General features: G+C 45.0%; 7 non-coding genes across 7 annotated transcripts; all 7 read right to left on the reverse strand.

Moving 5' to 3' along the window:
- Positions 1 to 38,391: 38,391 nt before the first annotated feature.
- TRNAQ-CUG lies at positions 38,392 to 38,463 on the reverse strand. The gene has a single exon. It is a non-coding gene; the product is annotated as a tRNA-Gln (tRNA).
- Positions 38,464 to 38,708: 245 nt separating this feature from the next.
- TRNAF-GAA lies at positions 38,709 to 38,781 on the reverse strand. The gene has a single exon. It is a non-coding gene; the product is annotated as a tRNA-Phe (tRNA).
- A 1,376-nt stretch (positions 38,782 to 40,157) lies between these two features.
- TRNAQ-CUG lies at positions 40,158 to 40,229 on the reverse strand. The gene has a single exon. It is a non-coding gene; the product is annotated as a tRNA-Gln (tRNA).
- Positions 40,230 to 40,474: 245 nt separating this feature from the next.
- On the reverse strand, positions 40,475 to 40,547 carry TRNAF-GAA. The gene has a single exon. It is a non-coding gene; the product is annotated as a tRNA-Phe (tRNA).
- A 2,542-nt stretch (positions 40,548 to 43,089) lies between these two features.
- On the reverse strand, positions 43,090 to 43,162 carry TRNAQ-CUG. Its single transcript has one exon. It is a non-coding gene; the product is annotated as a tRNA-Gln (tRNA).
- A 248-nt stretch (positions 43,163 to 43,410) lies between these two features.
- Positions 43,411 to 43,484, reverse strand: TRNAF-GAA. The gene has a single exon. It is a non-coding gene; the product is annotated as a tRNA-Phe (tRNA).
- Positions 43,485 to 44,857: 1,373 nt separating this feature from the next.
- Positions 44,858 to 44,929, reverse strand: TRNAQ-CUG. The gene has a single exon. It is a non-coding gene; the product is annotated as a tRNA-Gln (tRNA).
- Between the last annotated feature and the right edge of the window lie 23,135 nt (positions 44,930 to 68,064).

Consider the following 68,064-nt stretch of genomic DNA (forward strand, 5'->3'; position numbering starts at 1 on the left):
GAAACATTTACCTGTGTTCTCCCTGCCAGGTTAGGTATCAATATAGAGAAATCAAGAGACTTTATAAGGATTTGGACTGTATTAAGGACTCTTTTGCCTGAGTTACAGCCTGGAGCTCTGAGGAAAGATTAACATCCTGGATCCAGAGGCCAGGTCACTGTTGGTGCTCTTCAAGAACTAAGGAGGGGCTTTATGGGCAGTGGGCTCAGGTGATATTTGAACTGTCAGCGAAATATCCCATTTAAGGTGAGAGGAGGCTGTTGGTCACCCTTTCTCTCATTTGAAGAGATTTAATGCCTTCCCTTCTGGGAGGTTCAGAAGAAGAAGAAAAAACCACAAATAAGACACTGAAGAGCATCAGTGAAGACCCTCCACAGGATCTTCGAATGGGACACAGGCTCAGGGAGGGTCATTGTGTGAAGTCTGCTGGATCCAGGCAGGGCCGGTGCAAGGCTATAAAGCGTCCTAAGTCAACCTTCTTGACTTTCGCTCGCCCCCGCCCACACTCCGGTTCAGGCCCTGACCTCATTCACTCAGTCAGGCCCCCATTTAGGTTCCCTGTCTCATTCACACACGCACCCTTACACAGGCTCCCTCCCTCTCTCTCACTAACACCATTGCTGTCTAGTACATTGCTGTCTAGTACATACACAATCCCTCTCACTCACTCACACACACACAAACAGGTGCTGCTCGTGGCCGCCGAGACTCTGCTTTTCTCGGCTGCGAGCCGGATTGGTGCTGCTTGCAGCCCGCTGAGTGTCTTCTTTTCTCAGCCACGAGCAGGTTGAGTGCTGCTTGTGGCCCGCCGAATCTCTATTCTGCTCACGGCCCACTGAGTCTCTACTCCTCTCGGCTGTGAGTGGGATGGCCCCACTTGGTTTCTATTTGTTGCCTCCTAATGGCTGGTGCCCTTGGCGACTCCCTAATTCTCCTATTGGGATGTGTCGGCCCTGCATCCAGGTAGGACTGTGCAATCCCAAAGGGGATCAGTTGCAGTCTGGGACCCTTCAGGAGTAGGGGACTGCTAAGTTCTCATGTAAAGGGAGTTAGGATTTTTGAGTTCAGCACTTACACAGAGAGAGAGAGAGAGAAAGGATACTCATTTGTACAGACATTTATCACCTGGAAGTGGATTACTTTTTAACTAAATCAGTAAACCTTATCCTTCGAACAGCCTAGCCTGTGTCCTGCAGTTTTGTCTCAGCCAGCATCAGGAAAAATCATTACCCTCCCCACCTCGGCCACAAGCACCTGTTTTCCCCTGAAGCAAGAAGCCAGTGGGAGTCCCCCCTACCAATGGGAGGGGACTCTGGCAAAGGAAGATAGCCCCGAGAAACATAAATTATTTTGTGTGCCCTTAGAGCAGTGGTGCACAAATGGGGAGGATTTGCCCCCCAGGGGCCGCCAACGAGCTTCCAGGGGGCCACGAATGTCGTACCGCTGGTGAAAGATCCATCTGGCCGTCAGTAGACCCGACCCCGCCGGCGACAGAGAGAGAGACCATGCAGCTGCCAGTGGACATCATTCCACTGGCAGCTGAGCAGAGAAGAACATCCTTTCCATCTGTGCAGGCCCGCGGTATTAGAACTCTCAAGAGTAGCACTTTCTCTATGCTGATCCCGTGATGCGTGAGATCAGCATGGAGGAAGAGCTAGTCCCACCAGTTTTTAATATCGCAGGACCTGCACAGAGGAGAAGGCAGCAGAACGGGCTTCAGTGGCAGCACGCTTGCAACGTCATCCTCAGCATGAGGTATTGTGTGGAGCGGGTATGGTGCTAAGCGATTGCAAGTGAAGGCAGTGACTCCTGGCTAACAGGATAACCAAGTGAGCAATCGAGTTCCAAACCTCAACTGATTTTGCTATTTTAAAAAAAAAAAAGTACGGACAGCCCGATTTTCGTCTGCAAAATTTACAGTTGATTTCTAATGCATTGTGCGAAGCAGTGATTATAGCAGTGACGTTGTCATCCAGCATGGCTGAGAAGCTGATTTAAAAGCGTTCAAGCTCTAGTGAGGGTAGCAATTCAGACCGTTGGCAGACAGTAGGTGAGCGAAGCTGTCGTCTCGTTTTTTGGGCCGGGTCAATACTTTCACCTTACGCAAGCAGTGAGACCAATACGTGATGGCTTACGCATGCCTTTTGATTGGAGAGTGCAAGGCATTTTTGGCCTCTAGTACCCCGACGTCCTGGTTTACGTGATGAATTTTGTAGAAGAGAACTGGGACGCTTGGATAGCAGAGCACACAGACAAAGCGATTGTCAAAGGCTCTACCAATCTTCAGGACATTCAGGAGCACCCTGATTATCAACAGGCCTTGGACTGGAAGATAGCCGACCTGCATCCTGGCTGCAACACTTTCAAGCATGCAGTGATTTACCATCTAAGGAGTGGAGAGCGGAAGCCTTATTCAATCTATTGCCTTCTGCCCAACGGAGTGAGTGTTAAAAAATTCAGCCCAGAGCACTATGAGCGTAAAAGGATCCCCGAGAAGGAGGACCCCCTGAGTGAAGACCTGATATCCCTGTGAGGAGGGGTGCAGCCACATAAACAAAGACTGTTCCCGTTATTCCTGTTTCCTCCGAAGGGACTTTGTTCTTCTTTCTCTCTCTTTGTTGTATTGTCTTCTGCTTTGTTGCAGGGCATCCTGTCAGCTGGCAGCAGTTCCTGCCACAGAGACGCTTACTGCTAATCCTGTTCAGAGAAACTTTTGCTTGCCCTCCGTGGAAGGGTGAAAGTTCAGTAAAGAGACTCTTTGCTTGTTCTATAGAGTTTGTTCTTCTATTGAGGAAGGAGATGTTCTACAGTTATGAACTGTATCAGACTTTGGGGAAGGGACTTATGGTTAAACTTATTCTCAATGGAGAGTTCTTTATGCTATATTGATTGTATTTTCAACTGATATTGTTGATATGTTACATTCACATATAGATTCTCTTTTCTCAAAGTTGATAAAGTTGGAAAAACTTATTCAAATGAGTTTTTGATTTATGTCATTTTTGTGATTAATTATTGTTTTCTGTTTAGGTGGAGTCTGCTAATAAGATTCAACATCAGAGCATGTCACTCTATATGTGATGGGAAGGAGTTAAAGAGAAGACGTTAAAGGGAAGGTATTTACAGAGAAGTAATTTCTGTCTGAGAATAAAGTATTCAAATGTATTATGGGTTTGATTAGTGTCCTCTCCCGGGGAAGCACTTGTATTACTGGGCATAGATTGAAAAAGAAAAGATCTAATGGCCACCTGGATAGTGGTTGGAGATGTTGTCTATTCAGTGTTGAGTATCCTGTTTCCATTCCAAAGAATGGTGAGATCAATCTACCTCATTCCTGCATGGTAGCAGCACACCTGTATCTCCAGCAGTGGCAGTACTGGTCCCAGTTTATCTAACCACTATTCATTTTGCAGGATTAATTGACCAAAGGATGTGTATATTATGTGAAGTATTTTATATGGGTAACTTTTTGGTGGGTAATTGAGGCTGATGGGTTTATGTATTTTTTATTTATTTTTTAAATGTGCTAGTTTTAAATTAGTGTTTTATTGTTCTTACTTATGTATTTTTTAAGAAAAGTATGTAAACTTAGATTAGTTTTTATGAAGAATGTTTTTTTGAATTTGGTACTGCAAATTCAATGATTGTTAACCGGCTTGACATATATTTGAAAGTCGGTATATAAAGTTGTATAAATAAATGTATTTTGGGTTCGTGCCAGACACATGATCTCCAAGCTATGCTAGTCATAGATTCCCTAGAGAAGGAGCTCCCCCTAGTGGTAAGATAATGTAACATGTGCTTATAATTGTATTTTTGTCTGTTTTCGTGAGTGAAATGTTCATGAGTAAATGTTATTCCTCAGACCATTTGTTGCGGGAGCGCTAGGGAGCGATCCCAATTCCGGGGAGAGTTGTGTGTCCTTGGACACGGTGCGACTGCAGAGGGCTCTGTAGAAGCACCGAGGCAGGTGAGACGTATCCTAGCAAAGGCGAACAGGCTGAAGACCAGGGACTCGGACCTCCGTTGAACCTGACGCATCTCTGGAGTAGCCCTCCAGCCACTCTATAGCCCTTTCGGACCTGCCGTACGGGAATGGCAAATGCGCCAGGACAGACAGAGGTCGAGGGCAGACGATGACACTGGAACTGTTATATTTGTAAGGGTTTTGGGTTAATCCCTGGACCTGTGGCAGATAACCATGCCCACGGGGTGAAGTCCTATGAGGGGCCACGGGTCAGGCTCAGCGTAGGACACACACACATACACACTTAGTTCTTTTATTATACAGGATTGGTGATCCACCAGAGGTGGCAGTAGTGAGCTGGAATGTAGCCCAGTTGGGCTTGTAGTCCCTCAGGCTCTGGAACAGCGATCCCACAATGGCTGTGCTATAATGGAGAGAACTGATATTCAGGTCTATCCAGTAACGAGCGGTAGGAAGAGCTGCGTTAGTGCCCGGCGCACCCGCAGTTGCCGCACGCACAGTGCAGCTCACCTACCGCTTGATCCTGTATGTAAATAGCTTGCAAATGCAAGCTGCGTCTAAGAAGCGTCCGTGAAGCGTTAGGCCCGCGCAACCCATTTTACTGGATAGAGCGCCTATACAGTATCCTGGGTGCACGGGCCTAACGCTTCACGGCCACGCTGGTATCTGTCATTTCAAATGTCATTTGAAATGACAGATACCAGGAAGTCTGGATTGCAGCTCCCCTCCGGACATCGTGGCTTCCCCCGTGCCAGTCCCCTCTCCCCCTCCTCCCGAAGCAGGATGCGAAAAGCAGCCTTGCTCCGGGAGGAGGGAAGAAGGGACTGGCAGTGTAAAGCGACGAAGCGACTTACTTTTTGCAGCCCCTCCGGACATCAGACGACCTCTCCTGCCTCCAGCTGCTCGTGAAGATGGACGCCTGCACGGCCGCTGAAGACGTGACGTCACATGCCGTGACGCCAAACGTCATGACGTCACGTCTTCAGCGGCCGTGCAGGCGTCCATCTTCGCGAGCAGCTGGAGGCAGGAGAGGTCATCCGATGTCCGGAGGGGGGTGCAAAAAGTAAGTCGCTTCGCCGCTTTGTCGCTTTACACTACCAGTCCCTTCTTCCCTCCTCCCGGAGCAAGGCTGCTTTTCGCATCCTGCGTCGGAAGGAGGGGAGAGGGTACTGGCACGGGGGAAGCCACAGTGTCCGGAGGGGAGCTGCAAAAGTAAGTCGCCGAGCTAGGATTGCCCGTCCTCTCCCCTCTCTCTCTTGAAATTTTTTTTTTCGCTTTTTTTTTTTGCTTCAGGAGGAGGGGAGAGGACTGGGGCTGCCCCGGAGACCAGCATCCATGGACGCGGCCAGGGCAGGTGAGCAGGGGCTGGGGGAAAGCTTGCCGCCTACCCTTACCCCTGCCTCTAACGCAGGGGTAAGGGTAGGCGGTAAGTTAGCAGGTTAAACGCGCAGCAAAACGGCAGGGTAAAATAGCGATAGTCGGGGTGCGGGTTACTGGATGCTAGGGAATAGCTAATTCGCTCGTTTGCATGCATTATACATGCCGCGTGCGGAAGGGGTTGCCCGGGGATTTTAGGACGCGGTAAGGGTAGGTTAAAGGGGGTTGTGGATTGCAGGAAGGGCTAACGCGGCCGGAAAGTGAGTAGAACGCGGGTTAGGAGCGGAGTAAACGCGGCCGCACTTTACTGGATAGACCTGATTGTGAGTAGTAGCAGTATATGCAGAGTTCAGGAATAGAGCCTCGTTGGTAATGTACTCACGCAGCGGCCTCTCAGTGTGGAGCACAGGAGCTGGAGTAAAGGCAGGCCCTCAAGGAGCGAGTACCTGGTTCCAGGGAACAGCTCTGAGAGATAGAGATGGTAACTCACAGATGTTATAGGCAGCGGTGTCTTCCAGGCAGAAGTGAAGTCCAGGTAGCGAGTCCAGGAACATGGGCCCTCGAGGAGCGAGTACTGGTTCCAGACAGCGACCTGAAAGATAAGAAAGAGAGAGAGGCCCCCGAGGAGCGAGTACCCCAAATAGAGTAGGTCCAAAGGAGGCAGAGTAGCAAGGTCGGAGAGCGAATCCCATCCGTTCAGAAACCTTTGCTAACTCAATTAGCTAGCAATCACGTAGGCCTTTTGTATCCTGGATGCATGACATCATCACAGGGGGACGCCCCTGAGGTTCGCGCCTCTGATGGTACTTGAAGCAGGGCCGTGCGGCTCGTGCGCCCTAAGGCAGCTGAACAGCATGGCGGGAGGCAATGCCCAAGCTGGTCCGGGGACGCCGGAGAGGATGGCAGGCAGACGCCGCGGTAGCCAAACATCCGTCAACCGCAGGAGGAGTCGCCAGAGATGTAAGGAGGGCGGAGTGGAGACATCGGGCAGCGACAGTTGTAACAGGACCAAGACAGGAACTCGAAGACTGACAACATTATCAGATGAGGGCTCTTGAAGACAGGGTCAGATGATACTTGAAGTCAGGGTCAGACAATACTTGATAAGGTTGAGGTAAGGCTGAAGAGAAGAACATCAGGAACACTGATGAAAACACTTGATGAGTGGATAGAAGACAGAAGAGTTAAAACTCAGTATGAAGGAATCCAGCCAGGACTCATAGCAGCAACCATCCTGGACAGAGCTTCGGGAACCCGGCGTAATCAACACAGGTCAACCTGAAGACGATGAAACTTCAGACCCAGCGCAGAGAACGAATGAGAAGGTCATCCCAAAGTTGGGCAGAGGACGGAAGCCCACTAGGAGGTTAAATCCGGAACCAGGACATCCAAGAAGGCTACCTTGACGAGGGAGCAAAGAGTCTGAAGGCTTCCTTGAAGAAGGAGCCAAAAGGACTGAACACTTGACAGCGAAGGTTCTGAAGACAAGGATGTCAAAAGGATCTGAAGAAGGGACATATTGACACGAAGATGTCTGTAACGTCAGGACATCTGGACTCCGACCCCAGGACACTCAGTCAAGTGCATCCAGGAGATGTCGAGTGAACTGGAGAACAAGACATCTGGACTTCGGACCCCAGGTCACTCAACCAAGAGCATTGAGGCTCCTAGAGACAGAACAACTGGATGACGGACTTCAGGAAAGCCAGGACTTCAGAAGGCGAGGACTTCAGGAAGATCTTTTTTTTTATATATTTATTCTTTATTACTTTTTATACAATTTACAAAGAAAAACTTTGCTCAGAAATTCTGTAACACATTTTCTCTCAAGATATACATTGACATCATACATCATCCATTATTTAGACCACAATCTTATTTCAGGAATATAAGGGGGGAGAAAAAACAGAAATCTTGGGAGTCATTGAAGAAAAGCAACATATCTCAAAAGAAATAGCTTAACAAGCGAGCTAAATTTTACCTCTTCATTATCAGCCTGAGTTAATCTTAACCCGGTTCCTCATTTGGAGAGGAGGTCACAAAGGCCCTCTTTCTAGAGTCTATGAATACCCTAAGCTGTTCCGGGGCATGAAATATATACACATCTCGATTTAAAGTAACAACCCCTTTGCAGGGGTATCTTAGAAGAAACTTAGCCCCTAATGTATTCAACTCCTGTCTCATAGAGAGAAAGGCCTTCCTCCTCTCCTGTGTTATCTTCGACAAGTCTGGGAATATTTCGATCCTTTGACCCATGAAACCCTCACTCATATGTTGAAAATAGAATTTCATAAACAAGCTAACATCTGTTTCAGTAATTAAAGAAACCAGTAAAGTCGCTCTCTCATATATTTCTGCGGAGGATTCCAAGATATCAGTTAAATTACTTAGATCAAATTGTGGCTGATTACCTTCCCTATTTCTATTAAATGGGAGGAAATAGACCTTATTTATTGATGGAATCTGATCAGAGAGGACTTCAGGAAGATCTGAAGGTGAGAACATCAGGAAGGTCGAAGGATGAAGACGTCTGAAGACAAGGATATAGGATCCGGTGAGAGACCAAACATGGAACGAAGATGTAAACGAAGAATCAGGAACCACAGATGAAGACAAGGCGATTCCCACGAAGAACAGAGTGCCTTGAAGAAGCGGACATGACGAGGAGTCCTAGGGAGGACTAGCTCCTTGCGAAGGCAACGAAGAACTGAAGGCTGAGCCCTTGTTGCGTCCGTCGGTCTCAGAAGGCTTCGACCTTTGTGCCTCACCTTTCTCTCTGCTCTCCCCGCTAGCCTTGGGAAGATGGCTACCACCACATCTGCATGCCGCTCTCTCCGGCATCCCTGGAATGGCAATGGCAAAGCCTCACGCCATGTTTTTCCTAAGGGCCTCCTAGGGTGCACGCGCGCATGCTACCCACGTCTTTATCCACATCATGGCAGGAACCTTGGGGGCTTCCCCCTCAAGTGACGTCACGCCATCCAGGTATTTAGCCTGCCCTTGTTTGCTAGCTATTTGAGTTAGCAAGGATCATGAATGGATGGAAAGCCTCCGGTCTGAGCTACTCTGCCACTTCCTTGCTGCCACTGGAAGCTCTCTCTGCCCTTCAGAGTATTTCTCTAACCTGGGTAACCGCTCCTCGGGGGCACTTTGCTTTCTTTCAGGTGCCTATCTGGGATCAGGTACTCGCTCCTCGAGGGCCTGCTGTCCCTGGCTCGGTGCCTGTATTCAACTACTTCTGCCTGCTGGGATCTCCACCTATACAGCTACCAACTTAGTGAGTAATCTAACATTCTCAGTCTGTCTCATCTACAGCTCTGCTCCACTGGGAACCTGCATCCGGATCTCTCTATACTATCTCTGTGAGACAGGTCCCCTCTGCCGAGGGTCCCTGGACTGCTACCTCTGGATCACCTCACTACTGCCACCTCTGGTGGTATACCTCAGCTGTATAATAAAAGATGAATCTCTGTGTTTGAGTGTCTCGAGTCTAGCCTAGTACTGTGGTTCCTCACGGGGCTCCTCTCCATGGGTGTGGTCATCTCCACAGTACCCAAGAATCCACTCAAACACCTCAAAACCATAAGAACATAAGAAAATGCCATACTGGGTCAGACCAAGGGTCCATCAAGCCCAGCATCCTGTTTCCAACAGTGGCCAATCCAGGCCATAAGAACCTGGCAAGTACCCAAAAGTACCATAACAGCCCTTTTTGTAGGGCTGAAGAGGAACACCCAAGATGACATCACAAGGAGGAGTCAGGAGGTCTGGCCCTTTAAATCCAGAGAAGAGGTGCGGCCCCTCACCTAAGGAGGCAGGACCAGGGACAGCAGCCATACTGTGAAGCAGGGAAGCAGGCCCGAGGCATCAGAGGTGGCTCCTGCCGCAGAAGAGAAGCTGGGGGCGGCTCTACACTGCTGAAGGAAGAAGATGACGGCGGCCTCCTGGCCGCGGAGTGGAGGAGCTTCGGTGGTTGCCTAGCCGCGAAGATGGCAGCGACGGCAGCCTCCAGGCCACACAGAAGAGGAAGCGGCAGCGGCTCCCTGCTGCGGGCAGCGATGGTGAAGGCGGCGGCCTCCAGGCTGTGAAGGGAGCGGCGGCAGCCTCCGGGCCGCATGGAAGCATGGCGGCAAGGCCCGACATGCAGGAGGAAAACGTGGGCGGTCTCTGGGCCACTGAGGAAGTCGGAGGCGGCACCAGGCTGCGAAGGAGTGTCGGAGCGACAGGCAAGGTGGCAGAAAAAGGTGAGAGGCTGCTTGTGGGCCTATCCCACAAGCAGAATCGTAACACCATTTTTTTTTGGGGGGGGAGAGGGAGAGAGTGGCACACGCTCGTAGTCTGGCCACCAGATCTCACTGTCCCTGTCATTATAACACTCTAGTAAGGAGCCATCCATTCCCTCAGTCCCTCCCACCTGGAGAGTCTGGATTGGATGCCTAAACAGTATTTAGCCCAGCCCTGTTAATACACCATGGGGTTCAGTTTGAGGAAGCAGTCAAAGAGTGAAGATGTATTTTTTTTTCCACACGCTGATGGGGCCTCCCAGCTTCACCCAAAGGAGTTTATCTTAGAAGAGATACCTGCCAGTGCACTCCCTGCCTGAGGGTCCTTATAATTTACATAAAGATAGACTTTTAAGTCTGATACACTTTAGAAGTAAAAGGGCTCTCACCAGGGGACCAAAGACTTATGAGCCAATGCTAAACCCTAGTAGACTGATTTTAAAAAAGGCCACGCGTGTAAATTACGGGGGTTACGTGAATGTTCGGGCCTTGCGCACATTTTACAATGGGCCCGGCCATACGCGAACCCCGGTTATGCGCAGAAGTGCCGCGCCCAAAGAAAGGGACAGGCCAGCGCCATTCAATGCTGTCCCGGGGAAGCGCGCGCCGGCAGCTGGCCAGCGCACAGAGATTACTTCTGCTCCAGAGGAGCAGTAAGTATCAAAATAAAAAAATTAGGAACAGTTAGGTTAGGTTTAGGGGGTGGGGAGGAAGGTTAGGTATGGGATAGGGAAGTTCCCTTCCAGTTCCCTCCTTAATTGGAGTGGACTGGGAGGGAACTGGGGGAGGCCCAATTGCGTGGCTGCAGGTATTTTGCGAAAATCCCCCCCTCCCCCACGTGTGTGGCCCTCAGGTGCATGTGCGGATTTTAAAATCTGGCGCACAAGTGTGCGCGGCCATCGGATTTCATAACGTGTGCGCGTTGGCATGCGCATGTTATAAAATCAGTGTGCTGCTTTTAAAATCAACCCCCAGGTGGGCAAGCACCAGTCCTGGATCCTCTGCAGAGACAGTGAAGGCAGAAGAGATATCCAGATAAAGCTTTAACGTATTTGTTTGGACTTAAGAGTGGAGAGGTTTTGGATCCCCCCATCCCCACTGGGATTTCAGAGCGGACAACTTGCCTGATCCCACTAACTTTTCCCCAAGAGAAGTTCCCTAGAAAGATCAGAGAGTAAGGATGAAAGAGTCATTAAGGAAGGAAGAATAAGAGCAAGAGACCCCAACCGGATCCCTACGATCAAAGGACCAGGATGGGCTGTGAGTCTGAGAAGATGTTCAAAGATAGCATTTTTGCAGTTAAGTTGTGAACACCTCCATTAGGATTCCCGCGCAGCCGCCGGGACAGTTTGCACATATAAAATCAGATGACCATGGGCCCTACTTAGAGGTCTGGTAAAAGGACACCTACCTACCCAGAATCATACCTGTACCATCAGTCAGATGTAAATTCCCACTTTTGGATAATGGACTTTAATTTATGAGTATTAATCAGTAAACTTTATTTTCACACCCAGACCTGGTCCTGTCTGAGTTATTACTGCCTCTCACCTCATGAGAAGCACCTACACTTCTGACACACACTGGCGACCTTTTCTCATCCTCTGGGCCATAAGCGAGAGCTTCCTCCATAAAAGGAGTCCCCCCGCAGGGCTTAAGAGTCAGCGTGGGTTGAAATGGTCAGCTGGAGCAGCCCCAAAGAAATAAATTAGTTGTGTGCCCTTAGGAGGGTCCTACCTCCAAAAAGGGGTTACACATGGTTTTAATATTATGAATGATGTTTTATATCCCTTGATTTTATTGCTTGATGTTTTGAGAGGACTGATGATGTTTCCTTTTTTCCATTGTTGCACTCAATAATACAATCAGGTTTGTGGTTTCCAGTACAATTTTTCTTGGCACGTTTTTATTCTGTATTAGATGAGGGTTTGCCTATATTTTAAAAGTCCACTTCTTGTATAACTTTAATTCTTGCTGTGAAAATGATAGTACTTGTCATTGTCTTTGACGGCATTATGGTCCTCTCTTCTTCATTTCTATTTTATCTCTTTATCAAGTTCACTTGCATGCAGAAAGCGGTTTTGAATATTACTGTTGTTTGATACTGGTTATTTTATTCTCATTTTATCTTTTTATTGTTTTAAGATCCTGAATTTTAATTTGTTTTTAATCACTATTAGCCTTAGGGCCAGATTTTAAAAGCCCTACGTGTAAATCCAGAGGATTTACGCGCGTAGGGGGGGGGTTTACACGTGCCGGGCCTATTTTAAAAAGGCCCGGCGATGTGCGTAAAGCCCCGGGACGCGTGTAAGTCCCGGGGCTTGCAAAAAGGGGCAGGGCATGGGCAGGGCGTAGGCACTCCGGGGCGGGGCCAGAAGTCTGCGACACAGTGGCCATCTCCGCTGTGTTGAAGGATCGCGTGCCGGCAGGCTGCTGGCGTGTGCAACTTGCTCCTGCCCAGAGGCAGGCATAAAAGATATGATAAAACTTTTGGCGAGGATTAAAGTTGGGCTGGGGGGGGGGGGGGAAGGTTAGGGGAAGGGGTGGGAAGGTCAGGCTAGGCGGGAGGGAACGGGAGAAGGTAGCGTGGCTCGGTGCGCACAAGGTGCACAATTGTGCATCCTCTTCGCGTGACAACCCCTGATTTTATAACTTGCGCCTGCGCGCGCAAGTTATAAAATCGTGAGTACATGTGTGCTTGCTGGGTAGCGCGCGCACATTTATGCGCATCAGCACCCTTTTAAAATCTACCCCTTAATGTATGTGCTTTTTAAATAATGTTTTTGCAGTTTTTTACATATTTTTATTGATTATGTACATCACATCGATTCGATATACATATGTAAGAAATGTGATTCATCAAAATTAATAAATAATAATGCTGTAGGTGCCAATAACACTCAAGAGACTTGGATGGAGTGTCCAAAAAGAAAGTTTACTGAAGATAACTTGGTTAAATGTATGGCACAGTTCAAAATAATTCTTAACACCAAAACTGGACTTTTCGGTTCACAGTCCTTTCTCTGTCTGTGCAAGGGTCTCTTTAGACCAGGCAAGGGAAGTACTCGCCCTTCAGGGCATGGATGAATGAGGTTCCGCAGCGGATAGGGGTATCCATGTTTGAGAAAAAAAAAAACAAACCTCCAAATGGTAAGAAAAATGGGTAAAACAGTTTCTGCACAGTGTCCCAGTTTAAATCTTCTTATTAGGCAGATATGTGGATTAGACGCCAAGGTAGTCCAAATTTGAGCTTTTATTTGAATGGAGACAAATATATGTTTGTGCCCGACTCAAGCCGAGTTTCGCCCCACCTGGGGCTGCCTCAGGGGCTAAAATCAATAAATAAACAATGTGAACAATACTGGACATACATAAGTGATTAAAAACATAAATAATTAAAAACATATAAATATGTGAAACTAGGTACCACATGGAGACACAAAATGATAAACATCACTTAGACTAAAATAGGAAACATTGATGGACAAATACAATGAGAATTGATTTTTTACCTGCTTATAAATGTACAATGTGTGTACTAGATCGTTTTCAAAATGATCTGTTGATCAGGTAGTCTGAAATGGTTTAAAAAACAATAATCACAAATGCCACTAGACTTAACATATAATTCAAAAAAGCCATGTGATATTTTAAAAAAATATAAAAAATAAATAATAAAAAACAGTAGTGGTGCTGGCAAATGTGAGATTTAAATAAAAATATAAAACGGCAGATAAATCTTGAAATAACATAATTATATAAATTTCCTCTGCTAATTGCTGAAAAAACCACACTTCTACTTCTATTACTAAGACAAAATACACTGCTTACAAAGCCGCTTGCAAGACACTCTTACTCAAGTTTAAAGCAGCCCTTTGCTTTAAAACGGGTGAATGCAGAATATCTATGAATTAGCAAAGTATCCTAAGCACTATATATTATATGCTTAATATAAGCTGTCTATTATTCAATACCTTTATTCATTTCATAATAACTTTTAAAATAAATCTTAACAATTAAAAAAATTTTTTTTGACAGCTATATTCATTGCTGTCACGGCTGCCATCTTAATACTTTAATGCGGTACAAACAGCCTAACTTCAGTTAGTCAGCCAGAGTGACTCACTGCTCTCTTGATTAACAAATGTTGGTCCCTATTCAAACCCAATCACACTTCCTCAACACCAAGTGAGTAACTGAGCTGTACTGTGTCGGCCTGTTTGCATCTCCTTGGATGTTGATGATTGAATATTTGGAGTGCAATTCTTTGCTCTGTTATTTGTGTTTAGCATTTGTATACAGACATTTCAAAGAACGTACAATGTTCTGTTTGTATTAACAACCTGTTTATCAGTTAACAAGGGTAATTTGAAATTTTTATGCTCTGCCTGCTCTTTACTTAAAGGCACCTGAGCCACTTTACAATTTATTACAACTTCTCTACTGGGATGCCCTAATGTCCATGTTCTCTTAGCATCCTTCAAAGATACATCATTTTGAACCATATATTTCTAAGCAGGTCTCTGAAATGTTAACATTGTCCATATCCTCATATAATGCCATACTTTCTAGCTCACCAATTTTACTGTTCAGACTTCTGGCATTCACATACAGTAGTTCCTATATCTCCTTTTATTGCCCCTACGTTTCCTCTCTGCTGTTACAAAATGTTTATTTGCCCCTGCTATTCCTGCCTGCCTCCCCTCATACCTCTGTATTTTCTGTGTCTAATCCCCCTGCTTTTCCCCTTCTTGCTCCTCCCTCTCCCCTCAGCAGTTCCTGTATGTTTGTTGCTCCTACTTTTCTCTCTTGCCTGAGCCCCCCTCTCTCAGCAGTTCCTGTATCTGTTTATTGCCCCTGCTTTTTCCTGCTTGTCCCCCACGCTCTCTTCAGCAGTTCTTGCCTATGTTAATTGCTCTTGCACTATCCTCTTTCTCTCCCCAAAAATTCCTGTGTGTACATTTATTGCCCCTGCTTTTCCTCTCCCTGTCCCTTTCTCTCCTCTCAGCAGCTCCTGAATGTTTATTGCCCCTGTTTTTTCCCTACCTGCCCCTCGCTCTCCTCAGCAGTTCCTATCTATTGCCCCTTCTCTCCTCTCAACAGTTCCTTTATCTGTTTATTGCCCCTGCTGTTAAGAGAGAGTCAGTGTGTATATGAGAAGTCTGCACTATCACTGTCATGTGATGATCTTCCTAAAATAACCAGCTGTTTTTATCTACTGATATTTTCTCATGCAATATTTGGGAATGAGATTATATCTATGAGTAGAGTTACAACTGACTTTTCAGTTTTCGAAGCTTTGCTACCATCTAACGGCCATTTCTTGCATTACTCTTATTTTTCCTTTCCTTTGCTAGTGTATACAGAATTTTTAAGATGTTATTATCAACCCTAAATGAAAGTAACAAATTATTATATTTCCCCTTTTAAATTCTGATTTCGTATTTCTTTTGCTAGAGGGAGATATTAATATTTATAAAGATCTGCCGCAGACTTTGTGTGCTGGAGGTTCAGGATTTGGATGAGGTGCGCCACTCTGAAGTTTCCTCACTTCGCACTGTAATTTCCATCACTATTGAGTTCTCTGTGTAGTAATATTACCTCAGAACTTAGGATCCTGTCCCTCTTCTCCTATCTCTATCATATCACCACTCTAATCATCCTCATTTCAGTATCAGAGGTCATTTTCATCTGAGAAAGAATGAAATTCTTTGTATACCTTAACTGACAGTCTTCTGCTGTCCTTAGTACACAGGACACACTGCAGCATTAATCTCATCTGACCTCAGTGCAGCCAGTATAACCTTGGTACTGTCCTTTGTGCTTACTATGCAGGACACACTGAAACATTCATTTCACCCTTCCTCAATGCAGGCAGCTGTTGTCCTTCCAATGTCTGCTGTTCTTACTACATAAGATACATGATACATCTCATCTCACCTGCCCTCAGAATAAATAGATCTCTCCCTGTCAGCACATTGCTGTCCTTAGTATATAGGCTACACTGCAACACTCATTTCACACAGTTTCAGAGCACCTTGAAACTGAAAGTATAACTTGTCCTGAATACAGAGGACCCACTGCAACATACTACATGTCGTTCCTCCTCAGTGTGAACAGATTTCACTCAGACACTACTCTACTGTCCTTAATATACAAAACATATTGCAACACTCATTGCACTAGCCCTCATTGAAGACAGATCTAAATCTGCCATCATCTTGGTATCCTAAATACAGTACACAGAACACACTGCGACGCTCTTAAACTCACCCACCTCAGTGCAGAAATCTCATCCTGAAAATATCCTTTGTCCTAAATATTTAGGATATATTATAACATTTTTTTGTCTCATCCACATTTAGAGCAGACACATCTTACCCTGATACTCTCTTGCCTTCTTTAATACACAATTCAACACTGATCTTACCTGTCCTCTGTCTTGATGTACTTACTAATCAGCAAAGAGATCTCATCCAGACCTATCCTACTGTCCTTACTAAGAGGACACACTGCAAAGGCTTTAATTTGAAGTTTTCTCTGTATTAACATATCTCATCCAAACACTATCTTGCTGAAACCAGGTTTCACCCTGATGCTATCCTGCTGTTCTTACTACACAGGACACTAAAACTCTCATATCATCCCTCTCCTCAGAGCAGACAGATCTCACCCAGACACTGTCCTGTTGTCCTTAATATATAGGACAAACTGTGACACTTTTTATTTTACCCATACTCAGTAAAGACAGCTCTTGCCCTGATACTGTCTTGCCATCTTTAATACACAGGAAACAATGCAATACTCATTTTACCTGCCCTTACTGCAGACAGATTTCACCTTAACACTTATTTATTTTAAAAATATTTATATCCCCTACTCTCCATGGTTCGTGGTAGGTTACACTTCCTGTTGTCCTTAATTTGCAGAACACAGGAACAGAACTAGTGTATTTAGGAATCATGTCCTTAGTAGACAGTCGCTGTAAACATTCATTGAACTGGAAGATTCCACTGATCTGTGACTTTAAATCTGCCCTGCTAATTTTCTTTTGTTGAAAAGTTTCTCCTTTCTTTAATTGCAGTAGTGATAGGAAATCAGAGACTTCAACTTCCTCTCCTGTGGGGAATTCGTTGTATTTGAATGTTTCCAAAGCCCTGCTAATGACCCAGCCTGGGGTTTTGCTGTCCCTGTAGAATGCATTGCAGGTGGAACAAAAACACTTTAATTACCCCTTGGGGGAAAGTGGGAGAGGCTCATTTCAATTTAGTTCAGAGGCTAAAAAAGTTTATAATTTGTGTTCACATACACACTTTTCTTCCTTCAAGTAAAACAGTCTCCATTCCCTAGGGTGCTGCAGGGAAGAAAAATTACAGTAACAACAGAGGAAGACTTAGATGTAATCAGTTTTTTTTTTCTCTTGTCCTTACAATGCAGCTGGGGAATTGACTTTGTCTTAATAGAAAGCTGCAATTCCCTATGTGCATTGCATAGGATTTCCAAACTCTGCACAGTAAAATTCATCAAGTAGTAAGTAACAGTTATATGGCCAAATCCATGTATTCTTTCAGCTGATCCCCTGTGATAGCCCTCAGCCTGGAAGCAGCCAGATCCATAGGCACAGTGGTTGTATGAGGTCATGTGTGACAACAAAGCTGACAGGGACCATTCAAATGGAGAGAGAGAGAGTGTGTGTGTATGAGGGCACTGGTGACGCCTGAGCTAAGATGATCACCCCTAAACAGATTCAGGGATATAGGTAAATTAATTTCACAGATCATAAGTTGAAATTGTGAAATGATATATAAGTACAGACTGGGTACTGTTGCTGTCTATGTGTGCCTTATTGCATTGTACCCAAGGAATACACATTTTATTTTTAAACTATGGCTCTGTAGCGCAGAGATCTAGAAGTCATAGACTTCTAGGTCCTGGAGCCCCTGGATTCTCTGCAGGATGTGATACCTTCTATTGGACTGGCAAATCATCCAAAGATAAGGATGAATATGAGTTTTTGAGGCCACCTCAGGCCTTCCTTCATGCTAAACATCTGATAGAGGGACATATTTTATTTATTTATTATTTTTATATACCGACATTTGATCTCACTTGAGATATCACACTGGTTTATATTCAGGTACTGTAGGAATTTTTCTATCCCCAGAGGGCTTACAATCTAAGTTTTTGTACCTGAGGCAATGGAGGGTAAAGTGACTTGCCCAAGGTCACAAGGAGTGACAGCTGGACTTGAACCCTGGTGTCCTGGTTCATAGGCCACTGCTCTAACCACTAGGCTATTCCTCCTCCCTATATGTGAAGAGAAATCCTATATGGTCTCAAAGCTTATGCATACCACCTTTACATATTTCTTATGTTGGCACACTATAAGCTATTAAACCACCAAAAAGTACCCAGTGTCACTTAACTTTACAAAAAACAATGTACAGGCAAAAAGGAACTAGTGAGATGTTCAATTAGCTTATACTGGTCTCATAATAACCTGTATAATCACATTATGCTGGGCACAAACCTCAAACCAGTGCACTATAGGATTTGTTATAATCATGTACCAGTGTGAGTTGATGAACAATATTTTTAGGATAAAAAATGATTAATCTTTTCCAAAAGGTTTTGATAAAAGATCAACTATCAGTGCTAAATAAAGATCCCACTAGCTTCGTGTCTTTGTACACAGTAAAAGCTATCCCAGCGTGCAAAGAATCTCAGCTTTTTCTGAGATTATCTCTCAGACTGTTTTAGAGAACCTGAAAGATCTCTGCTAAAGAGGATTGTTCCGTTTGTTACAGGGGGAACAGAAGTAGGTACGATTGTCGATTTTAGCTTCCTCATGAGGGAGCCTGAGATAGTGAGCTTTGGGAGTATACAAACCACTGGACCTTTGAGTTATCCTTTGTAGGGGCAGCATGTCACTATGCTGGTCCCTGTTTTGTTTCTTTTTCTTAGGGAAAGACCTTTGGGTCTGTAAGGCTGAGACCGGGGTTTAGGAAAGTGGAAAGGGTGCCTTTGCCTAACCTTAAGATGTCTCCTTGAGAACCTTTTGCTTTTCGGAGGAGGAAGTTTGTCCACCCGTCTGGTTCAGGGAAGAGGAACGGCATCTCTCAACCAGAGAGCACAGATGGACCACTGGAAGTCCTGCGGCAGAATGAATCTGCGTTCATTCCTGGGAGAAAGGAGGAGAAGGTCGGTGGCACCCGTCCAATGTTAAGCACATCCACAACATCAAGCTGCTGAAGAACGGAGGTGCCGTCCAGGTACAGACAAACAATCGAAGTAAGGAGAATGACTGCACAACTGGACTAAGGTAGAAAAAAATGGGACTTTACTTGAGAACAATTACATTGGGAAAAGATTATCCTGGCCACCAAGTTCTGGGAGGAAGCTGCAAAACTATCTTATTAATTGGAATGGATCAGGAATAAGACTTATCAGTTGATATCAGTCCCAGAATACATTAATTGGAAGCTGAGAGTCACAAATTTACTAGAAGACCTGAAACTGTAAACTGGATTGCAAACAACAGGAACTTGAAACTTAACATTTTTTAAATCAACTTTTCATCATTAATAAGTAAAGGTTACATTGGAAACCAAGAAATGCTTCCAGTGTGATTATTAGTGCTGTTTATATGAGTTTGATACTGAATTGATTATTAACCAAAATGCAGGGCCTAGGAAGTAATCTTCCTCCTTCCCCTGATAGAGAATTCCGGACTTTCAGAGAAGATTAACATCAGGAAAGGACTTTCCAAGTCTGACCCTTATTTGAGCTGTGGGCTTTGGCGTCCCAGGGGTTACATTGTTATTAAACTTGACTGTGCAGGTTTGTTGCTGTGCCCCCCAGTTCCACATAATCTGCGGTGCTGTGCACAGTGGGGTGAATTTTAAAAGCCTGGAGCACCAAAGCTGGGAGATACAAGCAGAAGTAGGGCTGGCGCACGCTGCCCGAATTTTAAAATGTGCCCGCATACGCTCATATCTGCTGGTATGTGCACAAAATATTTTTTCCGAAAAAGGGGCAGGACATGGGCCTGATCTGGGGCATTCCAGGATTTATGAATGAAAACAGTGCATAAACACTTGCATGCACTGAGGTCCCCTACCGTGTAACTTTACTTCTGCTATGGATGGCGTGTAAGTCCTAAAACATAAAAACTAGGCTAGTCAGCAGGGTTTTAGGGGTAGGGACTAACAGGATAAAAGGGAGGATACCTAACTGGGGGGGGGGAGGTTTAGGAAGTTGTTTCCTTTACCTGGATGAACTGGGGAAACTGGTAATTGCATCAGCATGCATGTCTACTAAAATCCCTCCACTCACGCAGTAGAGGTGGCATTTGCACGCATATGCGTGCGTCCATATAAAATTGTCTGCACATGTACACCCGAACAGTCTATTTTATATCACGCACGCTTAATGCACATATGTTCTAATATGACTGCGTCCTCTGGTGCGAGCCGTCATACATGCGTACACGTGCGCCCCCGCGGCTCTTTCAAAGTTACTGTCAGTGCTTTTACACAGGGAGCTATCCAGTCAGCTGGTCCTGAATGCTTTTGAATTGGCAGATCAATTACCTTGATTGGAATACCTTCACCTTTACAGGACTTGGATTGGACCGCAGTATTTGTCGTTTGATGGGAAGTACTAATTATTTTTTGCACCTTTACCTCTCTTTACTGATACAATGTTTTAGAAAGACTGATTGCTCTGTTCTTGTGTTTCATGTTTCGGTATTGGATTCTTGTTATTTTTGCCTTGTTCCAGCCTCCAGCCTGCTCTCACTTCCATACCAGCTTCCCTTGGGCTGCATCTTCCTTCTCTTTTGCTGCCACCAAGTCTCTGTGATGCCAATTATGTCAATCTCATCATTTGCTGCTATACACTCTAACTCTCCCATCTTACTTCTTAGACTTCTGGCATTGGCATACAGACATTACAAAGTGTGTTTTTTGTTTGTATTAACAACCTGCTTTTCAATTTTTCTCTTTACCATTTCATAGCTCCAGTTCCAGTGTACTGACAAGATAGGGATGGTGGCATCTGGTGCAGGAGAGTCCGGGCTCACTACCCACCAAATCTGGTAGACCTAGGCTCAGCCAGTGCCCCTTGGGGCTTTCCTGAGTGGATCAGGAAAATCCACATTTTTGGCCTGAGCAGGAGTGAGAGGTAGGTGGGTACTTGTAGCCAGTTTTCCCTATACCTTCTCTGGAAGTGGGGTGGACATCTTCAATGACACATAGCTTTTGTTCCAGTAGACCAAAAAAAATGGGGATGGTGCTGTCTGGTGCAGGAGAGTCAGGGCTCATTACCTACCTAATCTAGTGGACCTAAGCTCAAACAGTGCCCTGTGGGAGATTCCCTGAGTAGAACAGGAAATACAATGTGACAGGTTGGACAGCCAGGAAGACATGAAAAAGATGAGGGATCTAATGAAGCTTGAGGAATGGTCTAGGGTCTGGCAATTAAGATTTATTGCTAATAAAATGCAGCGTAATGCATTTAGAATGCAAAAAAAAAAAAAAGGGGAGAGGTACAGTATTGGAGATGAAAGTCTTCTAAGCACAAAACAAGAACGGGATCTGGGGCTAATTGCAACTGATGATCTTAAGGTGGCCAAACAGATGGATAAAATGATGGTAAAAAAACCAGAAAGATGCTTGGCTACGTAAGGAGAGGAATGGTCAGCAGAAAAAGGGAGGTGATATAGTTTCAGTATAAGTCCCTGGTGAGGGACTCATTTGGAATACTGTGTACAGTTCTGGAGCTCGCACCTTCAAAAGGATATAAACCAATTGGAGTCGGTCCAGAGGGTGTCCACTAAAATGGTCCATGGTCTTTGTTCTAAAGCATATGGGGATAGACTTAAAAATCTAAATATGTACATCCTAGAGGAAAGGCGAGCTAGGAAGATATTATAGAGAAATTTAAATATTTCAAAGTTTTCCATGCACAGGAGGCTAGCCTCTTTCGACAGAAAGGAAGCTCTAGGGCTTATAGGATGAGGGTGACTCAGGTGTAATCTCAGGAAATATTTATTTTCAGAGAGGGTGGTGGATGCATGAAACAGCCTTCCAATGGAGATGGTGGAGACAAAAACAGGATCTGAATTCAGAAAAGCGTAGGATAAATACATGGGTTCTCTGAGAGAGTGATGGGAGTTAGAAAGCTAAATTAAATGGGCAGATGGCAGAGTAGATGGGCCATATGTTCTTTTCCTGCTTTCTTGTTTCTCTGTTTCTATCGTCTCTGGAAAGTGGGGTGGACATCTTTTACAACCTACAATTTTGGTTCCCAGTAAAGCAGTTGGATGGGGCTGGTGCCTTCTGATGTGGAAGAGCCAAGGCTTACTTGTTACGTTTAGGCAGTGGTCAGATGTAGAGAACACCACCTGCAGGGGTGCCCCCGGGTGGAGAGAAGCAGGAGTGAATAGTACTGGGTGATGACTGGAACCTGTGGAGCAGAGTACTGGCTGGCAAGGAGGCTGGGGCTGGCTGGAACCTGTGGAGCTGGATTGTAGCTGGGTGCTGACTGGAACCTGTGGAGCTGGATTGTAGCTGGGTGCTGGCTGGAACCTGTGGAGCTAGATTGTAGCTGGGTGCTGGCTGGAACCTGTGGAGCTGGATTGGACCTGGGTGCTGAGTGGAACCTGTGGAGCTGGATTGTAGCTGGGGGCTGGTTAGAGGGAATTCTATGCAGGCTGAGGGAATCTCTGATACAAGGTACGTGGAGGTAAGGGTGAGCTTGATACACATAAGCAGCATGGAGGTATGTATGGAAGTGAGTGCGGGTAAAGATGGTCAGAACACAGGAGCAGAGTGCAGGTAAGAGTGGATTCAGGTTAGTGTGCAGGTAAGAGTGATATAGACTGTGAGTATGTGTGAACTGAAACTGAGGGAACCTGAGGAAGACAGACTGACAAACCAGGACAGCACTAACACTGAACATAAACACATAAGCCCAAATGCTACACAACAAGGCAGAAGCCCGAAGGCAAGGCAGCAAGGCAGAAGCCCAAAGGCAAGGCAGCAGGGCAGAAGCCCAAAGGCAACGTAGCAGGGCAGAAGCCCAAAGGCAAGGTAGCAGGAGAGGCTAGAGCAGGGAGCCCAAACGAGCTCGATGCCGAAGCACGGGAGTCTTGGGTAGGCAGGGTTATAAAGACGGTCCGGGACATAGAGCAACTGACTAGGGCAGATTGGACTAGCCAGGAGAGCAAGCTCTTGAGGGACCCCTGGTGGTGAGGCGGTTGCACAGCAGCCATAGCCGTAACATTACTGTCCACCAAATCTGGTAGGCCAGTAGGCCTAGGCCCAACCAGAACAGCATGGGACTTCCCTGAGTCAGAGACGCTAAAGATGGTCATTCTGAATGAGTGAAATTTACTGCCCCAATGAGCGATTGTAGGCCAAAGTGTGAGATTTTTCAGGTTATGTATCTAGGATATAAATCTGGGCTCTCTTGGATCTGCTGTAGGCTGCTCCCTGTACCATGGGAGGCAGATGGCTTTTTCCCTGTCAGGGGACAGTAAACACAGCCAGACTCTGCTATGCTCAACAATTTGGGGAGTATATCACTGATCTCCATCCCAGCTTCCAGTTTCCTGCTATCTTGGTTTTCTGTTTGCCTGTATGTGGCTCTAGGTGTTCTTTCCATGTGCACTTTCTGTGCATGGCTTCCAAACAGGACCAGTGCAAGGGTATTAGGCATCCTAGGTGAAACTTGCAGTCTTGAGCTCTTTCCCCCACCCATGGCCCTTTCCACATACAATAAAAAAAGTATGCATTTATAACAGATTTTAAAAGAACATTCAAATTACAGTCTTCTGAGGTAAAAATATAATTTAAAATAGCATATTATATTTACATGCACCGCTGTTGTACCAACCAAAAAAATCTGCTAAAAAGCATAAAAGACACTTGAACCCATTTTGCATTAGATCTATTACAACCCCTGTTGGATGTGGGCTTGGCCCTCAGAAAGCCATAAATAAACAAACAATTTCAATTACAATATAGTAAATTTCCCATACCAAAACAGCACTAACTCATAGCAGTCAAACAGTAACAACCCTATCTATGAAAAGGCAACACTGCAAATATTACACGAGGTCTAAAACACCAATAGACCTCCTTTTAGGAAAACAGAACAAACTAGGCTGCTATGCATACTTACATAGAAACTACACACTAGTAGAATACCTAACCTCAGTCACTTATATTACACAGACAGACCCTCAAGAAAATAAATTAAATGACTATAAACTACAAAAAGAAACCTGTAGACAATAACTGAACTAGAAACCAGGGATGAGCATTCAGGAGAAATGCTCTCATTTTGTTCTTAAAGCGAAAAGATTGAAAATCTGATGAAATTTTGTTGGATTTCATGTTTCATTTTGAAAAAAAAAATGTGATTCATTGGGCTTAGGGCACAGGGCCGATCCAGGAAGCGCGACATTGGAGCCTGGACCTAGGCCTGAGGCTGGGGCCTAACCTAAGCATAAGAACATAAGAAATTGCCATGCTGGGTCCATCAAGCCCAGCATCCTGTTTCCAACAGAGGCCAAACCAGGCCACAAGAACCTGGCAATTACCCAAACACTAAGAAGATCCCATGCTACTGATGCAATTAATAGCAGTGGCTATTCCCTAAGTAAACTTCATTAATAGCAGTTAATGGACTATTGGCAATGGCTTGACACAGGAGCCATGGCCAAGGCCTGAATGCAATGCCAGGGACTCAGCCGAGACCCCAAAAATTGAAAAATCTTACCTGCTTTTTAAGGGATCAAGCATCACGGTCCAGACCTAGATCTGAAGCCTGGGCCTCGGCTTAGGCCCAGGCCCGATGCTGTGGCCTGGTCTTGAGACTGGGGCCCAAAGCCATGGCCTCATCCCAGACCTAGGCCCAATACTGGGACCCGACCAGGAAGCTGTGTCTCAACGCCTGAGCCTGGGCCTAGGCTGGGGGCCGGGATGGGGCCCAGACTTGACACCGCAGCCCGTTCCAGAGACCGGGCCCGATACCTGGGCCTGGGCCCAGACCCAGGCTTGATGCCGGAACTTGACTCAGAGGCTGGGTGCCAATGCCTTGGCCTTGGCCTAAGCCGGGGCCTGGGTCCAGGCCCGATGCTGCAGGCATACAAAGTTTCTCCTGTGTCATATACACAAACACACACACCACCATGCTCTCTCACACACATTCACATACACATTTACACACATATACACACATATGGTCTCTTACACACATACCTACCCATGCTCCCACTCACATACACACACACCCACACCCACTTGTACTCTGTCTCTCACACTCACACACACACACACACACACACACACACCCATGCTCTCTCACACACATTCACATACACATTTACACACATATACACACATATGGTCTCTTACACACATACCTACCCATGCTCCCACTCACATACACACACACCCACACCCACTTGTACTCTGTCTCTCACACTCACACACACACACACACACACACACACACACACCCATGCTCTCTCACACACATTCACATACACATTTACACACATATACACACATATGGTCTCTTACACACATACCTACCCATGCTCCCACTCACATACACACACACCCACACCCACTTGTACTCTGTCTCTCACACTCACACACACACACACACACACACACACACACCCATGCTCTCTCACACACATTCACATACACATTTACACACATATACACACATATGGTCTCTTACACACATACCTACCCATGCTCCCACTCACATACACACACACCCACACCCACTTGTACTCTGTCTCTCACACTCACACATACATGTTTTCTAACACACACACACACACACACACACACACACACACACACACACACACACACACATACCCATGCTCTCAAGACAGACCTCTCCACTTCTTCAGGCTGCTGGCAGGATGGGGGTCCGCCAGCATGACCATGGGGTGCCCTGCAGGTTCCGAGCCCCTTATTTTCTTCAGGCCATGGACTCTACCAGTGCCAGGCCTCTCTTGTTTTTTGGCTGCCAGAGGGCAGGGCTTGCACTGGTGATTTTTTGCCTCTGCTCCCGGCAGTTGAATGTGTGAGAGAAGGAAGTCACAGCAAGAACACATGAGACCCCCCCTCCTGATGAGTGAGCCTCATGCTTAATACATGAGATTTGGCATTTCTGCTGAGTGGGAAAATCCACTTTTTCTGCCTGGGTAGGAGTGAGGAATAGGTAATTGCAGCCGATTTTCCCCTCATTTTCTCTGGAAGTGGAGTGTATAATTTTGGTGCCTCATAGTTCCATTTTACAGTGGATTAGTGAAAAGGGGCTGTTGGTGACTGAAGTAGGAAGGTCTGGGCTGGCTGCCCACTAAATCTGGTGGCCCTAGGCCCACCAGAGCCTCATCGGCTTTCCTGGAGTAGACCAGGAAATTCCCTTTTTCTCCCCGGATGGGAGTGAAGGGTGGGTGTACACTTGGAGCTGTTTTTCTCCTTATCTTTTTTGGAAGTGGGTGGACATATTTGGGACTTATAGCTCTGGTTTCAAGTGGAAGAAGAATCAGGATTCGCTGTCTCTCAAGTCTGGGACTTCTGCAGCAAAATATCACACCATAGAAATACATGAATTTCTTAAAACCCCTCACTTCCTTCTGTTCCATCTTGCATTTTGTTTCTTTTTGTGTGGAAGAAGAAACGTAATTTTTGCCAGGTGACTGCAATCAGCCTCTGAGGTTACCTGGAGGAGTGTGCCTGAGGGGACCAATCACTGGGCGGGCATAGACAGCCAGTTAATCCAAGCTGGAACCTTTGTTTTTTATATTTGAAATGAAGAAAGCTTATGACATTAAAATGATTGTGCATCCCTAGTCAGCATATATGGAATCCTCTTGAGCTAAGAGATGGACAAGAACTTGGTGCTTTGGCTGCATTTCTAATATAAAAATATTTCCTTTTGTGGTCCAAAAGTGAAGATGTTCCTTAGTGTGGCAAGGGCAACATAGCAACTGGAGAAGAACAAATACAATTGTTATTCCTCTACACCTAGCCTGTAATTCCATTGTCTCTTTCTATATTTGTTATGTAACCTTGGTAATTGTGTACATACTAGTCATGTAACCATAGTAACCTCTAAATCAAAGTGACATCCCCTTGTTTTCCTAGTGATAACCTGTTATTCGCTAGCAGGTTACATCATAATTACTTGTTATACCATATCAATTGTATTATCTGTAACAGGCCTTGAACTCCCAGGCTGGAAAGACGTAAACGTAAATAAATGATGATAATGAAAGCCCAAGTGTTTGCAGTGGGAGCAGTTTTATTTTTTTTTAGGTTCTCTTGCATGTACATAGTCAATTTTCAAGGAAACAAATACACTTTTATCGACCCTTCTCACTTAAAACATTTCCTCAAAGATAACAATGTTGATTGTGATTTCTTTGTTGATGGCTGGGATTGAGAATCCAATAACAATGTCCATCATGGCTGAGCTGGAATAATTGTATTCTAATATTTTGGCAAATTTGATTTTCTTATTCTCGATCCCCTTTTTCATTATGTGAATTTGTCACAATTCTGTTTTAGCATATTCACGTTTGTGTTTTTTGTTTCCTTTCATTGGTTATGTTTCAAAACATGATTGTGTTTCTTATGGTTTAGTTTGCAAAATCTTTATAAAATGTTAAGAAATAAAAAAAAGTTGTACTTGCTCTTCTCCTCCTTTGGCTTGCTCTTTGGGTAAGATGCTAATTTGCTGTTTTATCTCATCAAATGCATATTCTTTGTTTATGTGGCTCTTTGCTGCAAGACATCTTCGGTCACTCCGGTGCCCTTAGGTCTATCTCATGAGGAGGAAGAGGAGTAAAGAGGAAAAAATATGATTTGCAAACAGCCTTGCTAAATTAAATGCAATTGAATTGCTTTGTTTATTTTTCAGAAATTCCAGTAAAATATGTATTCGGGGGTAGACAGAATTTGTGTCATGTTTTAAACCTTCTTTTATCAACAGCTGTGTATTCATTGTTTTAGGGATGTCACGTGATGTGCTGAAAGGAAGGGAGATGGGTGTCTCATTTGCTCCAGGGATCCTCCTTTCTTTTTAAAAAAGTTGGCACTATTACTCTTCAGAGAGCCAGGTTTTAGAGTATTTATTTTGTTCCTTAACATCTAAATATTGGACTGCAGCGGTGTTGCAGCAACAAAATCTGTGCAGAAAGAGAATGAGAAAGTGAAGGCTGTGGAAAATAGAATGGCAGCCACATGAGAGGTAGGCCCCCCCCACTCCCCCCCCCCCTTGATGTTGAATCGGGTGAGAATGAAGTGGTGGCGGCAGTTGTCCTAACCCTAGAGGAAAGATTTGATAAAGCGTTATGAGCAGATTGAAGAGTGACTCCAACATCTGACTGTGACTCCAACATCGCTCTAAGCTTCAACAGCAAGAGGAAATGTGGAAAAAAGGATTCACACTCACAAAGAGGGGAGTAGCTGGCTTGTTACGGCGGTTACTACCCCAAATCAAATAAGCCTGATACTTCACTTTCAATGCATATACAGCAGAGCTCTCTTCTTCAACGGCAGGGGAGAAGAAAAAACTGATACTTCACACATCCAGCAGAGCTCTCTGCTTCAACGGCAGGGGAGAAGAAAAAAGGATTCACACTCACAAAGTGGGGAGTAGCTGGCTTGTTATGGCGGTTACTACCCCAAACCAAATGTGCCCGATACTTCACTTTCGATGCATATCCAGCATGGGAGAAGACTGATACTTCACGCATATCCAGCATAGCTCTCTGCTTCAACGGCAGGGGAGAAGAAAAACAACCAATAAGGGCTGTATAACATAGTCTGGGTAAAACAAATAAGCATGGGTGTAGCTTGCTTATTGCGGCGGTTACTACCCCTACTACCCCTAACTAATCAAACTAGATATTCACTTGGATGCAGCTCTATCACTGCTCTCTACATTAAAGGTGGGGGTGGAAGGGAAATAGAACCAAGAGCTAAGAGAAACAGATAAGTATGAGAGAAAAAAGTGTGTGAAGCTTGCTGGGCAGACTGGATGGGCCGTTTGGTCTTCTTCTGTCGTCATTTCTATGTTTCTATGAGTTTAGTCCTTAGCTGACAGACCTCAAGAAGCAGTTACAAGATTTGGAGGCCAGAATATTGAATGCAGATGATTGGGCCGCGGGCACCTTCTCTTATTTATTTATTTATGTAATTTATATACCGTCTATCTGACGAGCAATCAAGACGGTGTACATAGCAGTCGTATAATATACATCAAAAATTTCAGTATGATTAAGCCAGTTTAAAATTTAACATTAAAATAACCTATAATAAGATACATTGCAAAAATTAAAACGACCTTAAAATACAATAACAAAAAGAATCAAAATAGATTAAAATCTAATGTTAACTTTAAACTTAAAAGGGCTGTGGTGGGAAAATGTAGCCCGACCCTTAGCTGACGTCAGGACTCTCTGAACATATAAGGAGACTTCCTCGGATACTCTCCGACTTGGCAACTAGTCTGCTTCACTTCCGTGATGTCTTCTGTGCTTCGTTGGTGCCTTGAGTCCTGTTCTTGCCTTCCAAGTCCTGTTCCTGCTCCTGCCCCCATCCTTTGGTTCCTGCGGACGGATCTTCTGGCTTCTGGCCTCCACCTCTCATGCTTTTTAAACATCTCTATCATATCCCCCCTCAGCCGTCTCTTCTCCAAGCTGAAAAGTCCTAACCTCTTTAGTCTTTCCTCATAGGGGAGCTGTTCCATTCCCCTTATCATTTTGGTCGCCCTTCTCTGTACCTTCTCCATCGCAATTATATCTTTTTTGAGATGCGGCGACCAGAATTGTACACAGTATTCAAGGTGCGGTCTCACCATGGAGCGATACAGATGCATTATGACATTTTCCGTTTTATTCACTATTCCCTTTCTAATAATTCCCAACATTGTTTGCTTTTTTGACTGCTGCAGACTGAACTGACGATTTCAATGTGTGTTAGAACCGCCGGCCGCGGCAAACCGCGACCGGGGTCAACTATTCACCAGCGGTAGTCGGCGTCGGTGGATTTCCCGGGGGCTGCCATCATGGCCGCGGCATCGGCCGTCCCTCGGTGCGCTCTGGCTCTGCCCCCGCCGAGGTTCCTGTGCCGCACGATGCGGCTGAAGATAATTAAAGGGCCATACAGGAAGTGGATGGGTTCCTTCCTGCAGGCTCCAAAGCTGGAGACTATTTAAGGCAAGGTCTGCATCTCAGACCTTGCCTTGACTTCTTGGCTCTTGTGGTTGTTCCTGTTCGTCATTCCTGATTTGACCTTCCGTGCTTGATCCCTGGACTGGCTGTGGTACTTTCTGGCTCTCGACCCCTGGACTGGCTATGGAATATTCTGGCTCCTGATCCCTGGACTGGCTGTGGTACTTTCTGGCTCTCGACCCCTGGACTGGCTACAGAATATTCTGGCTCCTGATCCCTGGACTGGCTGTGGTACTTTCTGGCTCTCACGACCTGCTGGAGGCGCCAGCTTCTGATCTCATGACCTGCTGGAGGCGCCAGCTTCTGTTCTCATGACCTGCTGGAGGTGCCAGCTATCTGGATTACACGACCTGCAGGAGGCACCTGCATCCTGATCTTCATCTATCACCGCCAGTGACCCTCGGGATTGGCCTCGCCTTCCAACGGTGGGACTTGCGCTCATCGCCGGACCAAGGGTCCACCTCTCAAGTCATAACAGTAAGTCAAGGCCATGGACCCGGCAGAGGCTTCTGCACTGCGTGCCATTCCCGGCTTGGCTCAGAAAATCATGGAGCAACAGAATATGCTATAATCCATGGCAGCGTCCATGGAGCGACTCAATGCTCGACTGGACGCAGTAGTTGCTACACACCCCAGTACTCCAGCCGCAACTCCTCCACCTGCATCGGTTCCGTCCGCAGCACAAGGCTGTCCCCGCCCGGTTCGTCCTCTACCAGCCCACCACAATACGCCGGAGATCCTCGTCTCTGTTTGGGGTTCCTAGACCAGTGCAATATGCACTTTTGCCTACAATACCCCTTCTTTCCAGACGATATAACCAAAACCACCTACATCTTATCATTATTGGAAGGCAAAGCCCTTGCCTGGGCCTCTCCGTTGTGGCAGCGCTCAGACCCGGTATTACAGGACTTCCCATGGTTTATAGAACTATTTCGGACTATCTTCGAGGAACCAGGGAAACAAGCCGCCGCCGCTACTGACTTGCTTCATCTCCGTCAAGGAGGGCGCTCTCTCACGGACTACAATATTGATTTTCATACTTTGGCTAACGAACTTCATTGGGAAGAAAATGTCCTTCGGACCATTTACCTGGAAGGATTATCAGCCAAAATTAAGGATGAGCTGGCCGCCCGGGAACTCCCGTCCTTCTTAAATAGCCTCATTGAGTTAGCAACTAGAATCGACCACCGGCTGCAAGAAAGGACCTGTGAGAACATAAGGTGGAGGAGATGGCCAGCTATCTCCCATTTCCTCAAACCGCCTCTGCGACCCCACGAGAAACCTCCACTAGGGAAGGATCTGTGGAGGAACCCATGCAGCTTGGAAGGGGTCCCTTATCACCGGAGGAACGCCTGAGATGTCGCAAAGCGGGTCTATGTTTGTACTGTGGAGGTTCCGGACATCGACTAGCAACCTGCCCTATTCGTCCGGGAAACTACAAGGCCTAGGAACCTTGGGGGTGTTTCCCTAGGCCTTACATCTCCAAAACCCCCACTCACCTTACCAGTGACCCTCGTACGGAAGGACAGGAATTTACTACTCTGGCTTTAGTGGACTCGGAGAGCTGGAGGAGACTTCATATTACAAGAAATAGTGGATAAACTTCAGATCCCTACCCGTCTCTGTCATAAACCATTAATCATTTCTTCCATTCACGGGGAACCTTTACCAGGAAGAATAACCCATCACACGGAACCCTGGACTGCTACATTGCGCCCGATCATACAGAACAAATTACCTTTTACGTCCTCGAGAGAGCCATTCATCTGGTGGTTCTTGGTATACCATGGTTGCAATGCCACAATCCCCAATTCGATTGGTCTTCCTTACGACTTATTCGTTGGGGACCAGAATGCCGTATGACTTGTTTGAAGGGAACAACTCCTGCTTCCGGTTTCATCTGTACCTCAGTCCTGAAGGAGTTACCTGGTCCGTACAAACAATTTGCAGATGTATTTTCTAAGAAGGCCGCAGACACATTGCCCCCACATCATGATTTCGACTGCGCTATTAAGTTGATTCCAGGATCCACACCGCACGAGGGCGCGTCTACCCCTTATCTGCCGCTGAGACCCGTGCTATGTCTGAATATATTCAGGACAATTTGCAAAAAGGATTTATTCGACGATCCACCTCTCCTGCGGGGGCCGGGTTTTTTTTTTTGTGGAGAAGAAAGATGGGACATTACGCCCTTGCATCGATTATCGTGGACTTAATGCTATCACTATCAAGGACCGATATCCTCTGCCTCTTATTGCGGAACTGTTTGACCGCCTGCAAGGAGCTCGAATATTTTCCAAACTGGACCTACGTGGAGCCTACAATTTGGTCCGGATTCGGTAGGGGGATGAGTGGAAGACGGCTTTTAACACCAGGGATGGACACTATGAATACCTTGTTATGCCATTTGGGTTAACCAATGCTCCTGCTGTTTTTCAAAATTTTGTTAACGAAATTTTTAGAGACCTGTTGTATATCTGTGTTGTGGTATATCTTGATGATATTTTGATTTTTTCTAAGGTTCTACAGACTCATCGCCAACAAGTTATACAAGTGTTGCAACGACTAAGGGAACACCGGTTATATGCCAAACTAGAAAAATGTGTTTTTGAAACGGAATCCTTACCTTTCCTGGGTTACATGATTTCCAAAAAGGGTTTCCAAATGGATCCGACTAAAGTAAAAAGCATACAAGAGTGGCCTCAACCCAACGGACTACGGGCACTTCAACGGTTTCTTGGATTTGCTAATTATTATCGACATTTCATCAAAGATTTCTCCAAGTTGTCCGCACCACTCACCGCATTCACACGAAAGGGAGCTAATGTCAAAACTTGGCCTGCTGTGGCGGTAGAAGCATTTCAAGCTCTCAAAGACTCCTTCCTACAACAACCTTGCCTTCGCCACCCTGATCCTAGACGCCCATTTACTGTAGAAGTCGATGCGTCCACTGAGGGAGTTGGAGCGGTGTTGAGCCAGAATGACGTAAGAGGAACATCCCATCCTTGCTCATATTTTTCGAGGAAATTTTCACCTGCCGAATGCAATTATTCTATTGGCGACAAAGAATTATTAGCCATTAAACTTGCCTTTGAAGAGTGGTGACAATGGTTAGAGGGGCCCAACATAGAATTACAGTTTTTACAGATCACAAAAATTTAATTTATCTACAGCAAGCTCAACGACTGAACCCACATCAGGCCCGTTGGGCATTATTCTTTACACATTTTGACTTTGAGCTAAGATATCGACCAGCAAACAAGAATATCAAAGCCGACGCATTGTCTCGTTCTTTTGTCAGTGAAGATGGAGAGGAGCCTTTACAGAACATTATTGAACCAGCCCGCATCATTCTCTCAGCTACCTTTTCAGTTCCGGTCGGGAAAACCATGGTACCCAGTAGACTCCGCAATAAGGTACTGAAGTGGGGACATGATTCCATGGACTCACATCTCCACCGACTTTGTTGTTGATTTGCCTGCTTCAGAAGGTCATACTGTGATTTGGGTAGTGGTTGATCGATTCTCCAAAATGGCTCACTTTACACCCCTGCCCGCCCTCCCTTCTGCTCCCTGTTTGGCTCAATTATTTATGTCACATGTATTCCGGCTTCATGGTCTACCCCAACACATCACATCTGACCGAGGATCGCAAATCACAGCTCGATACTGGCGGAACCTCTGTGCCAAGTTCCATATTGCTTTAGACTTCACCACCGCCTTTCACCCTCAAGCCAATGGACAGGTAGAACGGACTAATCGTACTCTAAAACAGTTCTTGCGCTCCTATGTTAATGCTCGACAGGATGATTGGGCAGCATTGTTGCCCTGGGCGGAATTCTCTCATAACTTCCACACCTGCACCTCGACTGGGTTTTCTCCTTTTCAAATTGTCTTTGATCGGCAACCTACACCACCGGTACCTCTACCCCTATCTGTCCCCTCACCGGTGGCTCAGCTTACTGCCACACAGTTAAAGCAACTTTGGATACACACCCGACTGATGTTACAAAGGGCCGCACATACTGCTAAAAGATTCGCGGACCGACATCGGAGACCTGCACCACAATTTTGTCTAGGAGAGAAGGTATGGCTCAGCACCGGAAATATCCGTTTGAGGGTCCCATCGATGCGACTGGCTCCCCGCTATATTGGCCCTTTCTCTGTGACTAAACAAATAGGTCCTGTGACCTATCAACTACGTCTTCCCGCCTCTCTACGTATCCACAATGCCTTTCACGTATCTTTGTTGAAACCATTGCTACTCAAATGGCCTTCTCGAAAGGTTCCTGTGTCTCCACAATTGCAGCTGGAGGAAGACACGACTTACCAAGTCCGGGAAGTTCTAGATGTCCGGTAGACGAGGTCGTAAATGGGAGTATCTCCTAGCTTGGGAAGGATTTGGGCCAGAAGAGAATTCTTGGGAACCTGCTGGATAAGGAATTGCTCAAGAATTTCCATGCTACTCATCCGGGGAAACCCAAGCCTTCTAGGGGGAGGCCTAAAGGAGGGGGTACTGTTAGAACCGCCAGCCGCGGCAACCCACAACACCGGTGGTAGTCGGCGTCGGTGGATTTCCCGGGGGTTGCCATCATGGCCGTGGCGTTGGCCGTCCCTCGGTGCGCTCTGGCTCCGCCCTCGCCAAGGTTCCTGTGCTGAGCGACGCGGCTGAAGATAATTAAAGGGCCATACAGGAAGTGGATGGGTTCCTTCCTGCAGGCTCCAACAGCTGATACTATTTAAGGCAAGGTGTGCATCTCATCAGACCATGCCTTGACTTCTTGGCTCTTGTGGTTGTTCCTGTTCGTCGTTCCTGATTTGACCTTCCGTGCTTGATCCCTGGACTGGCTGTGGTACTTTCTGGCTCTCGACCCCTGGACTGGCTACGGAATATTCTGGCTCCTGATCCCTGGACTGGCTGTGGTACTTTCTGGCTCTCGACCCCTGGACTGGCTGCGGAATATTCTGGCTCCTGAGCCCTGGACTGGCTGTGGTACTTTCTGGCTCTTGACCCCTGGACTGGCTGCGGAATATTCTGGCTCTTGATCCCTGGACTGGCTGTGGTACTTTCTGGCTCTCACGACCTGCTGGAGGCGCCAGCTTCTGCTCTCACGACCTGCTGGAGGCACCAGCTTCTGATCTCATGACCTGCTGGAGGCACCAGGTTCTGTTCTCATGACCTGCTGGAGGCACCAGCTATCTGGATTACACGACTTGCAGGAGGCGCCTGCATCCAGATCTTCATCTATCACCACTAGTGACCCGCGTCATTGGCCTCGCCTTCTGACGGTGGGATTTGTGCTCATCGCCGGACCAAGGGTCCACCTCTCAAGTCATATTAATGTGTTGTCCACTATGACGCCTAGATCTCTTTCTTGGGTTGTAGCACCTAATATGGAACCTAACATTGTGTAACTATAGCATGGGTTATTTTTCCCTATATGCATCACCTTGCACTTATCCACATTAAATTTCATCTGCCATTTTCATGCCCAATTTTCCAGTTTCACAAGGTCTTCCTGCAATTTATCATAATCTGCTTGTGATTTAACTACTCTGAACAATTTTGTATCATCTGCAAATTAGATTATCTGACTCGTCGTATTTCTTTCCAGATCATTTATAAATATATTGAAAAGTAAGGGTCCCAAATCAGATCCCTGAGGCACTCCACTGCCCACTCCCTTCCACTGAGAAAATTGTCCATTTAATCCTACTCTCCGTTTCCTGTCTTTTAGCCAGTTTGCAATCCACGAAAGGACATCGCCACCTATCCCATGACTTTTTATTTTTCCTAGAAGTCTCTCATGAGGAACTTTGCCTTCTGAAAATCCAAGTATACTACATCTACCGGTTCACCTTTATCCACATGTTTATTAACTCCTTCAAAAAAGTGAAGCAGATTTGTGAGGCAAGACTTGCCCTGGGTAAAGCCATGCTGACTTTGTTCCATTAAACCATGTCTTTCTATATGTTCTGTGATTTTGATGTTTAGAACACTTTCCACTATATTTCCTGGCATTGAAGTCAGGCTAACCAGTCTGTAGTTTCCCGGATCGCTCCTGGATCCCTTTTTAAATATTGGGGTTACATTTGCTATTCTCCAGTCTTCAGGTACAATGGATGATTTTAATGATAGGTTACAAATTTTTACTCAATAGGTCTGAAATTTCATTTTTTAGTTCCTTCAGAACTCTGGGGTGTATACCATCTGGTCCAGGTGATTTTACTACTCTTCAGTTTGTCAATCAAGGTCTACCACATCTTTTAGGTTCACCGTAATTTGATTCAGTCCATCTGAATCATTACCCATGAAAACCTTCTCCAGTACGGGTACCCTCCCCAACATCCTCTTCAGTAAACACCGAAGCAAAGAAATCATTTAATCTTTCCGCCAACAATTCCCCTATGAGGAAAGATTAAAGAGGTTAGGGTCTTTTTCAGCTTGGAGAAGACGCAGATGTGGGGAAGATATGATAGAGGTCATAAATATTAAATGGAGTGGAACAAGTAAATGTTAATTGGTTGTTTTACCTCTTTCAAAGAGTACCAAGACTAGGGGACACCCAATGATGTCACTAAGCAATATAATTAAAACTAATAAGAGAAATATGTTTTTTACTCAATACATAATTAGGATCTTGAATTCACTGCCAGAGGATGTGGTGAAAAGCTATTAAGGTAGCTGCATCTAAAAAATGTTTTGGACAAGTTCCTGGGAGAAAAGTCCATAAACCATTATAAGGTGGAACTGCAAAAATCACTGTTTGTGTTTGCTTGGCCCCTTTATCAGTGCCTGCCTATATTTTACCTGCCACCCTTTTCTGCTTTGTTCCTCCTTCATGTTGACTTTGGATGCTAATGCCACTTTCAATACTGGTTTCTCCCAATTGAAATGCCATAAAAGATTCATGGCAATATTGTCGGTGATCTCTTTTGGAGCTTTGAGGTGTTCTTCCCACTTTTTCTGCTTCTTTGCATCCTCTCAAAGGACTTGGCGAAAATCCTGCCAGTGCTGGGTACTCCTTTGCCCCTTTACAGAGTTGTAGGCTATTCATGTCACTTTTTGAGCCCCTTTCCAGTCTCCTCAGTCATTCTAGGTAGCTTGGGGTTCTTTCCCCCCTCTCCTGTTGATTTCTTCCTATAAGTTTAAGACAATTGATTTAAAAAAACCCGATTCTAGAGCCCAATACAGGCTGAAAAGTATCCTGGTAATGTTTCACCCATTGGACTTTAATGGCAAACAAAATGAATCATCCTGAAGAAACATAGCTTCCTAATTACATACACTAAGGTTGTAATGAAACAGCTTACTGGTATCCAAGCAAAGGGATAGTTTAAGACATGCTTGTCAATTCCAAAAGAGAAATTCCGTCATCAAGCTCAATGAATGGGCCAGCCAGGATCCTTTCACCAGTGGGATCGAAAGGCCGCGCGCCAGGAGGTGCAAGACCCCTGGCTACTTTTGTGACCCTTAGACCTTGTAAGCTAATTTTCCAAGGGAGAAAATACCCATGTAATCCTCTCTTTCAAAACTACCACAACCTCCTTTTTACTCTGGGTGGCTGAATGGGGACAAATGCTGCTCGAGCTTTTCTCTGTTTCCTCTCCAGAGCCCTCCCCAACCTTTTTTGCTGCTGGGAGACAAGATGAGTATAGTTACACATTCTGAGAAACGGAAGGGGGCACCGATTTCTGTCAGGCTATTCTACCTAGGTCCATAACTAATTGCCCAGAGTTGGGCCTACAAAGATCCAGTTCTCCTCTTAAAGCATCTGCTGGGAGTGAGCATTAAAACAGCAGGCTCCACTGACATTTGAACTCAGATCACAGGATTTAAAGACCAGCATGCTAACCATTACAGCAATGAAACCTCCACTTGGGCCCCTCCCCTCTGCTTGCTTCCCACCCTTCCAAACAATTCTTCCTCATTTCTTGTAGATACCAGGCAACTGCAATCTCATTTTGCAACTATTCCCTAAGCTTCCTGCTGTTCTCCAGTATGGAACACTGGACAAGGAAAGCCAGCAAGAGGATTTGTTGGCATCCAGGACAGAAAAGGCAACAGGTTCCTGTGAGATTTGACTCACATTGCTGGATAAAGAGTCCTGACCATTGCACTATGAACAAGCACATGCCCCACTCATTTTAAACTGATTAGACCTCTTATGTCTTGTAGGTACCATAAGAACATATGATGTGCCGTACTGGGTCAGGCTAAGGGTCCATCAAACTCAGTATCCTTTTTCCAACAATTGCCAATCCAAGTCCCCGGAAAGTAGCCAAACATGAAATAGACCCCATGCTACTAATACGGTCAAGAAGCAGTGGCTAATTATGGACTTCTCCTCGCAACTGCAATCACATTTTTACAACTATTCCCTAAGCATTCTGCTATTCTTCAGTAATGGAACGCTGGATAAGGAATGCCAGCAGAAGGTTTGTGGGCATCCAGGAGAGAAAAGGCACAGGTTCCACCGAGATTTGAACTCGGATCACTGGATTCAGAGTCCAGAGTGCTAGCCGTTACACCATGGAACCACGCTTTTACCTTCTCCTGTCCATAGTGCCATGGTGCATGTTATGTAAGGGGTAGCTAGCTACAAGCGAGTTTGCTCTTATGGTTCTTTACACGTCTAGCATGCCAATGAATACCTGCTTTACTCTAAAGCATTTGCTGAATAGACCCTTAGCCTGAAAAGGATGCTTTAATTAACCTCTCAGTCTTTTCTTAGTAAGGATCAAGACAAAGGTGTCATTACCCTGAGTGGAACTATGAAAAGTGATGCCGAGACCCGGGATTGAACCAGGGACCTTTAGATCTTCAGTCTAACGCTCTCCCAACTGAGCTATCTCGGCTACTTCGGGAGGTGTGGGGGAGGGGCCGATCCTTCTGTGTGCAACGCACTGCTCCACTCTCCACACCTGCCTCCCCCCTTTCTCTTCCACAGAACGCTATTTAAGAACAACATCCGTTCCTCTTTCAAACCTTCTCCATCCCCTCACACAAGCTACGTAGGGGGTAGTCATCCTGAAGAAACATAGCTTCCTCTTACATACACTAAGGTTGTAATGAACAGCTTTCTGGTATCAAAGCAAAGGGATAGTTTAAGACATGCTTGTCAATTCCAAAAGAGAAATTCCGTCATCAGCTCAATGATGGGCCAGCCCAGGATCCTTTCACCAGTGGGATCGAAAGGCGCGCGCCAGGAGGTGCAAGACCCCTGGCTACTTTTGTGACCCTTAGACCTTGTAGCTAATTTTCCAAGGGAGAAAATACCCATGTAATCCTCTCTTTCAAAACTACCACAACCTCCTTTTACTCTGGGTGGCTGAATGGGGACAAATGCTGCTCGAGCTTTTCTCTGTTTCCTCTCCAGAGCCCTCCCCAACCTTTTTTGCTGCTGGGAGACAAGATGAGTATAGTTACACATTCTGAGAAACGGAAGGGGGCACCGATTTCTGTCAGGCTATTCTACCTAGGTCCATAACTAATTGCCCAGAGTTGGGCCTACAAAGATCCAGTTCTCCTCTTAAAGCATCTGCTGGGAGTGAGCATTAAACAGCAGGCTCCACTGACATTTGAACTCAGATCACAGGATTTAAAGACCAGCATGCTAACCATTACAGCATGAAACCTCCACTTGGGCCCCTCCCCTCTGCTTGCTTCCCACCCTTCCAAAACAATTCTTCCTCATTTCTTGTAGATACCAGGCAACTGCAATCTCATTTTGCAACTATTCCCTAAGCTTCCTGCTGTTCTCCAGTATGGAACACTGGACAAGGAAAGCCAGCAAGAGGATTTGTTGGCATCCAGGACAGAAAAGGCAACAGGTTCCTGTGAGATTTGACTCACATTGCTGGATAAAGAGTCCTGACCATTGCACTATGGAACAAGCACATGCCCCACTCATTTTAAACTGATTAGACCTCTTATGTCTTGTAGGTACCATAAGAACATATGATGTGCCGTACTGGGTCAGGCTAAGGGTCCATCAAACTCAGTATCCTTTTTCCAACAATTGCCAATCCAAGTCCCCGGAAAGTAGCCAAACATGAAATAGACCCCATGCTACTAATACGGTCAAGAAGCAGTGGCTAATTATGGACTTCTCCTCGCAACTGCAATCACATTTTACAACTATTCCCTAAGCATTCTGCTATTCTTCAGTATGGAACGCTGGATAAGGAATGCCAGCAGAAGGGTTTGTGGGCATCCAGGAGAGAAAAGGCACAGGTTCCACCGAGATTTGAACTCGGATCACTGGATTCAGAGTCCAGAGTGCTAGCCGTTACACCATGGAACCACTCTTTTACCTTCTCCTGTCCATAGTGCCATGGTGCATGTTATGTAAGGGGTAGCTAGCTACAAGCGAGTTGCTCTTATGGTTCTTTACACGTCTAGCATGCCAATGAATGCCTGCTTTACTCTAAAGCATTTGCTGAATAGACCCTTAGCCTGAAAAAGGATGCTTTAATTAACCTCTCAGTCTTTTCTTAGTAAGGATCAAGACCAAAGGTGTCATTACCCTGAGTGAACTATGAAAAGTGATGCCGAGACCCGGGATTGAACCAGGGACCTTTAGATCTTCAGTCTAACGCTCTCCCAACTGAGCTATCTCGGCTACTTCGGGAGGGTGTGGGGGAGGGGCCGATCCTTCTGTGTGCAACGCACTGCTCCACTCTCCACACCTGCCTCCCCCCTTTCTCTTCCACAGAACGCTATTTAAGAACAACATCCGTTCCTCTTTCAAACCTTCTCCATCCCCTCACACAAGCTACGTAGGGGGTAGTCATCCTGAAGAAACATAGCTTCCTCTTACATACACTAAGGTTGTAATGAACAGCTTTCTGGTATCAAAGCAAAGGGATAGTTTAAGACATGCTTGTCAATTCCAAAAGAGAAATTCCGTCATCAGCTCAATGATGGGCCAGCCCAGGATCCTTTCACCAGTGGGATCGAAAGGCGCGCGCCAGGAGGTGCAAGACCCCTGGCTACTTTTGTGACCCTTAGACCTTGTAGCTAATTTCCAAGGGAGAAAATACCCATGTAATCCTCTCTTTCAAAACTACCACAACCTCCTTTTACTCTGGGTGGCTGATATGGGGACAAATGCTGCTCCGAGCTTTTCTCTGTTTCCTCTCCAGAGCCCTCCCCAACCTTTTTTGCTGCTGGGAGACAAGATGAGTATAGTTACACATTCTGAGAAACGGAAGGGGGCACCGATTTCTGTCAGGCTATTCTACCTAGGTCCATAACTAATTGCCCAGAGTTGGGCCTACAAGATCCAGTTCTCCTCTTAAAGCATCTGCTGGGAGTGAGCATTAAACAGCAGGCTCCACTGACATTTGAACTCAGATCACAAGGATTTAAAGACCAGCATGCTAACCATTACAGCAATGAAACCTCCACTTGGGCCCCTCCCCTCTGCTTGCTTCCCACCCTTCCAAAACAATTTCTTCCTCATTTCTTGTAGATACCAGGCAACTGCAATCTCATTTTGCAACTATTCCCTAAGCTTCCTGCTGTTCTCCAGTATGGAACACTGGACAAGGAAAGCCAGCAAGAGGATTTGTTGGCATCCAGGACAGAAAAGGCAACAGGTTCCTGTGAGATTTGACTCACATTGCTGGATAAAGTCCTGACCATTGCACTATGGAACAAGCACATGCCCCACTCATTTTTAAACTGATTAGACCTCTTATGTCTTGTAGAACATATGATGTGCCGTACTGGGTCAGGCTAAGGGTCCATCAAACTCAGTATCTCCCAACTGAGCTATCTCGGCTACTTCGGGAGGGTGTGGGGGAGGGGCCGATCCTTCTGGGTGTGCAACGCACTGCTCCACTCTCCACACCTGCCTCCCCCCTTTCTCTTCCACAGAACGCTATTTAAGAACAACATCCGTTCCTCTTTCAAACCTTCTCCATCCCCTCACACAAGCTACGTAGGGGGTAGTCATCCTGAAGAAACATAGCTTCCTCTTACATACACTAAGGTTGTAATGAACAGCTTTCTGGTATCAAGCAAAGGGATAGTTTAAGACAAGCTTGTCAATTCCAAAAGAGAAATTCCGTCATCAGCTCAATGATGGCCAGCCCAGGATCCTTTCACCAGTGGGATCGAAAGGCGCGCGCCAGGAGTGCAAGACCCCTGGCTACTTTTGTGACCCTTAGACCTTGTAGCTAATTTTCCAAGGGAGAAAATACCCATGTAATCCTCTCTTTCAAAACTACCACAACCTCCTTTTACTCTGGTGGCTGAATGGGGACAAATGCCTGCTCGAGCTTTCTCGTTTCCTCTCCAGAGCCCTCCCCCAACCTTTTTTGCTGCTGGGAGACAAGATGAGTATCAGTTACACATTCTGAGAAACGGAAGGGGGGCACCGATTTCTGTCAGGCTATTCTACCTAGGTCCATAACTAATTGCCCAGAGTTGGGGCCTACAAAGATCCAGTTCTCCTCTTAAAGCATCTGCTGGGGGTGAGCATTAAACAGCAGGCTCCACTGACATTTGAACTCAGATCACAGGATTTAAAGACCAGCATGCTAACCATTACAGCATGAAACCTCCACTTGGGCCCCTCCCCTCTGCTTGCTTCCCACCCTTCCAAAAACAATTCTTCCTCATTTCTTGTAGATACCAGGCAACTGCAATCTCATTTGCAACTATTTAGATTCCTAAGCTTCCGTCTCCAGTATGGAAACACTGGATAAGGAAAGCCAGCAAGAGGATTTGTTGGCATCCAGGACAGAAAAGGCAACAGGTTCCTGTGAGATTTGACTCACATTGCTGGATAAAGAGTCCTGACCATTGCACTAGGAACAAGCACATGCCCCACTCATTTTAAACTGATTAGACCTCTTATGTCTTGTAGGTACCATAAGAACATATGATGTGCCGTACTGGGTCAGGCTAAGGGTCCATCAAACTCAGTATCCTTTTTCCAACAATTGCCAATCCAAGTCCCCGGAAAGTAGCCAAACATGAAATAGACCCCATGCTACTAATACGGTCAAGAAGCAGTGGCTAATTATGAACTTCTCCTCGCAACGGCAATCACATTTTACAACTATTCCCTAAGCATTCTGCTATTCTTCAGTATGGAACGCTGGATAAGGAATGCCAGCAGAAGGGTTTGTGGGCATCCAGGAGAGAAAAGGCACAGGTTCCACCGAGATTTGAACTCGGATCACTGGATTCAGAGTCCAGAGTGCTAGCCGTTACACCGATGGAACCACTCTTTTACCTTCTCCTGTCCATAGATGCCATGGTGCATGTTATGTAAGGGGTAGCTAGCTACAAGCGAGTTGCTCTTATGGTTCTTTACACGTCTAGCATGCCAATGAATGCCTGCTTTACTCTAAAGCATTTGCCTGAATAGACCCTTATCCTGAAAAGGATGCTTTAAAATTAACCTCTCAGTCTTTTCTTAGTAAGGATCAAGACCAAAGGTGTCATTACCCTGAGTGAACTATGAAAAGTGATGCCGAGACCCGGGATTGAAACCAGGGACCTTTAGATCTTCAGTCTAACGCTCTCCCAACTGAGCTATCTCGGCTACTTTGGGAGGGTGTGGGGGAGGGGCCGATCCTTCTGTGTGCAACGCACTGCTCCACTCTCCACACCTGCCTCCCCCCTTTCTCTTCCACAGAACGCTATTTAAGAACAACATCCGTTCCTCTTTCAAACCTTCTCCATCCCCTCACACAAGCTACGTAGGGGGTAGTCATCCTGAAGAAACATAGCTTCCTCTTACATACACTAAGGTTGTAATGAACAGCTTTCTGGTATCAAAGCAAGGGATAGTTTAAGACAAGCTTGTCAATTCCAAAAGAGAAATTCCGTCATCAGCTCAATGATGGGCCAGCCCAGGATCCTTTCACCAGTGGATCGAAGGCGCGCGCCAGGAGGTGCAAGACCCCTGGCTACTTTTGTGACCCTTAGACCTTGTAGCTAGTTTTCCAAGGGAGAAAATACCCATGTAATCCTCTCTTTCAAAACTACCACAACCTCCTTTTACTCTGGGTGGCTGAATGGGGACAAATGCTGCTCGAGCTTTTCTCTGTTTCCTCTCCAGAGCCCTCCCCAACCTTTTTTGCTGCTGGGAGACAAGATGAGTATAGTTACACATTCTGAGAACGGAAGGGGGCACCGATTTCTGTCAGGCTATTCTACCTAGGTCCATAACTAATTGCCCAGAGTTGGGCCTACAAAGATCCAGTTCTCCTCTTAAAGCATCTGCTGGGGGTGAGCATTAAACAGCAGGCTCCACTGACATTTGAACTCAGATCACAGGATTTAAAGACCAGCATGCTAACCATTACAGCATGAAACCTCCACTTGGGCCCCTCCCCTCTGCTTGCTTCCCACCCTTCCAAAACAATTCTTCCTCATTTCTTGTAGATACCAGGCAACTGCAATCTCATTTTGCAACTATTCCCTAAGCTTCCTGCTGTTCTCCAGTATGGAACACTGGACAAGGAAAGCCAGCAAGAGGATTTGTTGGCATCCAGGACAGAAAAGGCAACAGGTTCCTGTGAGATTTGACTCACATTGCTGGATAAAGAGTCCTGACCATTGAACTATGGAACAAGCACATGCCCCACTCATTTTAAACTGATTAGACCTCTTATGTCTTGTAGGTACCATAAGAACATATGATGTGCCGTACTGGGTCAGGCTAAGGGTCCATCAAACTCAGTATCCTTTTTCCAACAATTGCCAATCCAAGTCCCCGGAAAGTAGCCAAACATGAAATAGACCCCATGCTACTAATACGGTCAAGAAGCAGTGGCTAATTATGGACTTCTCCTCGCAACTGCAATCACATTTTACAACTATTCCCTAAGCATTCTGCTATTCTTCAGTATGGAACGCTGGATAAGGAATGCCAGCAGAAGGGTTTGTGGGCATCCAGGAGAGAAAAGGCACAGGTTCCACCGAGATTTGAACTCGGATCACTGGATTCAGAGTCCAGAGTGCTAGCCGTTACACCATGGAACCACTCTTTTACCTTCTCCTGTCCATAGTGCCATGGTGCATGTTATGTAAGGGGTAGCTAGCTACAAGCGAGTTGCTCTTATGGTTCTTTACACGTCTAGCATGCCAATGAATGCCTGCTTTACTCTAAAGCATTTGCTGAATAGACCCTTAGCCTGAAAAAGGATGCTTTAATTAACCTGATCCTTCTGTGTGCAACGCACTGCTCCACTCTCCACACCTGCCTCCCCCCTTTCTCTTCCACAGAATGCTATTTAAGAACAACATCCGTTCCTCTTTCAAACCTTCTCCATCCCCTCACACAAGCTACGTAGGGGGTAGTCATCCTGAAGAAACATAGCTTCCTCTTACATACACTAAGGTTGTAATGAACAGCTTTCTAGTATCAAAGCAAAGGGATAGTTTAAGACATGCTTGTCAATTCCAAAAGAGAAATTCCGTCATCAGCTCAATGATGGGCCAGCCCAGGATCCTTTTACCAGTGGGATCGAAAGGCGCGCGCCATTAGGCGCGCGCCATACTTTTACTTATAATTTTTGTAAACCAGCTTGGTCTGGAACTAATGAGCATCATGGTATTATTTAAGGTTTCCTCTTGAAAATAATGAATTCCTGAGATGATAACCAGGTAGGTTTACAAATCGAGAATATAGAATTTGAAATAAATGACAAAGATGAAACAGTTAAAATTCTATTTCTATATTCCCTTTTTGAAAGCAATTAAGCTTGTGTTAAATATATAGTAAGAAATGCAATGGAAATTGTCACTTAGGAATAAAGAACCTAGTTCTTTCACAAATTATGTATTATGAATTAAATATAACATTCACTTTTTTTTCCTCACAATCATTGTATGTCTTCTATCAAATACTTAACTCTACTCCTGTTGGTTTGTTGCGATTAAGTTTTGATTTTCAAAAATATAGAACTTCTTGTGAAGATAACCCAAGAAAACAAATTCTCAGGTAGTAACTTTCCTAGGTATGTGTCCCTTTCTTTGCGTATGGTGTGTGTTTTCTCTATTTTCTTTTTAAATGAGAGTATTTGGTAGCAATTGTCTGGCACTTATCTCAGACTCCCTCTATGTAGCTGGTAGGGGAAAGAGCTTGAATATGCTGTTAGCTATCGCCACCTTGCCTTTACGCAAGCAATGTGGAGTAGCTTTAGATGACTGAGTTAGATGCTTGAGTTCAATGCTCGATAGTGAGGACTGAGACGATTACTACTCTTAAAGTTGTAGTATGTAACAGTTCCTACTATCCTATCTTTAGAAACTCAATAAAATATACTGACTCCCTTCTCCCGATTATCTTCTGCAGACTAAATAAGTATTTTTTATTATACTTTTATACTCACTACAAGGAAATAATTGATAATCAATTTTTCCCTATCTAATGAGAGAGATATGAATCTCTGAAAGTAAATGGAATTTGCCACATGAGAATGAGTGCAGTCTTACCCTTATAGAAATAAACCACCACAACACTCAATGGAGATAATATGGGTAGCCAGGACCGACGCTTCTGCTCGCACCCATCCCTTCACAGCAGAAAACACACACACACACACACACACAAACACACACACACACACACACACACACAGACACACGTACGTACATACGTACGTGTGTCTGTGTGTGTGTGTATGAAGTGTGTGTGTATGAAGTGTATGTGTGTATGAAGTGTATGTGTGTATGTGTGTATGTGTGTATGAAGTGTATGTGTGTATGGTGTATGAAGTGTATGTGTGTATGAAGTGTATGAAGTGTGTGTGTGTATGAAGTGTGTGTGTATGAAGTGACATCATTGATCATGTTGACTCCTGCCACTGTCCAGCAAGGAGTCGTACCAGCAATAACTGCACCCAGTTGTTCTGCTAAGAATCCCTGACCTGACCCCTGTCAATTCAGACAACTGTTAACCGAGGCTTAACTCCCCAATCGGCTCGGGCTACCCGCCACAAGCGCAGGTAAGAATTACCTGCGAACCCCAAAGATGCGGCCAGGACCCCCACAAAAAATGCATTCCAAGGCCTCTTGCAGCAAATTGAAGAATAGGTCCAAACCAATAAAGGACAAGTGGACCCTATCCCTCCTGAACAGACTACTCTCCAGGCCCCAGGACCAATCGTGTGAAATATGAAAACTCCCCATCGCAGCCAGCCAAGAACCAATCTTCTGATTGGCCTTGGCACAACAGTGACGCCATATTTTATTCGCAGCCATAGCAGGCCTTGGAGTTATGTCGGATCAGCAGAGTACACTAGCCGCAACAGGATGGAATTGGACATCAAATCCCTGAGCACCATGCTAATGACTTACGGCCAGACATCTTGCCCCAGTCTTTTCCGCCAAGATGGATGATTAAAACATGCAGGGGGCTAAGCCAATCAAGCCTCTATTGCAGGCAAGGCAGCAACTATCACCAACGCATTCCTCTCTGCCCCAGCCAACAGCGCTCCCTCCCCGGCCCTCCAAGTCCAAGTGTGTCCCATACGGGCAACCTTGAACTTGCGAATGGGCCCAGGCAACCTAAGAATGTCCCACGATCCATAAACAGTCTCCCGGTATGCAGCACCTGCAAGGAGAAAACAATTACTATCATGTGTAACTAAGGAGTACCAGTACGCATGTACCCAGTGAAGGCGTCTGATTTCCACCTCCCATTTCTTTGAATCACTCCGCCCGACAGGCCAGATGTCACCGCAGACGTTGCTGTCCCGATTCGAAAAGGGTGAGTCCCAAACCTCAAGGTATCCAACCCTAACGCAGACAAACAAGCCCGCAAAACCGCCTCTAACTGGTATTTTGTCAAGGGCTGCAAGTCGCGATGAACTAGAAAATGAGAACCACCTTCATGGCGAATCCACCCGAAGGCGACTGCGTTAGCAACAGGGCAGGTCCGCAAACCTGGAACGGAATGAAGCACCATCGATAACCCTCTACCCGCCTGATCTGTTTTGGATCTGTGAATAAAAAGAACCACCGAATCTGCTCTGATGCTCACATGCTGAAATAAGAGGCCGGAAGCCTCAGACCCCTTAGTAGCTCTCGCAACCAACTCGCTGATGCGAAAGGACCGAAAAAGCAAGTTTGCTTACCGTAAACGGTGTTTCCGTAGATAGCAGGATGAATTAGCCATGTTGTCATGGGATCTGTCATTCAGGTCCGGGAGGCGGAGCTTTACCAAGCACAGAGATTAGATTTTTGCTCTCTGCGGCTGTGCATGTGTTCCTGAGCAGGAAAGTAACAGATTCTCCTCAGTCTGTAATTAAGCTGTAATGTAGTCGAAGAGACGGAGACTGTCAGGGAGGAGGGAGGGTCAGCATGGCTAATTCATCCTGCTATCTACGGAAACACCGTTTACGGTAAGCAAACTTGCTTTTCCCGTTGATAGCAGGGTTGAATTAGCCATGCTGTCATGGGAGTCCCACGCTCCCGATCACGTTGTTGGTGATATACATGGTTGTACGTGATCTTTAACAGTGTGGCAGTCACCGTGGAGAGGAGGATAGAGAGTGCAGGATTGCTTGCCTTATCTTCGCATCAGTGGCTGCTTGTTGATCAAGGCAGTAGTGAGAGGTGAAGGTATGGAGCGATGACCATGTTGCTGCCTTACAAATGTCTATGGGTTGTACATTTTTAAGGTGTGCCAAGGAGGTCGCCACTGCTCTGACTTGGTGAGCTTTCAGAACAGAATATAGCTGTAAATTCTGTTTGTCGTAGTAGAATTTGATGCACTGTGCTATCCAGCTGGAGATGGTGCGTTTAGCCACTGGTAGTCCAGGTGCCTTCAGGTTGAAAGAGACAAAGAGTTGAGAAACACAGGAGTCCAAGTTTGTTTTTTCTTTGTTGTGTGCTAAAGCTCTTTTGTAGTCTAGTGTATGCAGTAATTTTTCCCTATCATTTGCGTGAGGTTTAGGGAAAAAGATGGGTAGTTCTATGGTTTGATTGAGATGGAATTGAGAAACCACTTTTGGCAGGAAGGACGGGTGAGTCCTGAGAACCACCTTTTGGTGATAAAACTGTAGATATGGAGAATAATGGACTAAGGCCTGTAATTCACTGACTCGTTCCCTCATCTGATATCACGCCAATCTGGGTATAACTACTTCTCAGGATTGCTAGCTCATTGAGTTGCAAAGGTTTGAGTAGACTCTTATGGACATGAACTGTCCCTGTCTGCGCTACTCTGCCATTTCCCTGCTGCCTGCAGGAAGCTTTCCTTCTGCCCTTCAGAGCTTGCTACTAACTTGGGTACTCGCTCCTCGGGGGCCCTCTGTTCTATTTTCAGGTGCCATCCAGGGAACAGGTACTCACTTCTCGAGGGCCTGCTCTCCCTGTCTCAGTGCCTGTACCTACGACAACTATCTGGTGGAATCGCATCCATAACAGCTAACACTGAGTGAGTACTCTAATATCTCATCTGTCTCATCCACAGTAACTCCTTGCTGCGGAACATCCTGATGTCACCTAGGAGAGAAGGGCTCCCTCTGCCGAGGTCCCTGAGACTACAACTCACCACTGCCACCTGGTGGCTATCTTCAAGCTGTATAATAAAAGAGTTAAATTCCAGTGTTTTGTGTATAGAGTCTAGCCCAGTGCTGTGGCTCCTCACGGGGTTCCTCCCTGTGGGTGTGGTCATCTCCACAGCACCCAAGGATCCACTAAAACACACGTAATAACAGTAGGGTTAGCCATTACAGGTGTCATTCCATTAGTTACAGGGATTCCTTTTTCAATTTATGGTACAAAAATACAGTGTTTATAAGCTGTTTTAGAAGTTATGGCTTACGAGTATGCTTTTACCTAAATTATTAATGAATTATCACAGCCATATGCAGAACCGAATGATTATCTGTTATTATCCTAAGGCGGAGTATGTGTTATTGTAAAAGGACAATTTTTGTTTTTGTAGATGATAATTCTGAATTAGTGATGGATTCAGTCAAATGCGCCAAGGCACGGTGTCTGTCCCCAAGTATGACCAACCACTGATCTACCTGATGGGAATAACTGGTGAACTGGCTCACATCCCTAGGGGCAATCGCAGGGGTTTCTTGTGGTTTGCTCTGGTCCTTCATATGGTTGTGATAGTAGTGTGTATGTGTTTGCCTACCTGTTTATTGTTTATGCGCCCAAATAACGTCTCCTATCACCTTGAAAACGATCAACATTCAAAGGTCAAGTCTGACACAGAACCTCTATGCTTCCCTCGATACAGCAGCTTCCTGGGAAAGGGACCTCCTCAACATTAGTCATGTTGACAATGATGGGTAAGATCAGAGTACGCCCTCTGACAACCTAAGACAGTCGCATGGCCCTAATGGTGATGATGTCCCAATCATCAAGAGGGAAATGAGGATTTAGGTTAATTACTGCTTTAAGAAAACTGCCCCATGTCGACTAGTAACTGGAATAAAAAAGCCTGAAGGGAAAAAATTCAGCCCAGAGTCAGAACACCTGAGGCTGAGAACATCATGAGTAAATTCCTGATAAGAAAGGTGCCAAGAAAGTTACAAGAAACAAAAGAAGCACTGAGTAAGCAGAATATGTGATGTCTGCGAGGCGCATGAAGGAAAATTACCTGAGAGAGAGGAAGGGAGAATCATATGCAAGCCATGTTTAACAGTGTATAAAAGACTAAGGCAAATTTAAAACGAGTAGATTGGCACTGCCAGGTGAACAGTTAAATTCTGTAAGACCTCGCTTCATTTACTCCCATAAGGAAAACACAATCTTGATTTTCCTTATAGTTTCTGCTATCTTAACTTTGTATGCATGAAATAAACAAATCCTGCCAGCTCTTATAGATCTCTAAGCTACTTAATAAATGTTATGTTTTGAAACTGAAAGGCTGTTTGTCCTCTCTGGGGAGGAAACAAGGCAGGATAAGTTTCAAGGTTTTTAACAGAGGACTCTAGTAACCACCTTTATACATCCCCAAACTCCTTGCCAAATTGATACTAGGCTACCCTGTAAATTTTCCTATTTACCCCAGTCCTCACCTTATGTATCAAGTATGAGTGAAACCCATGAAAGCTGATCCCATGAAACCTAGTTCCTTATTGGTTTCAATTAGCATGTCTCATCTAGGGTGTAATAAAAATTATAAACTCTGTAGCCTTACCCTTATCAGCAACTGAACAACTCAGGCTGCCATGTGGAATAAGACTACTTTCAGTGAACCTATCAGTCTCCAGCTCTCTTACCAAAACAGAAGAACACTCTAATCTTTGGAATCAGATAAGGAGGCACCTAGATTCCAATAGGAAAGGACTTCCGATGTGAAGTATTCCACACCTTATCCCTTATAGTAATATCAGTGATCTCAATTATTTCGGAATTTGATTCCCAGCTCTAACTCGGGTTCCTGTACCATAAGCCTATTGTTGTTGCTTCAGTGTATGGCCAGATTTCTTATTATGAAGGAAAATAACACCAAACATGTTGTAAATATCCTTAAAGATTATTACCTTACAAAAGAAATAAGAGGAAATAACTTGGATTCATCTAAGAAACCAAATGAAATGTAAGTAGGTATCCACATTTGGATCACCTGGAGTTCAACCAGTGTTGAACTGAGGGAAGGGGGGAGCCAAGGCTCCCAGGCGCTGGCTGTAGGGGGCATCCGGGAACTTTTTTTTGTACATTTTTCAGTGCCCAGAAACTCTCCTGAAAACTCCGGAATCTGCTGCAGAACCTGGCCCTGATAAAAACATCACCTAGGTGGGCCCCACGCAGAAGGAAGACAAAGCGTGTGCCATTGGACCACGTGCTTAAGAAGACAGAACAAGGGCATCCTTAGCCCTGTGCAAACGGGGTCTCCAGTGTCTTGAGCCACGAAGAAGTAAAAGGCCTTTTGGGTCACTGGTGCACCCCAACTTGCCGGTTGCTGAAATCAAGAAGAGGCTGTGCGGCAGCCTGAGTGAGAGAAAGCTCTGGGACTCCCTTTCCTCCTCAGATGGAGAGGCCCAGGTAAAAGGGAATGTGAGTATGTGCTTGAGAGAGAGGGAGTTTGTGTATATGTGAGTGAGAGCATGTGTGAGTGTGAGAGCTTGTGTATGAAAGAGTGAGCTGTTTCCTCATAAAACAGCTAAGTCATATATATGACAATGCTCTAATTATAACTTTGATTCCACTTGAGGAACTGAAACCTTTGCACAATGATGAATGGAATAGGTGAGATAGGCCGTCCTTTAGTAACTCTGCAATCTCCGCATAAGTCTTAGTGTTTGGCAAGGCTAGTGAAACCAGAAAATGCATGAAGGCATATGTTTTTTCCCAGTATAGTATATAAAAGTACCCATAAATATATTGAACTCCAAAGACTAAATTAAATTTTGAATTAAATTTTGAATTAAATTTTAAAGAAGGAAAAAAGACTTCATAAACCAAACTTTGGCAAACACATTGCGAAAGCGGTTGGACAGTTTGTGGGTACCTTTATATATTATACTGTGGGGTAGATTTTCAAAGGGTTACGCGCGTAATATACGCGTAATATACGCGCGTAACCCTTTAAAACACCCCCTGTGCGCGCCGAGCCTATTTTGCATAGGTTCGGCGGCGCGCGCAAGCCCCGGGACGCGTGTATGTCCTGGGGCTTTGAAAAAGGGGGCGGGAAGACGGCAGGGCAGGGGGTGGGGCGGCGGTCTGGGGGCAGTCCTGAGTCCTCCAGCACAGCAGCTGTTCCGGGGGAAGGTGGCCAGCTGCTGGCCGGCACGCGTAACTTAGACAACAATGGTAGGGGGGGGGATTTAGGTAGGGCTGGGGGGTGGGTTAGATAGAAGAAGGTGGGGGGAGCAAAAGGAAAGTTCCCTCCGAGGCTGCTCCGATTTCGGAGCGGCCTCGGAGGGAACGGGGAAAGCCATCAGGCCTCCCCTAGGGCTCGGCGCGCGCAAGGTGCACAAGTGCGCACCCCCTTGCATGCGCTGACCCTGGATTTTATAACATGCGCGCGGTAGCGCGCGCATGTTATAAAATCGGGTATAGGTTTGTGCGCGCCGGGTAGCGTGCACAAATGTACCCTGCGCTCCTCTAAAAATCTGCCCCTGTATGTACAAGTTATCCAGTGGCTTTTTGGTTTTTCATTCATATGTTTTTTTTCTCCACACACACAGTCAAGAGAACAGCCTGTTTCTGTACAGGGATCTCATCTTATTAGCTTTCAAACTGAATGACTGCATAAGAGTCCTAGGCATTGTGCAGTCTAATATCAAATTCCTGAATGTGACCAACAGTGGCCACACCGCTGCAGGTGAATGTTTTGCTTTGATCCCTGCCCCTGAGTGCTGGCTGATCATGCTGAACTCAACAATCAAGAACTGCACATTCTTTCTGCCCGTGCACACCCACAGCAACAGGATCCTACCCTTGTCGCCAGAAAGTGGGTATAGATATTAAGTGGAGCCAGCAGATATTAACCAACGTTTGTTATATACACTAGCACCCATCTAGGTGGGGCTGCAAATCCAGAAAAGATAAAAAAAAAACAAAACCAAGCAGCAAGAAAATATTTAGCACGGATCTTGCACATTCCATACAATTATATGCATATGTAACAGGTACGGCCTCCAGAACTGTACCAAGTACTCAAAGTGGGGTCTCACTACTGACCTATATAAGGGTAATATTACCTCCTTTTTTCTGTTGATGATACCTCTACTTAAATACTGTACATAGAGCTGTCAGATGCTCCAGTTCCTAGAGGGAGATGTTTAATTATTCCAGCTGCTTGAATTTACACTTCAGTTTTTGTGGTATTTAGTCCTGTTCTACCCTCTGGTCTGACCCAGTATGGCATGTTCTTATTTAGAAAAAAATAATTGGAATTTTCCTAATTCTAAAATGTCACAAATGGATTATAAAATGTGTCATGAACAATAAAAGTGATGATGCAGGCATTCACTCTTTCACTATTCCCTTCTTAGTGTTTGCAATGTTGTTATTATTGCTGGATGCTTTTTCAGTTGTAGATCAATACCCATAGGTGTAAATAATGATTACAGACTAAAAGTCTTCTTAAGGCTTCTTTAAGATATCTTTGTCAGAATCACTCTGTTTACTCATTTATTAAGTAACAATTAACAACTTCTTTCCCTTGATGGCACTAGAATTTTATAAACTCCAATGTTTAATTACTTGTAAAGTATGATTATGCAATAGCTTTCAGTAGTTGTCCCTTAGTTAAACTGAGACTTCTTTCAAGCACATGAGACTCCAAACTGCTTGGGTTTCAATTTAGGCTTCTATTATTATTTCAATAAAAACCTGTGATTATACTGCTTTGAATGTGGAAATCTATCAATATACATAGCTTTAGTCAGTTGCTGATGCCCAGTCTGATGAAAGAACTTTAGATGTGCTTCAGCATCTTATATCAAGCAAATAATTTAATCCATCTTGGATTATATATTTACCCCAGCAGTTTTTGTTAAATGTGCCAATCAATTTCTCTCCTACTGTCCTACACACATTTTTCTCTGTTAAACTGAGTAATAATTCCATATTTCACTTCTTTTTAAAATTAGCTATCACTATTCTCCCTCTTACCTTAATATCTTAGTTTTGAAAAAGAATAAACACTTTAAATCAGTAGTTCTCAAACCTTTTCCCATCGTGACACACCTGAGAGACCATGCTCACATGAGTGACACACTGCTCATTACAATTCACGGTGGAAATAAAAAATAAAGGCCCAGTATTACTTTTATTGTTAAGAATGACACAAGGGAAAGATAAGTACTCTATCTGAAAAGAAATTGCATAAATAGTAAACATTCCATATCAAAACAGCACCAATTTCCAGCACTCAAACAGTAATCACCTTACCTAAGAAAAGGCAACACTGAAAATATTACACCAGGCTTTCAAACTCCAAAAGTCCTCCTATTAGGAAAACGGACCAAGCCAGGCTGCTATAGAACCCTACATAGAAACTACACACCAACAGAATACCTCACCTCAAGTCACATGTGCAGCCCCTCACCTAACAAAGAAAAAAAGCCCATAAAGCATGACTAGTAACATGCAGACAAAAACTGAACTGGAAACTGCAGCAAGCCAGAGAGACTGTATGCAGTGTAACAAAGGAAAAAGAGAAACATCACTAGTCCTCATAAAACAAATCAAGAAATATAAAATCAATAGTAGTAAAACCATAATAAAAAGAACGGATTATTTCAAAACGGCTGATGAATGGAATATGCAATAATTAAAAACTCATATAAAAAATTTCTAGATACCAATAAAATATTTCAAAATAGCAGACACAAAGATCCAATAATGAAAAATGATAACGATAAAAAAATGCTTTGCTCTACATAATTGGGAACATTTGATTAGTGCAAAACATATCTTTGACAAAAGACGCCATCCAGCGTGACAGTCTGCCGAGTGTACTTGCTGCAAAATGCAGATTTGAAGAAGTGAAAATGTGCCAAACTGAGGGGGCAGAATGAATGTGATGATGAAGACATACTGCCACAATGAACAAATGCAAAAGGAGCTTACACGTAAACAAACCTTTGTCGAGAAGTAACAGACAAGAAAAAAGCAAAAAATAGTAAATAAGGACCGTAAAAAGAAGTACAAGGCAGTAAGAAAAGCTGAACTTTCAAGCAAGAGAGCAAATAAAAATGTGAAGAAAAGAACGATGAATAAACTATTGAATGGAGACAATACATTACAAAAATATTTAGAAAAATAATTAATAAAAAAAAAAGAGATTTTATTTATTTATTTAAAAATTTTTATATACCGCAAACAATGAGACATTTACATGTCCGTCTAGGCGGTTTACAAATATACATACATAAGTTAAAATAGTCAAGCACAAGTTTACATACGTAAGTTAAAATAGTCAAACACAACTAATTTAAACATAATAAAGATCTAGCAGTATATCGTATTATTGTAATTAAGTTATATTGTACGCATCATTATAGATGTGTCTTTAGCATTTTCTTGAATTCTTTACGGTTTGATGTAAGTCGAAGGTTTTCAGGGAGAGAGTTCCATAGGATTGGACCGGCAACTGAAAAGGTTCTTTTGCGGATTAGAGCCAAGCTGATTGTTTTGACTGTTGGTACTTCTAGCAAACATTTGTTCATGGATCATAGCTGTCTTGGGGGTTTGTATATGCGTAACATGGAGCAAAGCCATACCGAGTCAACATTGTAGAGCAAATTGTGGATGGTGGACAAGATTTTATATCTGATACGGTGAGTTATAGGAAGCCAGTGTAAATGTTGTAAGGTAGGTGTTATATGTTCTTTGCGAGATAAGTTGTATATTGTTCTTGCAGTAGCATTTTGGACAAGTTGTAATGGATATATTGATGATAATGGCAATCCTAAGTATAATGTGTTGCAGTAGTCTAAGTTTGTTAGAATTACAGATAAAAAACAATTATTGAAGATGAGAAAAGTAAAAGCAATAAAATTGAAAAAAAGGAACAGCAGTATGCTTGTGTACATAGTACCATAAATGTGGTTACATCAAAAATAATTGAACATGTAATAGCCATAAAACATTTCTGAAAAAACCATCTCTGGATGACACAGAGACATGCACTAGAGATGAGGAAACACCGAGAAAGGTGTTTGTTTACATGATATAAAAAAGAAAACATGACTGTGGTTAAATCAAAGCACAATTATATATCAAATAGCCATAACAGCCTCTCAAAAAAACATACACAGGAAATAACATAAAAGTTTTGATAAACAAAATTTGATTTGTATTACATGATAAAATGAAACATGGTTTCTTCTGAGCATAATTGTGTGTAATGACCATAAACCATCTTAGAAAAATACAACACAAAGCAATGCGCAGAGAAAAGAAACTGAATAGTCAGTAGATTGCAGACCATTCAATTTCTCTATTGAGGCCAGCAGGGTGAAGTGAGCCTAATTCAAAGATCCAGTGCTGTTCACAGCGCACCAGTCTGTTGGAAAAATCATCCCCCTGGGCAGGTATGGGGAAGGTTTCAATCACAAAAAATTGTAAGTCAGAGATAAGATGTGAGGCAGAAATCCAGTGTTCAACCAGGGGTGCCTCTCTTTTAGAGAGACGAATGCAGGAACAATGTTCTATAATTCTTGTTCTAATTTTCCTGGTAGTTTTGCCTACGTAGATCTTTGGGCAAGGACAAATGATGACATAGACAACACCACTGGAATGACAATTGGAAGCGTGTAGGAGGGGATATTGTTTGGGCTTAAAAGGGTGAGAAAACACTGCGAGCGTAGCGGAAAGGGGGCAAATTGTGCAGGAGCCGCACGGAGTGTGTCCAGATGGTGAAGTGACAGAGCAGGGTTTAGGGCCTATGTCAGAGTGAACAAGCATGTCACGCAAATTCCATCCTCTCTGAAATGCGAACCTCGGAGTTTCGCCAAAAATGGAATGGGATGATAATACGGACCAATGGCGATTAATGCCGACACAAACTTCCCCAATGTGACTAGAATAAGGAAGCATACAGCCAAGTCTCTCCGTGGAGTATGGGGTATTTGGTAAAAAAAGGAGATCCCTATTAACATGAAGGACGCATTTATATGCTCTTTTTATGACAAGAGATAAGTACGCTCTATTCAAAAAACGTTGCTTCATAACACTTTCAAATTGGGCAACTGTGAATGTCCACTGTCTTCCGACACCTCCAGTCCGCTGAAACGTATCTGGGACTTTTGTCTCTTGTTCTACGCTGCAGGACTCCAGGACTTTCTTTGCCAAAACTTGACAGGAAACGTATATACAAGTCCATGCGCCTCCGTGCGAGGCTAAAATAAAAAAACAAAACACTCTAGTCACAAACAACCCAGAAAAGACAGGAAGTGTCCAATCATCTTCCTCAGAGCAGGAAATAGAGTAAATTCTTCTTGCAGGCCTACCTCCTGGTAGGCCTTCCTCCCCAAGGTATGAAACCGCTCTTTTCTTCTCTTGGATTATAGTACTACTCAGCACACACATTTGCAAAGCAACAAACACAAAAAAGCCCTTGTGGTTAATCACAGTCCTTCTTCTAGGGGATGAAACAGTTTTTCTCCTTTTGGATTATAGTACTGCTCAGCACACAGGTTTGTAAAGCAACAAACGCAAAAAAAATAAGCTGAGCAGGTTTAAACACCTCCCACCTGTGGTAATGCTTTGGCTGGAGTCAGCCCTGCCACAACCTCCCTCTAATATCTTTCCTTGTTTAAAGTGTGCTGTACCTGCATGCAGTTTTTTCTTCTCCAGTTTATAAATCCCTTGGCTCACTAAGTTTCCATGGCGTCGTCACTAGCTTCCTCTTCGGAGGGGTGGTTTGTTCCTTCCTCCTCCTGGCTCGCTCCTGCCCGAATGAACTCCATCTCCTCCTCTTCACCTCCCGAGGCCCCTAGTAGCTCCTCCTCTCCCTGGGTGGGCCTTTCTGGCTCTTGTCCTGATTCCTTCCCGGGAGACCAGCCCCTTTCTTGCCATTGGACGTTCCAAGGTGTCCCACTTGGTTGAGGAGAGCCTATCCACTCGGCTGGCTCCCTCCCCGCAGAGACATCCCTTTTGCCTCTTCCTTGGGATTCCTTTGGGTTATTACCGAAACTAGTGTCACCTGTTACTACCCAGGGTTAACAGCTTCTCCTTCCCTCAGGTGGACTGCTGTGCTGGTATTGAAGGCTTATTCCTTCACATACCCCCCCTCTTTTTTTGTCAACCCTAGTCAGTTCCTCATCCTCTAGCCTGGGTTTCCTAGATAAGAAATCTGCATTAATGTGATCCTTACCTGCTCTATGCAGAACTTGGAAATCATACTCCTGGAGGGCAAGGTACCAACGTGTTACTTGGGCATTTGTGTCTTTCATTAAGTTCAACCACATTAAGGGGGCATGATCCGTAACTAATACTAATACTTCCCCAGAAGTAGTATTTCAGGTTTTCTATTACCCATTTAATGGCCAGGCACTCTTTTTCTATGGCTGCATATCCCAATTTGTGCTTTAACAGTCTACGACTGAGGTACCTTACAGGGGGCCGGATTTTAAAAGGGTTACGTGCATAAGGTACGTGCGTAACCCTTTTAAAACACCCCTGCGCATGCCGAGCCTATTTTGCATAGGTTCGGCGGTGCGCACAAGCCCCGGGATGCGCGTAAGTCCCGGGGCTTTGCAAGGGGGGCGTGTCGGGGGCGTGTCAGGTGGGTGGCGCGAATTTCGTGGCGTTCTGGGGCGTGTCGGGGCGTGGCACCGGCCCGAGGGTGTGGCCTCCAGACCAGCCCCCGGGTTGGGTGATGTGCACACCAGCAGCCCGCTGGTGCGCACAGAGTTACGCCTGCCTCTGGCAGGCGTAACTTTCCCCAACAAAGGTAGGGGGAATGTTTAGATAGGGCTGGGGGGGGGGTGGGTTAGGTAGGGGAAGGGAGGGGAAGGTGCGGGGGGGGGGGGGGGGTGGAAGGAAAGTTCTCGGAGCGGCCTCGGAGGGAACGGGCAGCATGCGCTGGGCTCGGCATGCACAAGTTGCACAAATGTGCACCCCCTTGCGCACGCCGACCCCGGATTTTATAAGATACGCACGGCTACGTGCGTATCTTATAAAATCCGGTGTACTTTTGTTCGTGCCTGGTGTGCGAAGAAAAGTACGCGCGCGTGTAGATTTATAAAATCTACCCCAGGGTGTTCCTCTCCTTCATGTACTTGGGACAGGACTGCTCTCAACCCTAATCCTGAGGCATCTGGAGAATAAACCCTTTTTGGAAGTCTACTCCTTTCAAAACAGGCTCTTGCCATAGGCACTGTCGCATCTTGGTAAATGCGGCTCTTGTATTTGTATTCCAGCTTAACTGATTAGGATACCCTTTCCTTAGTAATTCTATCAGAGGGGCTACCTGGTCAGCAAAATGGGGAACAAACCTCTTGTAGTAACCTAACAAGCCAAGAAAAGCCTGCAACCCTTTCTTCGTGGTTGGTAATGCGTAATTAAGTAAGGCCTCTACCTTTTCAGTGATGGGTTTGATCACCCCTCTTCCCACTACATGTCCTAAATATTGTACTTTGTGTTGCGAGATGACACCTTTCTTGGGATTGGCTGTCAAACCCACCACCCTCAAAGAGGTGAGCAACTTTATCCAAATGGGACTCCTAATCTTCCGAGAAAATGACAATGTCATCAATATACGCTGCTGCGTATTCTTGATGGGTGCGTAACACTTAATCCACCAAGTGTTGGAAGCACGCAGCCACCCCATGTAGTCCAAATGGCATAACCTTAAATTGGTATAGGCCCATTGGGGTAGCAAAAACCGTTTTCTCTTTTGATGTGTGGCCTAGGGGTATTTGCCAGTAGCCTTTGGTTGTATCTAAGGTGGTGATATATTGGGCCTTCCCCAGCCTCTATAAGAGTTCATCTATGCGTGGCATTGGGTAAGCATCAAAATGGGATACTGCATTGATGCCACAAAAGTCTATGCAGAACCGTAGACTGCTGTCGGGTTTTGGCACTAATACCACCGAGCTGGCCTTTTAGCTCTGGGATTCCTCAATGACCCCCAACCTTAACATCTCTGCTACTTGCCTCCTTACCTCTTCCTGCTTAACTCTGGGTAACTTATAGGGCCGTTGACGAACCACTTCACCCAGATTTGTCGCTATCTCATGATATACCAGCAAGGTTTTGCCAGGAAAAGGGAAAAACCCCTATTTCTGGATAGCATTCCTCTTACCATGGTCCATTTCCTTATGGTTAGCACGGGATTTATTTGTACTGCCCCTCCCACTTACGTGCGTCCCGGGGCTTGCGCGCACCGCCGAGCCTATGCAAAATAGGCTCAGCATGCGAGGGGGGATTTTTAAGGGTTACGCGCGTAACCCTTTTAAAATCCGCCCCACTGCTTTTCCAGATATTTGCAACTTGGTTTCTTTAATTGCCTACACGGTTCCCTGGAAACTTTGTATCCTGGATTGCATTTACAAAGGTATTTTTGCATTTTTGTTTTCACACTTCCCTTCTTAGCGGCACAGATCTGTTATATTGCTCTGCATCACCCTAAGCACCATCTAGCCTTTTCCTTATTTTCAATATAGTTTCTCAAGCCATCACTCTGTTTATCCCTTCGCTGTATTTTTACACACCAAACTGTCTCTCTCTTTCTCTCTGGTGAAGCCCGTTGGTGTGTAAGTGTCATTGCCTTTGCCTTTGTTCTTTTCATTTATACCCTTTATTTTTTATCCTAAATAATAATTTCTTTTTTATACATTTATATTTTTATTTTACACAATTCTTTTCCATTTCTTATTTTTCACTACTTGTTTTTGTAAATTTGTTTTGCGGGTGGTTGTCTCTATATCATCTCCTTTTTATTTTTGTTCAGATTTGTCTGCTGACCAAATTGGTAAAGATCGACATTGATCTGCTCTGTCCCTCCCAATGAATCCAGTGTGAAACACAGCAGTGTCAGGGGACCAAACGTACTATCACAACTATTTGATATTGTAATCATATGCAAGAGATGTCTGCCTGATAACTGCACTGAGAGAATGAATTCCTCTTCTACTTCATTGCGCTCCTTGTGCCTGTTGATGATTCACCTGATTTGACGCACTCCTACATTGTTTGGATTTTCTCATTGGTGTGTCTTGTTCTCCACTCGCTTGGTGGTTGTTTACCTATTTCTTGGAGTATTTGAATGACAACCCTCGCTTCGAACAACGATACCGTTAGCTATACAGATCAAGACTTCAATGCCTCAATGACTTATAAGCTATTTTCAGAGTCTGGTCCTTCCAACTTTAATCCTTCATGGTCTGAAATCATTGCTCTGCAGAAATGAGCTACTCGAGAACTCCATGCAACAACTCTTGTTGAATAAAACCTCAAACTCCTATTGATTCCTATACCGCACAATTAACTGATTTTCAGCAGAATATTAGATAAATTTTGATTGGATATAAAGTAATTGAAATACAAGAAATTTCAAAGGGACAAGCTGGACTATTCAAAGGGATATATATATCCATGGATGAAGCCTGCACATTTATACACAAGAAAGTCTCCTTCATTTCCTCATCATCCGACGACTCTTCAGGTGATGAGCTGTGCCTCACCGATCGTTTGAATCCGGCACTACCAGTGGACCCTTCATCCTCATCCCTTTTGCCCTCTTCATCTTCTTCTTTTTTGGACTTGTGTGGCTCACACCGACCAGCACAAACAGCCCCTTCTCGAGGCTGCCAATGTTTCCTCAGCCCACCACGCAACAGAGCGACTCACTGACAGCAACAACAACCCATTGATCCGTGGCAATGAACCATATAAAAGGCTTGCTTGTATTTAACTTGTCTTCTCATACTTTAATTCCTGATGAATATTCTGTTCTTAGGCCTTCCTTTTATTCCATCAGTTAATTTTGATATGTTCTCTATTTACAAGTATCTGTTTCACTTTTTTCGCTTGTTGAAACTCAAATTGTTTTTTGCAGTTTCTCCTAGTATACAAGATTGTTCTATTTTGTTTCACAAATCACGATGGATTCCCCCTGGACCTGTTGACCCTCTGATCCATGCTTTTGAACATCTGATTTTACATGATTTAACACTATCACCTTCTTCACTATGCTGTCATTTTCTCAATTTATCAAGACCGTACACCCTGGCTCTGAAATCATTGCAGCAAGAACCCAACATTACTGTTAAACCAACTGATAAAGGTGGGGGAATAGTGGTATTGGACTCCTCTTTCTACATAGCTGAAGTGCGCAGACAGCTGTCCAGCATTGAATTCTACTTATCTCTTTCTCAAGATCCTGTCAGAAAACTCTGTTGTTAAAGCTGGTATTAGCAATCTGTAGTTATTTAGAATAGTTGTGGGTGGATCCTTGGGCCAGTAGCAGGTGACCACGCCCACGGGTGAAATCCCGAGAGGGACCACTGGTCAGGCTTAGTGTAGGAGACAGACACACACTAGTTCTTTTATTAGACAATATGGTAAACCACCAGAGGTGGCAGTAGTGAGCTGGAAGCACCTGGCTGGGCTGTAGTCCCTCAGGTATTGGAACAGCAATCCCAGGGTGGCTGAGCTGTAGAGAAACTAAAATAGTGAGTAGGTAGTATATGCAGAGTTATGGAACAAGTCCTTGATGATAACACTCACACAATAGTCTCTTAAGCCAGCCCAGGAGATGGTATACATTAGGCCCTAAAGGAGCGAGTACCTGGACCCAGGGAAAGCTCTGAGAGATAGATGAAAACTCACAATGTTGTAAGCAGCGATGACTTCTTAGCAGAAGTGGTATTCAGGAGCAAGTCCGGGACGTAGGCCCTCGAGGAGCGAGTACCAGTTCCGGATTGTGACCTGCAAAGAAAAAGAGAAAGCGAGGCCCCCGAGAAGTGGGTACTTCTAGTGAAGTCCGAGGAGGCAGAGTAGCTAGGGTTGCAGAGAGCGAATCCCATCCGCAGCGACCAGGAGGAAGCTAGGTAACCAATCCCTTGCTAACTTGTCTTGTTAGCGAAAACTGAGACCTTAAATATCTAGAGCTGGTGACGTCATCTCAGGGGGACACCCCTGAGGTTCGCGCCAACGCTGGTACATCAGTCGGGCCGCAAGCGCATGCCCTTAGGCATCTGGTCAACATGGCGGCTTGCAGTATTGAGCCGGTCCGGGAATGCCGGAGGAGGACGCCCTGGAGACGCAACAGCAGCTAGCCTTCCATCAACTCCGAAGGGAGTCGCCAACAAGGTAAGGTGGGCGGAGCAGAGATGTCAGACAGTGTCGGACACAACAGATCCCACACCTATTTTGAGAGATACATTTTCCTCTATCATTGAGGAGAGTTTACACCATTGTTACCTGACTGCTCGTGAAGCAGATTTCTTAATGGAAAAATTTCTAATCACGCCAGTGTTTTATATCCTTCCCAAAATTCCCAAATCCTTACATAATCCACTGGGCCATCTGATAGTATCGGGGATAGGCTCTCTTCTGGAACCACTCTCCAAATGTATTGATAAATTTCTACAACCTTTTGTTCTTGAAATTCCTTCATATCTCCGTGATTCTGCTCATTTCATTACTGTTCTCCAGAACCTACATCTTCCACCTTGTGATTTCTTTTTGGTTACTCTAGACATTGAGTCGCTTTATACAAATTAGGGATATGAATCGTTTTTTGACGATTTAAAAAATCGTCCGATATTTTTTTAAATCGTCAAAAATCATTAGAGTGCGCGATACAATAGAAATTCCCCCGATTTATCATGAAAAATCGTAAATCGTGGATTTGGGGGGAGGGTGGGAAAACTGGCACACCAAAACAACCCCTAAACCCACCCGACCCTTTAAAACTAAACCCTTACCTTCCCCCACCCTCCCGAACCCCCCCAAAACTTTTTACGAGTACCTGATGGTCCAGTGGAAGCCCCGGGACCAATCTCCCGCTCTTGGGCCATCGGCGCCATTTTGATGCCACTAATAAAAATGGCGCCGATGGCCCGATAAAAAAACCCCCCTACCAACCCTTTAAAAATTGACCCCTTAGCTTCCCCCACCCTCCTGACCCCCCCCAAAACATTTTAAAATTACCTGGTGGTCCAGTGGGAGCGCGGGGAGCAATCTCCCACTCTCAGGCCATCGACTGCCACTAATAATTGATTTGATATGTATATCGAGAAGGTCGGTATATAAAAACCCTAAATAAATAAATAAATAATAAAAATGGCGCTGATGGCCCTTTGCCCTTACTATGTGACAGGGTATCCGTGCCATTGGCCTGCCCCTGTCACATGGTAGGAGCACTGGATGGCCGGCCATGGCCCGCGCCATTTTTAAAGATGGCGCCGGCCATCCAGTGCTCCTACCATGTGGAACTCCTACCATCTGGAACTCCATAACCCCCCTGGCATTTCGGGGCCATTAAGGTTTGAAATGGGAGACGGGCTTTTTTCTCCTTCCACAGAAAGTGCCTCATTGTCTTCTGCAAGGTACAGAGATCCTTAGTGAGAAACATAATCGGTAACATTAAAAGTTTATAAAGGATTTGTGGGGCTATTACCATTTTTATTAGCGCTATACGCCCCTGCATTGAGAGTGGGAGAGATTGCCAGCCCTCCATTTTCCCTATGGCTTTGTGGATTGTGGGAAGGATATTTAAGGCGTACCAACGTTTTGGGTTGGAGTGTATGATGATCCCCAGATACTTAATAGTATTATCAGCCCATTTCACCGGAAAGTTGGGCCATGCCTCTCTTAAAGAGCCACTGATGTCCAGCGCTTCAGTCTTATCTAGATTCAATTTGAACCCGGACAAATTCTGATAACACGTAAAGATCTGTATCACAGCAGGGAGAGAAGTTCGTGCCTGGGACAAAAGCAGTAAAATGTCATCTGCAAACAAAAGGGTAAGATATTTTTTAGAACCCACAGCTATACCCTGTATGCCACTTGTTATATTCAATTTGCACACCAATGGTTCTACAGTCAGTATGAACAGAAGCGGGGAGAGGGGGCAGCCCTGTCTGGTACCTCGGGTCAGATAAAATTCCTCAGACAAAGCACCATTCACTAAGATTTGTGCAGTAGGGTTGGAATATAAAACAGTAATATAATCAAATATCCTGCCCGAAAAGCCAAACTTAACCAGGATCTTCCGTAAAAAGGGCCAAGCCACCCTATCAAAAGCCTTTTCGGCATCACACGTGACTAGCACAGGATCAGGTTGCTGGTTCAAATGGCAAGATTCTTTGGCTGCTAAAACCTTGTGGATATTGACCGTGGACCTGCGTCCGGCCACAAATCCCACTTGGTCGGTAGATACCAGCAGGGGCATGATAGGTTTTAGTCTATTCGCCAGTATCTTAGCGTATAATTTAATGTCTAGATTTAACAATGAAATAGGTCGGTATGAAGAAGGCACAGTGAGGTCTCTACCAGCTTTTGGGAGAACAACAATAGTAGCCACACGCATGGTGCTAGGCATTTTCTGATCAGTGACCATCTTTTCAAATACCCTCTGAAGTACCGGGGCCAGGTCCGTGGAAATAGTTTTGTAAAATAATGCGGTTAGACCTTCCGGTCCCGGAGCTTTTTGGTCTGGGAGAGTTTTTATAGCATCTATTACTTCCCCGGGGTCAATAGGTTTTTGAAGGGAGATCAATTGCCCCTCAGTTAATCGAGGAAGAGGTAGGGACGCAAGAAATGCATCTATGTCTGCCTCCTCCACTGGTTCTGCCGAATATAATGTATGATAATATTGAGAGAAAACCTTTGCAATTTCCTTAGTGGTAGTTTCCATTTTCCCCTGTGTATTTCTCATATTAGTTACCAACCTCGAGGATTCTTGGGCCTTTAGTAAACGGGCCAATAGGCGTCCTGCTTTGTTTCCATGGTGAAAGAAATGGAATTGGCGAAAACGAAGGGTTTTTGCAGCTCTGGTGTGTAATAAATCATTAAGTGCCACCTGGAGTGACTTAAGTTGTGGAAGTAGTTTGTCATTCCCAGAGGCAATTACTTGTCGCTTGAGAGCACGCAGCTTGTTCTCTAAGTCTAATATCTCTTTATTGAGCTGTCGCTTTTTGAAACTAGAATAGCTAATTATCTCGCCGCGAAGAACTGTCTTCGCAGTCTCCCATAAAAGAGTCGGATTATCAAGGTGTTGACTATTAAATTCCATAAAGTCTACCCATTTCTGTTTTAGGAATTTGGGAAACTCTGGATCTTGTGACAAGTGGGAAGGCAGTCTCCACTGAGTGGAAATTGGACCCCCCTTCTGCCCCAAGGTTCCCACCACTGGGCTATGATCCAATACGTCAAGCGTTTCTATAGACGCTGCAGAGAACCTGGGAAACAGGGTTTCTGAAATTAAGAGATAATCAATTCGTGAGCATACTGGGTGCGCTCGAGCAACATGGGTGAATTCCCGTTCTTCAGGGTGCAATGCTCTCCATAAATCCACCATGTGTAAATTTTTACATAAAAGGTTGGGCCCCTTATTTTCACTAACTTGGTGTCCCTTCCTTGGTGGGTGTCTATCTAAAAAATAATCAGTAACAAAATTAAAGTCTCCCCCCACTATAAGAGGGTAATCTCCTATAGATGTAAGGGAAGCCATGAAACGTAGAAAAAACCCATGATCATAAGCATTTGGGGCGTAGACTGATGCTAAAATAATAGGTGAACCCATTAGAAGACCCCTGAGTATTATAAACCGACCATCCGGATCTACCACTTGATCTTGGCATTTGAATGACAATGCTTTGTGCAAAAGGATCGCCACACCCCTACTCTTCGAGGATCCGGAAGCGTAGTAAATCTGGCCTACCCACTTTTTCTTCATTTTTACTACCTCTGTTGGGAGTAGGTGCGTCTCTTGGAGAAAAGCTATGTTGGCATGTAGCCTATTAAGCCTGGCAAGGATTTTTTCTCTTTTGACCGGCGTACCCAGACCAGCCACATTCCAGGTAACAATTTGCTGCGCCATTTTAAAGAAACGTAGTTAGGATATGTAGCACCGTTCCAAGGCACTCTACTAAAGTTACACTTCCCAGGTCATTGTGACAGACCATTCCAATACCATATCGCATGTTAAAATGCGCCATCCAGTATACTAGCTCATTGAGTATCAAAACTTTATGGAATTGCACATTCATAGTAACACGAAAGTTAGCTGTACAGGTCCCATTCCCCCCTCCCCCCTTAGCCCCCCCGTCCCCATATGTGACTCTGAAAAAATTCCATACACATCCATTCCCCATATCACACATAACAGAGTCCATATCTACCCTCTAATTCGAAACAGTAAGGTAAATTCCCCAAAGGGAACAAGAGCACAAGATGACATGATGTGCTCAGCCGTCGAACCAGCTCATAAGAAAATGGAGCTGACGGTACTCTTGTTAAGTATATTAAGGTAAACAGCTACCTGGCTCACAACCCGTGGAGCTGGGCTCTAGTCTGCTAAGAAAAACATAAAAACTGTTCTCAGCTCGATGGCAACTTGAGATCAAACACAAAGGCAGTAATGACAAGAACCTTACAGTCCCACAGATGCCGTTTGGTAGATTAACCCCACCAAAATTATAAGCAACAAAGGACAATACGTATATTGACATGCAGGCAGCAAGACGCGAAACTAAGAACCGTGCGCTGAAAACGATGATTCAAGATGTCGTCGC

The sequence above is a fragment of the Rhinatrema bivittatum genome, chromosome 1 (genome assembly GCF_901001135.1).
Source record: "Rhinatrema bivittatum chromosome 1, aRhiBiv1.1, whole genome shotgun sequence".
Classification (NCBI taxonomy): Eukaryota; Metazoa; Chordata; class Amphibia; order Gymnophiona; family Rhinatrematidae; genus Rhinatrema; species Rhinatrema bivittatum.